Source organism: Bos indicus, chromosome 9 (assembly GCF_029378745.1).
Source record: "Bos indicus isolate NIAB-ARS_2022 breed Sahiwal x Tharparkar chromosome 9, NIAB-ARS_B.indTharparkar_mat_pri_1.0, whole genome shotgun sequence".
Classification (NCBI taxonomy): domain Eukaryota; kingdom Metazoa; phylum Chordata; class Mammalia; order Artiodactyla; family Bovidae; genus Bos; species Bos indicus.
Window position 1 is genome coordinate 87,922,196 of NC_091768.1, and position 71,625 is coordinate 87,993,820.

General features: G+C 43.6%; 2 protein-coding genes across 4 annotated transcripts in view; both read left to right on the forward strand.

The window, feature by feature from the left end:
* Positions 1-13,069: 13,069 nt before the first annotated feature.
* IYD (iodotyrosine deiodinase) lies at positions 13,070-42,781 on the forward strand. 2 transcript variants are annotated; one of them, XM_019967592.2, is made up of 5 exons: positions 13,070-13,306; positions 30,588-30,779; positions 33,790-33,949; positions 39,652-39,808; positions 42,326-42,781. In XM_019967592.2, exons 1-5 carry the CDS (start codon positions 13,135-13,137, stop codon positions 42,506-42,508), a joined length of 864 nt encoding a protein of 287 aa, XP_019823151.2. In that variant the 5' UTR covers positions 13,070-13,134; the 3' UTR covers positions 42,509-42,781. The 2 variants fall into 2 exon arrangements, with proteins under 2 accessions (XP_019823151.2, XP_070652468.1); XM_070796367.1 differs by lacking the exon at positions 13,070-13,306 and having other exon boundaries at positions 30,590-30,711.
* A 24,801-nt stretch (positions 42,782-67,582) lies between these two features.
* LOC109564047 (retinoic acid early transcript 1E-like) overlaps positions 67,583-71,625 on the forward strand; it is a 15,274-nt gene continuing 11,231 nt past the window's right edge. The window contains exons 1-5 of one of the 2 annotated variants that reach the window (XM_070796366.1): positions 67,583-68,089; positions 68,938-69,118; positions 69,865-70,128; positions 70,369-70,650; positions 71,491-71,625. The exon at positions 71,491-71,625 is cut by the window's right edge and continues 5 nt beyond it. In XM_070796366.1, coding sequence (XP_070652467.1) covers positions 68,006-68,089; positions 68,938-69,118; positions 69,865-70,128; positions 70,369-70,650; positions 71,491-71,600 — 921 coding nt within the window. In that variant the 5' untranslated portion in view covers positions 67,583-68,005 and the 3' untranslated portion in view covers positions 71,601-71,625. The remainder of the gene's footprint in view (positions 68,090-68,937; positions 69,119-69,864; positions 70,129-70,368; positions 70,651-71,490) is intronic. The other variant, XM_070796365.1, reaches the window with a different exon arrangement.

The following is a 71,625-nucleotide window of genomic DNA, read 5'->3' on the forward strand; positions in this document are numbered from 1 at the left end:
GACCGTGGGGTTGCAAAGATTCGGACTCAACTGAGCGACTTTCACTTTTCACTCCTCCGGTATGACTTCATCTTACTTTACTTCATTACATCTGCAGTGACTCTATTTCAAAATAAAGTCCCATCCCGAGGCACTGGGGTTAGGACCTAAGCGTACCTTTTGGGGGAACACAATTTAACTCAAAAGAAGAGAGGATACGGAATCCACAATTTCCCCGCTAAGTGTCCAGAAAACGTTTAGACTGAAGAGGATACTATGGAATTTGTGCCCTGGGAAACAGACTTGTGAAATGATGCCCTCAGCCCTGTGGAAGGCTCAGTCGTGTTCTCCAGTTCACCCTGAATATGACCCCCAGCACCTCTCTCTTGCCTTTCAGGTTCTGACACCATTGTTCCTCCATTTCCCAGAGACCATGGCATGCCCAGGAGAGGACGTGCTCCTGCATTTTGCGAAGTCCGCAGTGGGGGCCTGGCCCTGCCAAATCCGGGCTTTGGTCTTAGTTAACGGCGAGACTCTCTCTAAGCGCACGCCTGCCACCTTGTGGTCAGGTTTGCTTCCCCCCACCACATGAAGGCTTTTTTTTCCTCTTTCTTAAATTTTTATTTTATCTTGAAATATAGTTGATTTATAATATTATTTTAGTTTCAGATGCACATCAGAATGATTCAGTTATGTATATACATATATCCATTCTTTTCAGATTTTTTTTCCCATATAGGTAATTACAGAGTATTGGGTAGAGTTCCCTGTCTCTACACAGATATTAAATGATATCACTTATACGTGGAATCTAAAAAAAATGATACAATCCTGAATATTCATTGGAAGGACTGATGCTGAAGCTGAAGCTCTAATACTTTGCCCAGCTGATGAGAAGAACTGATTCACTGAAAAGACCCTGGTGTTGGGAAAGAGTGAAGGCAGGAGGAGAAGGGGATGACAGAGGAGAGATGGTCCGATGGCATCACTGACTCGATGGACATGAGTTTGAGCAAGCTCCGGGAATTGGTGGTGGACAGGGAAGCCTGGTGTGCTGCAGTCCACGGGGTCGCAAAGAGTCAGATACGACTGAGTGACTGAACTGAACTGAAAACTGGAAGAAAAAAATGCCTATGGTTGGGGTTTGAGTGTAATGAATTAATAATTAATCACCACTCTCTCTGCTGCTTGGAGTTCAGAGATAGATAGACTCAGGAGATAGATAAACGGGAACAAAAATATCAGTTTTATGATTGGTAAAATGCAGCTGAAGAATGTGGCACCCAAGTTGTGACGATCCAGAGGTCTGTTAACAGTTTCCTTCTTACTACCTTGACCAGAGTTTCCAGAATAAGAATGATCAAGAGTAAGCTCTCTTTCTTCTAGCTTTCCCTCTCTCACTTCATCTTTCCTTCCTTTTTAAATTTTGATTTCTGATTTTAATGATATTGCCTCTAGTGTTTATCATTAAGAGTATTGTTGATTCAGTTTAAGGTAAAATTTTTAAATCATGTTAAAAAAAAATTTAGGACTTCTAAAGAAGTTTCTAAAAGTCAGACTGGGTATTAAAGAATATCAGATAGCTTTTGGAAATTTTTGAAGATTATTGCATAATTTTAAAATTTAACCAATTTTTGTAATATGATATATTTAGATTTCCTCATATTTAATTATTCTGTACTGCTTGGATAAATCTTATTTGAATGTATTTAGTGAAGATATGTTTAAAATATATTGATTAATTTAAATTGCTAATTCTTTCTGTAAAATTTACAAGTAGGACTTATAAGTGTGATTGTTTTTGTTTTGTTTTTGGTCTGCTATCTTTGTTGAGCTTTGTTAGTAGAATTATTCCTATTTTGCTCAATAAATTGGGAAGATTTACATATACTCTGAGGTTTTTTATTTAGCCTGGGTAATATTGTTCTTTGAGCATTTGAAAAGGTCACCATCTGAGGTAGCACACATCTTTTTTTAAACATAACATTCTCTGACAATGTTTTCAGTTTTTTATCATAGTAACTGATATTTTTTAGTCAGTTTGAGAATTTTGCTTGTGTTTCCCCTGGAAATTGCTGATTTTGTTGAGCTTTAAAATGTGTCCATACTGAATCGTATGAAGTTTATTGTAATTTAAAATGTCCCTTTGTAATTATTTGAGATATAACCTTAGTTCTAATTTTGTTAAACGGTGTTTTCCTTATTTACATTTGCTAGTGTGTGTTGTGTTCTTTTTTCTCTAAAGAATCTGTGCCACTATTTATTTAATAAACACATTTTTTTAGAGAAACATTTAAAAATTGAAATACAAGAATTTAAGGGTAACTGTAATGGTGGTGCTAATGGTAAAGAATCTGCCTGCCAATGCAGGAGACACAAGAGATGAGGATTCTATTCCTGGGTCAAAAAGATCCCCTGGAATAGGAACTGGCACCCCACTTCAGTATTTTTGCCTGGAAAATTCCATGAGCAGAGGAGCCTGGCAGAGTACAGTCCATGGGGCTGCAAAAAGTTAGACAGGACTGAGCACACACACATTGCTAACTAGGAGGAAAAGAAAATTTCAGAAATTTGTATCATATAGTGTTTCCTTAAGAATCAGTCCGATGTGTTCTGGGCAACCAATTTTACAGTCAGTTTCTCAAATTGAACTATATATTAATAGGGTTAAAAAGAATAGCACAGTACAGCAATGTTTATAGCTGCGTTATTCACAGTACCCAAAAGGTAGAAGCAACTCAACAGATCCATCAACAGGTCAATGAATAAATGCAGTGTATACACTCCATGAAATATCATCTGGCTTTAAAAAGCAAAGGAATTCTGACATTAGCCACAATATTGAGCTGTGTAATAAGCCAGACATGAAAGTTCAGTTCAGTTCAGTCGCTCAGTCGTGTCTGACTCTTTGCGACCCCATGAATCGCAGCACGCCAGGCCTCCCTGTCCATCAAGAACTCCCGGAGTTCACTCAGACTCACGTCCATCGAGTCAGTGATGCCATCCAGCCATCTCATCCTCTGTCGTCCCCTTCTCCTCCTGTACCCAATCCCTCCCAGCATCAGAGTCTTTTCCAATGAGTCAACTCTTCACATCAGGTGGCCAAAGTACTGGAGTTTCAGCTTTAGCATCAGTCCTTCCAAGGAACACCCAGGACTGATCTCCTTTAGGATGGACTGGTTGGATCTCCTTGCAGTCCAAGGGACTCTCAAGAGTCTTCTCCAACACCACAGCTCAAAAGCATCAATTCATCGGCGTTCAGCCTTCTTCATAGTCCAACTCTCACATCCATACGTGACCACAGGAAAAACCATAGCCTTGACTAGACGAACCTTTGTTGGCAAAGTAATGTCTCTGCTTTTGAATATGCTATCTAGGTCAGTCATAACTTTCCTTCCAAGGAGTAAATGTCTTTTAATTTCATGGCTGCAGTCACCATCTGCAGTGATTTTGGAGCCCCCAAAAATAAAGTCTGACACTGTTTCCACTGTTTCCCCATCTATTTCCCATGAAGTGATGGGACCGGATGCCATGATCTTCGTTTTCTGAATGTTGAGCTTTAAGCCAACTTTTTCACTCTCCTCTTTCACTTTCATCAAGAGGCTTTTGAGTTCCTCTTCACTTTCTGCCATAAGGGTGGTGTCATCTGCATATCTGAGGTGATTGATATTTCTCCCGGCAGTCTTGATTCTAGCTTGTGTTTCTTCCAGTCCAGCGTTTCTCATGATGTACTCTGCATAGAAGTTAAATAAGCAGGGTGACAATATACAGCCTTGACGTACTCCTTTTCCTATTTGGAATCAGTCTGTTGTTCCATGTCCAGTTCTAACTGTTGCTTCCTTACCTGCATATAGATTTCTCAAAAGGCAGATCAGGTGGTCTGGTATTCCCATCTCTTTCAGAATTTTCCACAGATGATTGTGATCCACACAGTCAAAGGCTTTGGCATAGTCAACAAAGCAGAAGTAGATGTTTTTTCTGGAACTCTCTTGCTTTTTCCATGATCCAGCAGATGTTGGCAATTTGATCTCTGGTTCCTCTGCCTTTTCTAAAACCAGCTTGAACATCAGGAAGTTCATGGTTCACATATTGCTGAAGCCTGGCTTGGAGAATTTTGAGCATTACTTTACTAGCATGTGAGATGAGTGGAATTGTGCGGTAGTTTGAGCATTCTTTGGCATTGCCTTTCTTTGGGATTGGAATGAAAACTGACTTTTTCTAGTCCTGTGGCCACTGCTGAGTCTTCCAAATTTGCTGGCATATTGAATGCAGCACTTTCACAGCATCCTCTTTCAGGATTTGAAAGAGCTCAACTGGAATTCCATCACCTCCACTAGCTTTGTTCGTAGTGATGCTTTCTAAGGCCCACTTGGCTTCACATTCCAGGATGTCTGGCTCTAGGTCAGTGATTACACCATCGTGATTATCTAGGTCATGAAGATCTTTTTTGTACAGTTCTTCTGTGTATTCTTGCCATCTCTTCTTAATATCTTCTGCTTCTGTTAGGTCCATACCATTTGTGTCCTTTATCGAGCCCATCTTTGCATGAAATGTTCCCTTGGTATCTCTAATTTTCTTGAAGAGATCTCTAGTCTTTCCCATTCTGTTGTTTTCCTCTATTTCTTTGCATTCATTGACGAGGAAGGATTTCTTATCTCTCCTTGCTATTCTTTGGAACTCTGCATTCAGATGCTTATATCTTTCCTTTTCTCCTTTGCTTTTCGCTTCTGTTCTTTTCACAGCTATTTGTAAGGCCTCCCCAGACAGCCATTTTGCTTTTTTGAATTTCTTTTCCATGGGGATGGTCTTGATCCCTGTCTCCTGTACAATGTCATGAACCTCGATCCATAGTTCATCAGGCACTCTGTCTATCAGATCTAGTCCCTTAAATCTATTTCTCAATTCCACTGTATAATCATAAGGGATTTGATTTAGGTCATACCTGAATGGTCTAGTGGTTTTCCCTACTTTCTTCAATTTACATCTAAATTTGGCAATAAGGAGTTCATGATCTGAGCCACAGTCAGCTCCTGGTCTTGTTTTTGCTGACTGCATAGAGCTTCTCCATCTTTGGCTGCAAAGAATATAATCAATCTGATTTCGGTGTTGACCATCTGTGATGTCCATGTACAGAGTCTTCTCTTGTGTGGTTGGAAGAAGGTGTTTGCTATGACCAGTGCGTTCTCTTGGCAAAACTCGATTAGCCTTTGCCCTGCTTCATTCTGTACTCCAAGGCCAAATTTGCCTGTTACTCCAGGTGTTTCTTGACTTCCTACTTTTGCATTCCAGTCCCCTATAATGAAAAGGACATCTTTTTTGGGTGTTAGTTCTAAAAGGTCTTGTAAGTCTTCATAGAACCATTCAACTTCAGCTTCTTCAGCGTTACTGGTAGGGGCATAGACTTAGATTACTGTGATATTGAATGGTTTGCCTTGGAAATGAACAGAGATCATTCTGTCATTTTTGAGATTGCATCCAAGTACTGCATTTCGGACTCTTTTGTTGACCATGATGGCTACTCCATTTCTTCTGAGGGATTCCTGCCCACAGTAGTAGATATAATGGTCATCTGAGTTAAATTCACCCATTCTAGTCCATTTTAGTTCGCTGATTCCTAGAATGTCTACATTCTCTCTTGCCATCTCTTGTTTGACCACTTCCAATTTGCCTTGATTCATGGACCTGACATTCCAGGTTCCTATGCAATATTGCTCTTTACAGCATCAGACCTTGCTTCTATCACCAGTCACATACACAGCTGGGTATTGTTTTTGCTTTGGCTCCATCCCTTCTTTCTTTCTGGAGTTATTTCTCCACTGATCTCCAGTAGCATATTGGGCACCTACTGACCTGGGGATTTCCTCCTTCAGTATCCTATCATTTTGCCTTTTCATACTGTTCTTGGGGTTCTTAAGGCAAGAATACTGAAGTGGTTTGCCATTCCCTTCTCCAGTGGACCACATTCTGTCAGATCTCTCCATCATGACCCGCCCATCTTGGGTTGCCCCATGGGCATGGCTTAGTTTCATAGACATGAAAGGACAAATACAATTCCAGTTATGCGAGGTACTCAGAGTAGTCAACTCTGTAGAGATAGAAAATAGTATGTTGGTTGCCAGGGACTAGGGCAGGAGGGAAGAGGGAGTTAATGTTTAATGGATATTTTTAATGTTTAATGTTTAACAGACTTCCTGACTGGGATGATAAAAAACCATTCTGCAGATGGGAGGTGGGAATGGTTGCACTACAACATGAATGAACTTTACACCTTCGAACTGTTCACTTAAAAATGGCTAATTATGGGAAAGTTGATGTTTTGCATATTTTACCACCATTAAAAAAAAAAGTATATTTTGCAATTAGAATATTATGCAATCAGCTTTAGGCTTAGTTTAGATGAATCATTCATAAAACAAGAGTATAGTAATTCACTTTATCTATTAAGGAATAGAGAAACAGTGATGCCTAGCCTGCAATATTAAAGAGATTTTAAGTCATTATGTTGCAGAAAAGCACTGAATGTCTTTCTCGGTCTGCAGAAATATTCTTTTATGCTAATATTTCAAGGAAATATTAAAATAGGGAGATCATCCTGGATTATAGGATGGAGACCATGGAATCAGAAGAAGAGCTCCTGTCCTCTCTCCCCCTGGTTCTCACAGGGGACAGAGAAGGGTAAAAGTGGAAGTCAGAGTGACGTAATGGGAGAAAAACTTGACCGCTGTTGCTAGTTAAAGTAATCAACATTAATATCTAATTAAAAACTTAATATAAGGAAAATTAAAAGATATAACCTTTGGACCTCTAGACTTTCCAGAGTCTAGACATGTGAAAAAAAAAGAGGTTTCTGATCTTCCAACATTTGTGTTGAGCAATCTCAGCGTCCCACCTGGGCAGATGAGTCATTGATTACGGACAGGGTGGTTTCCTTAGAGAGAAATGAGTACAATTTCGCCTGCTCTGCCCACTTTACAATCAGATAGGCTAAAAACTTGGAGACTCACCATGATTTAATTGATGTTTCACAATGAACTTACCCTCACCAGAAGAGGAGGAAGTATCTTCATTTCCATTTTACCAGGTGTTATGGGTTGAGTGGTGCCCCAAAGGGATATGCCAATGACCAGTGGGACATACTGTCTTTGCAGGTGTAGTCAAGTTAGGGTGAGGTCATAGGGTCTAAAATGACTGGTATCTGGGAAGAAAAGTCTAAAATGACTGGTATCCTGGTAAGAAAAGGAGAAACATACAGACACAGATTTACAAGGGGAAGGGGAAGTGAAGATATACTGGGAGAACGCCATGCGACTCCACAGGCAGGACTAGAGTGAAGTTTCTTCCAGCCGAGGAGCATCAAGGCTTGCTGGCCTCTACCAGAAATAAAAAGAAAGCCCTGATCAGATTTTCCCCTGGAGCCTTCCATAGGAACCCCGCCCTGCTGACCCCTTGATTTCAGACTTCTGACCTCCAGAACTGAGAGACAACACATTTCTGTTCTTTCAAGTCACCCAGTTTGCAGGGCTTTGTTACAGCTGCCTTAGGGCTGCCCTGGTGGCTCAGACAGTAAAAAATCTGCCTGCAGTGCAGGAGACCCAGATTCGATCCTGGATCAGGAAGATCCCCTCGAGAAGGGAACGGCAACCCAGTCCAGCCTTCTTGCCTTGAGAATTCCACGGACAGAGGAGCCTGGTGGGCTACAGTCAGTGGAGTTACAAAGAGTTGGATATGACTGAGTGACACACACACACACTAGGAAAGGAACACACCAGACATTCTCTTACATGCCAAGCAATCAGCGCGTCTCCTACAAGTCACCTTGTTTTGTTAACATTCTGCCTCGTAATTTCTTCTTAGAGGAGAAATAAGATGGCGATGATAATTCCATCATCAGATGATAATTTTTTTATTGTGTAGAAAAGCAATAATGAATCTCTACTGGAAGCAAATACAGTATCACTAAATGCTAAGGAATGTTGCTCTGGAACATAACTTTTTTCTATTAAAAACTGTTTCTGACTAATATCACCACAGGGTTTTTGTCTTCTTGTCTAGAATGGATGCCATATCGTTTGTGGCTAAGCTCTTTCATAAAAAGGCATTGTTTTCAAAAGATAACATAATACAGAGGTTGAGGAATTGCTGTCATTTGTCATCAACGGGCCCCAACCCATAACCAGAAAGTACTGTTTGGCTATTGGCTTGAGTGAGAAAAGAAGCACTGAGGAAATCGCCCAGTCTCAGAAGTCGTGTTTTGATAGAGGCAGAGCCAGTCTCACTTGATGAATCACGTTCCGGAACAATCCCCAGCTTTGTGAGCAGTGTGTTGTCGTTTCAGCTTTTTCCCTGAGAGCTCTTTATAGAAGTCTCTCCACTTACATGCTCATTGGGTTAAATAACACGAAGTCCATGAAATCCCAAAGTCTTTTCCCAAACGAATGAGACAAAGTACAGACTGGAATATGCTGGGAGAAGGAGGGATGTCATTTCTGATTCCCGCTCTGTAATATCCCCACATCTGGACCCGGTCACTTCTACCACCTCCAAACTTTATGCCATCATTTCCTCCTCCTCCTCCCCCAGTTTTCTTCCCCGAAGAGTTGAGTCTTCAGTTAGCTCTCCTCTGGGTGGCTGCAATGGTTCTTTTTAGATTGTAGTTGATTTACAATGTTGTGTTACTTTCAAGTGTACAGCAAAGTGATTCATATACATGTATGTGACACACACACATATCCTTTTAAGATTCTCATTCCATATATAATATTACAGAATATTGAGTATAGTTCCCAGGGCTATGGCTTCCCATAGCAGAGTCATTACTTTGCCAACAAAGGTCCATCTAGCCAAAGGTATTTTTCCAGTAGTCATGTATGGATGTGAGAGTTGGACTATAAAGGAAACTGAGTGCCAAAGAATTGATACTTTTGAACTGTGGTGTTGGAGAAGACTCTTGAGAGTCCCTTGGACTGCAAGGAGATCCAACCAGTCAATACTAAAGGAAATCAGTCCTGAATATTCATTGGAAGGACTGATGCTGAACCTGAAACTCCAATACTTTGGCCATCTGATGGGAAGAGCTGACTCATTGGAAAAGACCCTGGTACTGTGAAAGATTGAAGGCAGGAGGAGAAGGGGATGACAGAGGATGAGATGGCTGGATGGTATCACCGACTCAATGAACACGAGTTTGAGTAAGCTCCAGGAGTTGGTGATAGACAGGGAAGCCTGGTGTGCCTGTGTCCATGGGATACAAAGAGTTGAACATGACTGAGTGAGTGAATTGAACTGAACTGATGGTGGCTCAGTGGTAAAGAATAGGTCTGCCAAGCAGACCAAACAGGAGATGTGGGTTGGATCCCTGGATCTGGAAGATGCCCTGGAGAAGGAAATGGCAACCCACTCTAGTATTCTTGCCTGGAGAATTCCATGGACACAGGACCCTGAAGGGCTACAGTTCATGGGGTCACAAAAGAGCCAGACATGACTGAGCAACTAAACAACAACAACAAGGGAATATGAGAGAGCCTTTCTTGAGTCCAGTGGTTCTCAGACCTCAACAAGTGTCGGCACCACCACCTGGAGTGCTTCTTGAAAGCGAGTGCTGGTCCCACCTCCAGAGTTTCTGATTCAGTGCATCTGAAGTAGGGCCCGAGAGTTTTTATTTCTAACAAATCTTCTGGGGATGTGGATGATGGGGATCTAGGACTACACTTTAAGGACCTTGCTTCCACTCATTCATGGTGCTTTAGGCACTGTTGTAAAAGCTCTTCATTTTTCCTTCAGGGCAGAGATTTTTTTTTTTTATTAAAATATTTTTGGTACAATATATACAACATTCAGGGCTTTTCTGGTGGCTCAGATGATAAAGAATCGGCCTGCAATGTGGGAGACCTGGATTCCATCTGGGGTCAGGAAGATCCCCTGGAAGAGGGCATGGCAACCCACTCCAGTCTTCTTGCCTGGAGAATCCCCATGGAAGAGGAGCCTGGTGGGCAACAGTCCATGGGGTCATGCAGAGTCAGACACGACTGAGTGACTAAGCACAGCACAGCACACAACATTAAATGTACCATCTTTGCTTTTTTTCAGTGTACTGTTCAACAGTATAAGTCCATTCTCTCTGTTGTGTAACCATCACCACTATCTACCACAATCCAGAACTCTTTTGGTCTTGCAAAACTGGAACTCTGCACACATTAGATAATAACTCTCCTTTTCCCCTCCCCCAGCCACAGTGAACAATCAGTTTATTTTCTATCTTTATGAATTTGGCTACATTAGATCTCATACATGTGATTTATACAAGGTCTATCTTTTTGTGACTGGATGTTTTTCCACTTAGCAGATGTCTTCAAAATTCACTGATGCTGCACCATGGGTCAGAATTTCCCTCTTTTTTAGGGTTGAATAATATTGTAGTGTCTCTACTATATTGTTTATCCATTCATCTGTCCATGGACACTTGGGTTGCTCCCATCTCTTGGCTATGGTGGAAAATAGTACTGTGAATATAAATGTGCAAATATCTCTTTGAGACCTTGCTTTCAATTCTTGTATGTAGTGGAATGGCTAGAGCAATGGAGTTTCTTATCAAGTGACTCATCCTGTGGATTATATGGGATAATCTAGATAAAGAATCAACATAGTGATCACACACAGAAATATAAACTTCTGCATCACACAGTCCTCTGGTCATTAGATCTATATAAACTAAATATCCTTTGATGGTGTTAAAGTTATTTGTGAGTATGGACTGTGTATAGGTGAGGTCAGTTAGGTTTAAAAGCATTCTGAATTTTTTCCTCTAACTTCACACTTGAACTGAGATAAGATTTTGGTGCAGACATAGGCACACCCTATTGTTTTTGTTATTTTAGCCATAAGGTTCTTCTTTAAAAAAAAAAAAAAACTTTTTATTTTGTGTTGGAGTATAGCTGATTAACAATGTTATAACAATTTCAGGTGGGCAGCAAAGGGACTCAGTGTGTACATGTCCATCCCAAACTTTCTAACTATCCCTTCCCCCACTCCTCTCCATCCTTCCTCCTGGCACCCACAAGTTCATTCTCTAAATCTGTGAGTCTGTTTATGTTTTGGCCACAACACGTGGCATGTGGGATCTTAGTTTCCCAACCAGGGGTTGAACATTTCCCTGGTAGTGGAAGTGCAGAGCTGTAACCAGTGTATCACCAGGGAAGTCCCAAGCACGTCCTATTTTAAGCCTTTAGTGTGAATACTTGATATAACACTTGTTAAATAAGTACTTAATAGAAATGCTTGTGACAGGTTGGTTGTGTGAATCATTAGAAATGGTGTTGCCTCACTCAATGCCGGGAAGTCTCTTTCCTGGAAAGTTCTCTTTCACCTCATTTCACTTACCCTGCAAATACACTTGCAGAATGTTACTAAAGCAGAAGGATTCAAGGACAGGGATAATTAGATTCACCACCAGCACTGGAAGTAAAGACTCGTATGTGTGTCTTGGGAAAATATGTTCTCTAAAGTAAGGATGTTCCCAGTGCGGTTTGCAGACTGACCAATCCATCCACTCTTGATCACCAGTCATGAAGTGAGACATGAGCACACAGCAGAATGGAAATCCAGGCAAAGCAACCATGTCACTACACAACACACTGCCTAGGTCAGCTGATCTTTTTTTTTTTTTTTTGCAGCAAGAGTTTCTCAAGGGAGAGTGTATAGATTAGATTCTGGCGCAAGCTCCCTCAATTGCACTGTCCCAGGTCACACTGAGTTTGTTGAGACAGTAGAAGCTATGTCCTCTGTGGGGTCTTTCCTGTCTCAGATGGAATAAGGGACCAGGCATACTTGTCTAGTATAGCACTTATTGCACTGTATTGTAATGGTCTTCTTGTAAATGTAACATTTATTTAGTGTCTATTTTTTAAGTATAAAAATACATGTGCTGTGCCGAGTGCTCAGTTGTGTCTGACTCTTTGCAACCCCATAGACTGTAGCCATCCAGGCTCCGCTGTCCATGGGATTTTTCAGGCAAGGATGATGGCATGGATTACCATTTCCTTCTCCAGAGGATCTTCCTGATCCAGGGATCAAACCTGCATCTGCTGCATTGCAAGCAGACTTGTTACCTGCTGAGCCATTGGGGAAGCCCCCATAAAAATATATAGTACGAGCTAGCGATTCATGGGGTCGCAAAGAGTCGGACACGACTGAGCGACTGAACCATGAAAAAGAACGACATTCTGATCTGTATTAAAACATGGATGAATCTTGAAGACTTTCAGCTGAGTGAAAGTCATTACAGCCATTCACAAAAAGACAAATACTGTATGAGTCCACTTACAGAAGGCTCCTAGGACAGTCAGAATCATAATGTAGGAAGTGGGTTTGAGGTTACCAGGGCCTGTGGGAAGAGAAAGTGGGGAATTACTGCTTCACGGTTAGAGGGTTCCTGTTTGGGGTGATGAAGCAGTTTTTAGAAGCGTGGTGGTGGGTTTACAACACTGTGAATGTACTTAATGTCATTGAACTGGAGCCTTAAAAAGAGCTAGGATAGTAAACTTTATATTATTATATCTTATCACACAAAAAAAGTAGAAATAGTAAAAACTAGTACATGCTGGTTGAAAAGAATTGAAATAATATAGATATATATAAGACAAAATGTGCACGAGAGGCCTGAGATAGCCAATCCTTTGCCCAGTCTCTAAAACTGCAGGAAAACACCCCAGATTTGGGAACCGCTCAAAACAGGCATGGAGGTTGGTTCGAAGGGGCCAACACTAAGCGACTCCTAGCATCAGGCCAGTTGAGGACACACTGCTCTCAGAGAAAATCTACAGGAGAAAGATGAAATACCACCATGGCTGGCAAGATCTAGTGCTTTAAAGTATATCCTCAAATCCTGGCAGTGATTGTCTAAGAATATATTGATTGAGCACACAGTTTAAGAAAGTGCGCTCACCCATGCATTGCCAGACCCGAAACACACCCTGACTCACACAGCTGTGATATTTGCTCCTTGGCAAAGTCCTCGTGGAGTCAGCAGGTTCACTGTCCCTTCCCCGAGCAAACCCCTCCCTCTCTTCACTCATCTCCCAGCATTCCCCACACCTGTCCCTGTTTGTTTAAACCCCAGCCTGGGAAGTATGGACACCCTTCAGGATCAGTCTCACCACCATGTTTCTTCTGACTCCAGTCTTGGTAGCTGTCATCTGCATTTGGATGGTGTGGATCTTTAAAAATGCTGATGGAAGCACTGAGAGAAGGAAGGGGGAGCCTGGGGCTGAGGCTCGACCCTGGGTGGATGAAGACTTGAAAGACAGCACCGATGTCCACCAGGAGGAAGCAGGTAAAGACGCTGGCTCTGCTGCTCGGTTCCCACCTTCTGTATTTTTACGATGAGGGCAAGTGGCTGGGGGGACTCATGGAGAGAAATAAGTGCAGGCAGGTCAGTTTCATCGTCAACTTCTATCATGCAAACAAATTAGTGTGTGACAGAGACATCATTTATCTTGGGTGTCAGCTTGTCATTTACTGTGACCAAGTAAAAAGCTGGATCATCAGTAAAAAACTGTTGAAGGGCTGGCTTTCCCCAGCTCCTGTCCTGACTGGCTGCTAAAATCTTTCTGCAGGGGGCACATCACAGGCTGGTGCGGCCATGAGTTAAGTAGTCAGGTTTTGATCAAAATTTTGAAATAAAAAAGGGCAGCTGTGTAGGAGCTCACTACTACTCATTATAGCAGCCCTGTGGGTTACAGACAGGAGTGGCTGTGGCCCTCAAAGCCGAGTGTCTGATTCAATAGACAAGGCAATGAATGGACAACTGAAAGAGAGTAAAAAAAGAGACAGGCGGAACTGATTATAAGGTGTTTTGAGAAGGCTCAGGATCTTGGCAAGGCAGTTACAGAAGGCTGAACCAGGCCTGGTGGATTACTAGGATATGAATAGTAAGGGTGAGGAGGTTAAGAGGAACAGAAGGAGCCTGAATACAGAACCGCTAGGAAAGATGCTAAGAAGATGGAAGGACTATGCTGACCAGGGAAGGGGCAAAAATGAAGTTGAGGATGGGTGGGGGCATGGTTGACCTGAGAAAGACAAGGTGATGAAGGAGGCAGGCAGGCAGGGAGAGGTTTTTGGGAGCTCTGAGTGATCTGTGTTTGGGGTGGGTCTGAGGAGGTTCTGTGGGCTGGATTTGACTTGGAAGAGGCTCAGTGACTCTCAGCTGGGGTACTAATGGCCCCAGTTCAGTTCAGTCGCTCAGTCGTGTCTGACTCTTTGTGACCCCATGGACTGCAGCAGGCCAGGCCTCCCTGTCCATCACCTACTCCCAGAGTTTACTCAAACTCATGTCCCTTGAGTCGGTGATGCCATCCAACCATCTCATCCTCTGTTGTCCCCTTCTCCTCCTGCCTTCAATCTTTCCCAGCATCTGAGTCTTTTCAAATGAGTCAGTTCTTCGCATCAGGTGGCCAAAGTATTGGCATTTCAGCTTCAACATCAATCCTTCCAATGAATATTCAGGACTGATTTCCTTTAGGATGGACTGGTTGGATCTCCTTGCTGTCCAAGGGACTCTCAAGAGTCTTCTCCAACACCACAGTTCAAAAGCATCAATTCTTCAGCGCTCAGCTTTCTTTATAGTCCAACTCTCACATCCATACATGACTACTGGAAAAACCAAAGCTTTGACTAGATGGACCTTTGTTGGCAAAGTAAAGTCTCTGCTTTTTAATATGCTGTCTAGGTTGGTCATAACTTTTCTTCCAAGGAGCAAGTATCTTTTCATTTCATGGCTACAGTTACCATCTGCAGTGATTTTGGAGCCCCCCCCCCAAAAAAAATAAAGCTCCACCTTCCCTCCAAAAGAGGCCACCTGGAAGTATATGTGTGCATGTGTGTGGAAGGGTGTGTGTGTGTTCTGAGTTGTCCTAACCTTAGGATTTGGGAGTGGGGTACACAGCTGGCACTCCATGCTGGAAGCCATGTATCACTGGCTATGCCATGTACACTGAATATACCACACAGGGTCCAAGCCCAGGCAGCCTCCTAGCCGGGCTGTCTCTTACTCTCCTCCCTGGATGCCAACTATGCCAGCTGAGAAGCACTTCCATGAATGAGGGGAGATCCACTCTGAAGCTGGGTAAGGATCTGCTCCGGTAACAATGGGCGGGGCAGTGGGGATAGCACAATGCAAGAGAAGAGGTGGATCCAAGGGACAGACAAGGAAGAACAATGGGCTCTGGCAATAAGTTAGATGTTGGGAGAGGAAGAAGAGGGCAACAATTTGCAGACTGGAAGAATCAGAACAACACTGTCATACGAAGGTGAGGGGAGGGGACCCGGTTTAAAAGGGATGCTGTTGAGTGTAGTGCAGGGCGTCTAGGGCTTGAATGAACAGTGGCACATTGAAGCAGAAAGATAGGGAGCTTTCTAGGTGAGAGATCCAGGCCACAGACACTGACTGGAGAGTCACCAGCTTAAGGTGATGCTTGGAACTTGGGAAACAAATGAACTCACTAGGGGTATTGCTAAAGAGAAGGCTGAGGAGAGAACCTGGTGGGGAGCACATTCAGATGAGAGGAACTGCCTGGGAGGAATGGACTTGGAAGAACAGGTATAGGGAAGAAGGGCAGGTTAGTAACTAGCCCTTCCAGGTATTTTCTATATCCAAGGTCATTTTTACGTAGGGTGAATCATAACAATACAGGGAGCAGGCACTATTACCATCCCTATATTACAGATAAGGAAGCTGAGCTCAGATCATCTAAATCATCTGTCCAAGCAGCTAGTGGTGGAGCCAGGACCCAGCGGGGGCTGGTTCCTGAGTTCCAGGTCTACAAAGAAGGCTTTTCCAGGCTTTTCCAAAGAATGACCCATAACAGAGAGGGCAGGAGATGGCCCACAGAGTTAAACATTTCCTGAGAGATCAGAAGTAGTGTGTGCATTGAGAAAAGCCCACTGGCTTTGAAGACCCAAGGATTGAAGGGATACAGAGGGATCAATGTGGCTGGTGGGGAACCAGGGACCTGGGATCAGGGACCTGTGCCTGATGGTTGGGACCAGATACGAGAGCTATGTGGCCCCGTTCTGCTTCTCTGCCTGTTGATTCACTTCTCATTCTCTATTCTTTACAAGGAGGAATAAAGTGAACATGTAGCCCCCCTTCCCAGCAACCATGAGCAAATTTTCCCCAAGTGTAGAGTTCACAGTCTCTTGTTGGGATTTTCCTTGTCTACATAAGAGATACTTGCTGAGGTCACACGGGCATACAGGTGGTAGGTAGGGCTAATGTTTAAACTCTGGCACCCAAGTCCCTGCTCTTAACCACTGGGTGGGTGGACACAGTCTAAGAGAGGATACACTGCCAGTACTGTGGCTCCGATGGAGGTATAATTGGAGAGGAGAAAGCTACCATTGCCAAGCAAACACGAGATGGCTTTGATAACAGCCAATAGAGACCAGGGGCAAGCCATTTTGAAAATTAACAGAGACAAAACAGTAAAATAAGTATTGTAGGCCATTCTAGTGTGAGTTGAGGGAAATATGAGCACCGATCCAACCTCTGCCAGCTCTGACTCACAAGATTCCTGTTCCACATTCACAGGTCGGGGAATCAGCCTGTGTGGGGTGGAGGGCGAGGGGAGGAGAGGTGGGGGCAGGACATAGACAGGACATGCTGACTAGATGTCAGACACAGACTTTGTCTGGGGACCAGTCACACATGGTGTCTGATGAGGATTTTCTGTTCCCTCTTTATCTGTGGCAGAGGTCTGAGGAAGAGAAATGACCCATATTTAATCTCAAACAGGAAACTTCAGATTGTTTCCCCAAAATGAACTGAAAATACTGCACAAAAGTCCTCTAGTCAGTCCCAGATTCATGAAAGCTCATGGAACTGGAAATAGGAGAAAGACAGGAAACACATTGAGATGTGTCCATTTTAACATTAGTGGGGATTTTCTTTATTTGGCTTTGCCAGCCATCCAAAAGCTAGTATTCTAACTGAATTTTCATTGTCCCAGTCACTGCTAATACAGGCTTTGCCAAAATTTGTATCTAATGTGCTCAACACCTGAGAATAAAAATGTTCCTCAGACTTAGGAACAGATAGATTTTTATGTACCCATATGCAGCTGTTTCAAACCTGTTCATTGGATCAATGACAGCTCATTTCAGTAAAAGCTTAACAAGTCAGCCAATTAGAGATGGATTCATTCCAGTTCCAGCTCCTCTGCATGCCAACTAATCAACAACAGTCTCAACCAAGTAACACTGTTCCTACAGATGATATTAACCCTCTTACATGCCTGGAAGCCAACCAATGCCTGAACTCCATGTTTTCCAACCAAGTGGTGTGCAAGAACTAGCCTGAGGAGATCTTAGAGGTTCTGAAATTTTATGGGCCATTTGTTCACTTGCTAGTAGCTTGAAGTCAGGCCATGATAGGAGTGCTGACTCTATATTATAGCACTGGAAATTGGCCAGGGCTATAATTCAGTGCTCTTTTTCTCCCTACTCTCAGAGGGCTGGTTTGCCAGCACACCCCTGACAAAAACGCTATATAAGAGCAGCACTCAAGACCTGCCTAGCTTTCCTCTGCTATAAGAAGCAAGGAATTCAGCTTCATCTTTGCATTTCATCATCTTTTGACACCCATGCATACTTCTGCATGACTAATTTTAACAGGCTGGTTTACCAGGACTCCTGTAAGACATTATGGTCCTAGGACAAAGGAGAGGTAAGTTTGAATTCAGATGAGAGAAGATTGGGGACAGGAAAGGATTTGATGGAGATGTCATCCTTGGGATCAAATCTGGGTGGGTACTGCTGGGGAGAGTAAAGGTCAGCACAGGACACTGGGGACCCCAGAAGAGGTGGAGGGGCTCAGAAAACAAGTTCTGTCCACTTCACCTGGGATAGCATTGCTCTATTCCAGATCTTTCCAGCTGAACACCCCCAGACTCCCCAACCCCCACCCACCCTTGTTGCTAGTGAGTCAGTTTACACTGCAACAAATGGCTGAGAGGCCCACACAGAAAGGAAAGCGATGGCTGAGGAAGTGGGAAGGAAAAGTTCTCTGTGCCAATGCTGAGCCCCAGAGTTGTTCCCATTGTCAACTGGAAGAGCTGTGTCACCCAGAGCCTAATTAACATGGTTGCTCAAGGCTCCTCCAAAATTGCAGGGAGGGAACAAGGATGATACAACACAAATTGGCCTTAGCGGTTTCATAGCCGGAAAACATTTGGCCCGTTTGCCAAGATTTGGAAGTGGAACTGCAAAAACACAAAAGCAGTTCACATAGATGCAGCCAGAAAAATGCCTCCAAGTTAAACATTAAAGGATAGACATGACCTAGAATTACTTGGCCATTAAACCTAATTAGGGAGCAATTTGGCTCCTTGGCATTCAAGCCACGATACAAGGCAAGTTGGTTTTGGTGTCAATAGCAAACTCCATGTGTGATAGCACAGGACTTCTGTTAAACGCAGACCACAGTGGTGTGCATTTATTTTTGAATATGTGGGCTCTACCACTTAAATGAATCTGCCAGAGTGGTTTGGCTGGTCTGGGCTGGTGGCAGAAAAGCCACAGAACAGAGGCTCTTCCCTCTCCTTTGGTAAGCCCACATTCCCTGGAGGGGATGGTTAGGAGTTCAAGAGGAAGGAGAGAGCCGTGCCTTTTGTGTCGGTTCACTGCCCTGCAGTCCCTCAGAGCTTCTCTCCATCTGGCTCAGCTGACCCCTTTCCCCAGGTCGAGTGTAGACTTTCTGTCCTGGGAGAGGCTCCAGGAACAGCAGCTCCCCCTGTGCTCTGCTTAGAAAGCCCTTCAGGACAATCCAACCCAGCGGTGGTTGGGGCCGAGTGTCTGCCCCCCTCAGAGACAAGGCTGCCCTGATAAGGCTTGAGAGGCAGCCCCTTCATTCTGCCAGAGTAGGAATGCCTACCCTGGACTTCAGTGGCTGCAGAAACTGCTGAGTCATGCCCCTCTACTGCCTTTAGTTTCTGCAAATGGTGGACGGACCTAAAGTTAAGGAGGCCTTTCATGCATTCTCTCATTTACCACTGACTGACTAAACAGGTTGCTGGACTTTGTGACACATGGGTGGGGAGTAGCATGGTGTCGAAAGTCTTTGCTGATGCATTTGATAAAGTTGACCTGATGACATCTGGGTTTGGTTCAGGGTGGAATGCTGGAAAGCTGGTAGGTGTTAGTGGCCACTCCCCCATCACATCTAGTGCCTTTTGATTTAGTAACTGGGCCATCTCATTAAATGTGTACCATGTGGGCTCCCACTGCCCCTGGCTAGTGAAGTGTAAGAAGTTGCTCATTACTAGCAATGAGCTACCATGATCCCTACTAGTACTGTAGGTGAGTTCTCAGTCTCCCCCAAATCCCCTGTTCTCCCTCTTGCCTTCTTCTCCCCATCCGCACATATCCAGGAGTGAAATGTGTGGGTGCTCCCAGGGGCAGAGGACTCTCTCCTACCTGAATTCCACCTGGAATGCCCCAGATCCTCAGGGCCAGGCCCTGGATCTTCTTGCTCTCTTCCCTCTGTTTCGATTGTCATTCTTATCTTTATCTGAGGGCTCCCTAAGTGACATCTCACCTCCTGGACATTGACTGCAGTCCCCCCTAATCCTGAGGGGAAACCATCCAAGACCCCAAGTGGATACCTGAAACCACAGATAGTACTGAACCCTACATATCCTAAGCTTCTCCTATACATACATGCCTATGGTAAAGTTTAAATTAGACACAGTAAGAGAATATCTGAATTGCCAGCATCATTACTCATGTGCTTTGAGGTCATTATTAAGTAAAATCAGGGTTACCTGAGGACAAGCAATACCTCATCAGTTGACCTGATAACTGTGCTGTGCTTAGTCGCTCAGTAGTGTCCGTCTCTTTGCAACTCCACGGACTGGCGCGCACCAGGCTCCTCTGTCAGGGGCCCACCAGGCTCCTCTTTCAGGGGTCCATCAGGCTCCTCTGTCCATGGGGATCCTCCAGGCGAAAATGCTGGAGTGGGTTTCCACACCTTCCTCCAGGGGATCTTCCCAACCTAGGGATCAAACTCAGGTCTCCCGCACTGCAGGTAGATTCTTTACCATTTGAGCCACCAAGCCCTAAAAGGCTACTAAGTGTCTAATTAGGTGGATACGTGGACAAAAGGATGATTCATGTAGGTAGGGGGACGGAGCAGAACAGGCATGAAATTTCATCATCTTGCTCAGAATGGTGCATAATTTAAAACTTCAGTTCAGTTCAGTCGCTCAGTCGTCTCCGACTCTTTGCGACCCCATGGACTACAGCATGCCAGGCTTCCCTGTCCAACACCAACTCCCAGAGATTACTCAAACTCATGTCCATTGAGTTGGTGATGCCATCCAACCATCTCATTCTCTGTCATCCCCTTCTCCTCCCGCCTTCAATCTTTCCCAGCATCAAGGTCTTTTCCAATGAGTCAATTCTTTGCATCAGGTGGCCAAAGTATTGGAGTTTCAGGGTCAGCATCAGTCCTTGCAATGAATATTCAGGACTGATTTCCTTTAGGATGGACTGGGTGGATCTCCTTGCAGTCCAAAGGACTCTCAAGAGTCTTCTCCAACACCACAGTTCAAAAGCATAAATTCTTTGACATTCAGCCTTCTTTATAGTTCAATTCTCACATCCATACATGACTACTGGTATAAATTGCTTATTTCTTGAATTTTCTGCTTAATATATTCAGAACACAGTTGACCCTGGGTAACTGAAACTTGCCTCAGAAAGCAAAACCTCTGTACTTGGGGGGCAGGAAGGGAGGAACACTGATTTAGGAGTTAAGAAACCTAAGCTATAGTTCTGGCTCCATGAAGGATTGCTGCATGTTTAGGACAAATTAACTATATCCATTCATTCCATCTCCTACTTTTGCCCCACCTTCCCCAGATGGTTCATCTCTCATCCTTCTGTCTCACTTAAGAGACTGTGAAATGTCTTAACAGTTGTGTTCAGTTGATCTACCCTTGGGGTTTTTTGCACAATTCATTTCTATGGCTTTCTTATTAAAACAAAACACACGCACAAATCCCTTAATTGTGAAACGTAAGGTAGCGGTTGGTTTAGTCACTAAGTCATGTTGAACTCTTTGCAACCTCATGGACACAGGGATCGAACCTGCATCTGCTGCATTGCAGGTGGATTCTTTATACTGAGCCACCAGAGAAGTCTGTGATATGTAATATGCTGGCTGGGAAAGCGTATAAAACATAGATGAATGGCTTAACAAATAATTTGAAAGCAAAAATCCATATAATTATCACTTAGATCAAGAAGTATAAATTTCCAGTACTCCATAAATCCATATATTCCTAGTCACACCTCTTCATCCCACAGACATAACTACTATTTTTAATTTTATGGGAATTACTTCTGTGCTTTTCTTTATAGATGTATCACCTCAATATGCATTCCTAAACACTTTCATGCATTGGAGAAGGAAATGGCAACCCACTCCAGTGTTCTTGCTTGGAGAATCCCAGGGACAGAAGAGCCTAGTGGGCTGCCGTCTATGGGGTCACACGGAGTCAGACACGACTGAAGCGACTTAGCAGCAGCAGCAGCAGCAGCAGCAAACAGTAGAGTTCTATTGCATATATTCTTTTGACTTTGCTCTTTAGCTTAACATTTTATTTGTAAAATTCATTCAGGTTAGGCATGTGACCGCAGTTCATTCATTTTTGCTGCTGTATAGTATTCTGTTTCATGAGTATATCATTATTTATTTTACTGTTGATGAAGATCTGGGCTATTTCCAGTTCAGGACTATGATCAACTATGCCTCTAATAACATTTTAATACTTATTTCTAGGATACATATGCATGACTGTCTCTGAGGTATGCATGCGATTGCTGAGTTAGAGTGTGATGGGTATGGAAATGTATCATCTGGATCACCCTTCAAGGAAAGACTTGTTGCTCCTTCTGTTGGGAGTGTTGTAAACAAAGAGCCTTCAACTGTCTGCATATTCCAGGGTTTACCTTTGCTTTGCCCAAGATTCTGCCTTTCCCAGGGTGGTTTATATGCAATGACGATTGGCTTAGGAGTATAAAGGCCCAGTCATTTGGGCCTAGTTGGGGACAACTCTGATGGGCTATTTTTCTTCCAAAGAAGCCCTATTGTTGGCTAAGCCATCATACAAGGCTTACACTGAAATATGATGTCTTCTGTCCAATCGTGTTTCTTCCCTCTCCTTTCCACAAGTTTTGTTCCCAAAGGTACTTCCTGTAAACATCCTACACACTAGTCTCAGTTTGAAGCTGCTTCATGATCTGATAACTCCAATATCTCAAGTCTTTGTAGGTCTATTTCTGATGCCTGCAGTTTCTAGTTATTATTCATGACTTCTTATTTTCTTGAACACACTGTTATTTTTTATTGTACACTGGTTATTCTTTTGGAAAATTACTCATAATTTTTTTTGAGGCCTAAGATATAGTTAGGGCTTCCCAGGTGATATAGTTAGGCTTTCCTCAGTGGTAAAGAATCCACCTGCCAAGCAGGAGACAGTGGTTCTAATCCTGGATCAGGAAGATCCCTTAGAGAAAGAAATGGCAACCCACTTCATGGCCTGCAAAATCCCATGGACAGAGGAGCCTGATGGGCTACAGTTCATGGGGTCCCAAAAGAGTCAGACAAGACTTAGCAACTAGCCACCAACAACAAGATGTTACTCCAGGGAATAGTCACATTTGCACCTACAAGTTGAGCAACTTTGTAACACTGGGACAACTTTAATATGAGATCAAGTCTTATGGTTCCTTGGATCACTCACAGGATATTATCCTAGGCTCTAAGACACGAGGGCTGGATTAATTACATTTTAGTCTTACTGTTGGAACATAAACCTTCAAGCCCTGGATGGCCTTGGGGTTTTGACTTTTGTCACCATCTCTTTGTCTGAACTCAGCCTCATGGCTGTTTCTTGGCAACTGGAAAATATTCTCCGGACATTTGATTGCTGGTCTACCTCTACTGGTACTAACCTTCACCTAGATTTTTAACTATGATGTCCTATAGTCACAGATTGGTGGTGGTGGTTTAGTTGCTCAGTGGTGTCCACCTTTTGCAACACCATGGACCATAGCCCGCCAGGCTTCTCTGTCCGTGGGATTTCCCAGGCAAGAATACTGGAGTGGGTTGCCATTTCTTTCTCCAGGGGATCTTCCCAACCCAGGGATCGAACCCAAGCCTCCTGCATTGCAGGCGGAATCTTTACCACTGAGCCACCAGGGAAATTACAGATTAGCTCATTAATATGTAGAAGAAAATGTTCTAAATTATATTTTACTAAGCATTTTGCCTTTTTTTTACTTTAGAGAGTTGGTTTAAATTATGTAAATAACCATTACTGGAAATGAGAACCCTTTAGTAAATGTCACAACAACCATAATATAATCATAACTCCAACATCAGTTAATCCTTGGCATCAAAATGGATTTGTATCTACTCAAGAAAGAAAGTCACAACTGTTTTCTGTCACACAGCTGAAGGCAGGGGATATAATATGTCTTATCAGGTAAATATTCATTGGATTTTGTGTTGTGAATGAGGAAAATATATGATAACATCATATTCAGTTTTCTAAAGACACAGTTTAGGTAGTACAGTAATAATTCAGGTAAGCCATGCACACGCACACAGATAAATTTTATGGTTTAAAACAATCTAAATCTGTTACCTTAATGAAAAAGTGCTGAGCATTTTTGGGAATTTGATCATAGTGGATTCTGATTACCTGCTGTTATCTAAGTAGGAGTTGCCTTCTACTGGTTATGTGGCTTCTCTGTACCATCCCCATCAGGCTGAAAAATATCAGATCAAGTTTAGGAAAGACTTCAGCCTTTGTATAAAAGAACTATCTACTCATTAGATTCCACTGATATTTTCAGTGTCTATTTCTTTGGGAGCCTTCTTGGTGAAGCCTTGTCTATCTGATTTAAATTTCCCTGAAAAGTCCAACTCACATCAGTTTATTCTGATTTGATGTACTGAAGTCCACTTTCTGTACTCATCTCTTTTTGGCATCTTCTGCCTCCAAGATTCTAGTAGTTGGTGAGGCCCAACAATAACCAGAAGTCCAAGACTAATTCAAGTTAAGCATATGTATACATGTAGAATATATATATATTATATGGTAGAACATGATAGAAGCAGGCAGGTGTAAAGATAAATTTAGTGTAGGTAAGCAGAACAGATTTTTTCCTTACAGATAATCACGATGGTGTGATCACTCACACTCACCTAGAGCCAGACATCCTGGAATGTGAAGTCAAGTGGGCCTTAGGAAGCATCACTATGAACAAAGCTAGTAGAGGTGATGGAATTCCAGTTGAGCTATTTCAAATCCTAAAAGATGATGCTGTGAAAGTGCTGCAAAGTGTCAGCAAATTTGGAAAACTCAGCAGTGGCCACAGGACTGGAAAAGGTCAGTTTTCATTCCAATCCTTAATAAAGGCAATACCAAAGAATGCTCAAACTACCACACAATTGCACTCACCTCACATGCTGGTAAAGTAATGCTCAAAATTCTCCAAGCCAGGCTTCAGCAATACGTGAACCTCGAACTTCCAGATGTTCAAGCTGGTTTTAGAAAAGGCAGAGGAACCAGAGATCAAATTGCCAACATCCACTGCATCATTGAAAAAGCAAGAGAGTTCCAGAAAAACATCTATTTCTGCTTTATTGACTATGCCAAAGCCTTTGACTGTGTGGATCACAATAAACTGTGGAAAATTCTTCAAGAGATGGGAATACCAGACCACCTGACCTGCCTCTTGAGAAACCTGCATGCAGGTAAGGAAGCAACAGTTAGAACTGGACATGAAACAACAGACTGGTTCCAAATAGGAAAAGGAGTCTGTCAAGGCTATATATTACCTTGCTTATTTAAAATCACCCTGCTTATTTAACTTCTATGCAGAGTACATCATGAGAAATGCTGGTCTGGAAGAAGCACAAACTGGAATCAAGATTGCCGGGAGAAATATCAATAACCTCAGATATGCAGATGACACCACCCTTATGGCAGACAGTGAAGAGGAACTCAAAAGCCTCTTGATGAAAGTGAAAGAGGAGAGTGAAAAAGTTGGCTTAAAGCTCAACATTCAGAAAACGAAGATCATGGCATTTGGTCCCATCACTTCATGGCAAATAGATGGGGAAACAGTGGAAACAGTGGCTGACTATTTTTCTGGGCTCCAAAATCACTGTAGATGGTAATTGCATCCATGAAATTAAAAGACACTTACTCCTTGGAAGGAAAGTTATGACCAACCTAGACAGCATATTAAAAAGCAGAGACATTACTTTGCCAACAAAAGTCCATCTAGTCAAATCTTTGGTTTTTACAGTAGTCATGTATGGATGTGAGAGTTGGACTGTGAAGAAAGCTGAGTGCTGAAGAATTGATGCTTTTGAACTGTGGTGTTGGAGAAGACTCTTGAGAGTCCCTTGGACTGCAAGGAGATCCAACCAGTCCATCCTAAAGGAGATCAGTCCTGGGTGTTCCTTGGAAGGACTGATGCTAAAGCTGAAACTCCAATACTTTGGCCACCTCATGTGAAGAGTTGACTCATTGGAAAAGATTCTGATGATGGGAGGGATTGGGGGCAGGAGAAGGGGACAACAGAGGATGAGATGGTTGGATGGCATCACCGACTCGATGGACGTGAGTCTGAGTGAACTCTGGGAGTTGGTGAGGGACAGGGAGGCCTGGTGTGCTGCGATTCATGGGGTCGCAAATAGTCGGACACGACTGAGCGACTGAACTGAACTGAACTGAATATTTTTGTGTCTTATTTAAGAAATTCTTCTTGTCTACAAAGTCATTAAGATAGTCTCTCACATTCTTTTCTAAAAAGCTTCAAAAATTAGTCTTTCATAATTAAAGCTCTGGTGAGAACAGGCAATATTCATTCAGTTTCAATATCTGATGAAAGAGTTTAAATGTTTCACCATTAACTATGTAGCTGGTTCTGAGGTGTTTTGATTTTGTTTGTTCCCCATAGTTAAGACTTATCAGGTTAAGAAAGTTCCTTTCTACTCCCAATTTACTAAGAGATGAATGCCTAATTATATATATATATATATATAAATTATATGTGTATATATATATATATATACATTCAAAGCATTCCTATTTTTTATAATCTTTAATTTTTGAAGACTGTATCTTAGAATTTCTTTCAGTTGGCATCTTCGTAGTTCACATGTGAATCTTTGTAATTCAGACTGAAAATACTGTCTAGTTATGGTGAAAGGAATGAAGAAACACACATGTTCAGAGGTAGAACTGTGATATTTTGGATCTATAACCAACAATTTCAAGAATGTTGGAATGAAGCATCTGGGAATTCAGCAATAAGGTCTTCTGAACTCTTTTGTTTGAAAAGCCTACCAGGAACTTCACAGTGTTATTGACTGGAAAACCTTCTAAAATGAGGTGGTTGGGTCTGCCCTTGGTGAGGCTTCTAGTTCACCAGATATATCTTCCTTTTTATCTTCTACCGTATCTGTGAGTTCGTTTTCTTCATTTTACCATTTTCAGCTCCACTTATTGAATCCTCCATTGCATCTTTATCTTCTGTGGATTTTCACAGCTCTCTGAACAGGACGGAAGCAGAGGAAACCAGAAAAACATGGTAGAAGCAGGCAGGTGTAAAGATAAATTTAGTGTAGGTAAGCAGAACAGATTTTTTCCTCATGATTAGTATTTTTGTCTCTTGTTTAAGAAATTCTTCTTCTCTACAAAGTCATGAAGATAGTCTCCTACATTCTTTCCTAAAAGCTTCAAAAATTAGTTTTTCATAATTAAAACTCTGGTGAGAATAGGCAATATTAATTCATTTTCAATATCTGATGGAGAGTTTAAATGTTTCACCATTAACTATGTAGTTGGTTCTGGGTGTTTTTCCCCATAGCTAGACTTTATCATGATAAGAAAGTTCCTTTATACTTCCAATTTACTAAGAGATGAATGCCTAATTTTATCAAACACTTTTTCCATATTACAATGATTACTAGCTTGTAAATGTAACAAACATGGTTTTGCTAACGTTGTTAACTTGCATTCCTGGGATAATTCCAACTTGATCAAAGTGCACTGTTTTTTACATATTGTTGAATTCTGTTTACTAATATTTTGGTCAGGACTCTTTGCATCTATATTTATGAGGAAGTTGAATCTGTAACCTTTCTTTCTTTTAATGTCCTAGTCAGACTTGGTAACAAGGTTGTGGGTGTCATAAAATGAGTTGGGGATGATGTTTCCTCTATTTCTATTCTTGGTAAGAGTTTGAGAAAATATAGCAATAATTGCTCTTTGTGATAAAGAACCTGCTTGCCAATGCAGGAAACTAAGAAATGAGGGTTCAGTCCCCTGGAGGGGGGCATGGTAACCCACTCCAGTATTACTCAGGCTTCCCAGCTGGTGCCAGTGGTAAAAAAATCCTGCCTGCCAATGCAGGAGACATAAGAGACAAGGGTTCGATCCCTGGGTTGGAAAGATCTCCTGGAGGACAGCATGGCAACCCACTCCAGTAGTCTTGTCTGCAGAATCCCATGGACAGAGGCGCCTGGAGAGTTGGACACGACTGAAGGGACTCAGTATGCATGCACGCATGCATGTTCTTTGAGTGTTTGATAGAACTAACTCCCTTATGAAGCCATCTGGGCCTCTTCCTAAAGGAATCTTTTTTTTCCCTCTGGCTGATTTTGAGATTTTATACTTGATTATAAAAGATGTGGGCTTCTTTTCTTTTTTACTGCTGCTGCTGCTAAGTCGCTTCAGTCATGTCCAGCTCTGTGAGATCCCATAGATGGCAGCCCACCAGGCTCCTCTGTCCCTCGGATTCTCCAGGCAAGAACACTGGAGTGGGTTGCCATTTCCTTCTCTTTTACTACCTGGGATTGACTGGGCCTCTCGAATCTGTAGATTTGGCATTTTTCATCATTTTTTTTTTTAATCAGATGCATGCATCTGTCCATGGGATTCTCCAGGCCAGAACACGAGTGGGTTGCCATGCCCTCCTCCAGAGGATCTTCCACACCCAAGGACTGAACCTGAGTCTCTTGTGTCTCCTGCACTGCAGGTGGCTTTTTTTCTGCTGAGCCACCCTGGAAGCCCTTTTAACAAATAGTCTCCTTCAAATAGGGCCTCTGCCACATCCTCTTTCCCATTTCCTGCTGAGACTATCATAAGACATATAATAGACATTCTCATTCTGCTTTATTTTTCTTGATCTTTCTTTTATGTTTTCCATCTTTTGGTCTTTCCTTGTTCTGTTCAAGATATTTTTTCTAAGTTATCTTCAGTTCATTAACTCTTTCTTTAGGTATGTCTAACCTGCTGTTAAACTCATCCACCAAGTTCTTAGTTCTATTGTTTTATTTTTCAGTTCTAATCTCTATCTTAGACTATTTTCCATGTAACTTTTCATTTTTTCCTGTACTCTACAGATTTATAAATGCTTGTCTTTTTTTTTCCCTCTAAACCTAGCCATCAAAGTTTTTCTATCTTTTGAGTCTGACGATTCCATATTTGGAGACTTCAGGTGTCTGATTCTATTTTTAAAAATCTGCTCTGCTATATTTTGTTCAAGGTGTTTTGGTTTTGTGTATGTCTGGTTGTCTTTGATGGGTTGCTGACTATTGCACTTAAAATTATCTGTATGTTGGCATTTGCTTCTGTTGGGTGATGGCGCTATTTTCAGGCAGGACCACATTGTTCCAAGTTCAGGTTTGAGGCATGACTCACAAAAATGCTGTAACCCCTTGGGGGCTGACTTATTTACATTTCTTACTTTTTCTAAGGATGTAGTCTTGGGGTCCATGCTTGTCAGACTTCCCATTGTATATGGGTCTGGGCTTTGATTTCTGTCTCTCTTGATCTCTGAAAATATAAAAATAAACATGTAAATATATAGGGATTGGCAGATACTAACAGGGCAAATGTAGCTTTTGCACTTATTTACCTTCTCAGGTTCCTAATTTCCCTTAAGTTTTGGCCTGGGGATGTCTTACTATGCTGTTAGCAATTTAATGATTTTATGATAGGTTTTAAAGTAATACTTTTTTTTCAAGATCTTAGTGATTTTCGATGATTCCTAGTGGCTCAGATGGTAAAGAAACTGCCTGCAATGCAGGAGACCCAGGTTTGATCCCTGGGCCAGGAAGATTCCCTGGAGAAGGAAATGGCTACCCACTCCAGTATTCATGCCTGGAGAACTCCATGAACAGATAGCCTGGTGGGCTACAGTTGATAAGGTCACAAAAGGGTCGGACACGGCTGAGGGACTAACACTTTGGACTTCCCTGGTGGCTCAGACGGTAAAGTGTCTGCCTACAATGTGGGAGACTCGGGTTCAATCCCTGGGTTGGGAAGATCTCTGGGAGAAGGAAATGGCAACCCACGCCAGTATTCTTGCCTGGAAAATCCCATGGATGGAGAAGCCTGGTAGGCTATAGTCCATAGGGTCGCAAAGAGTGGGACATGACTGAGCGACTTCACTTTCACTTTAGTGATTTTCAGCTGGTGGGAGATAGCTTCAATAAGCTAGTTCACCATTAACAGAAATTTATATTTCTCATCTTTGGGGAAGCAAAAATTTTCTTTTTCTTGATTTGTAACCAGTCTGGGGTTTGAAGGACAGTCAAGATCAGAGTTCAGGATTCTCAGACCCTTTTCATTTTTTTATGATGTTTTTGAGCTCATATCCTTTAGATATTTTTGCGAACTTGATTTCCCTTTCTCTAGTGGTCACCTTGTGACTCTAAAGGAGGAAAAAGAATTTTCCCTCTATTCTTCTAGGTTTTTGGCTGAGACATCTCTTCTTAGTAATAAATACAGGTTAACAAGAGAAAAACAAACAGAAATTTAACAATATGTATATTTCTTGTGTACATGGGAGAGACCCAGGAAAACTGAGTAACCCCCTTGAAATGGCTCTAGAAAGAAAGTGAAAGTCGCTCAGTCATGTCCAACTCTTTGTGACCCCATGGATTGTAGCCTGCTAGGCTCCTCTGTCCGTGGAATTCTCCAGGCAAGAATACTGAAGAATGTTGCCCTTCCCTTCTCCAGGTAATCTTTCCGAGCCAGTAATCAAACACAGGTCTCCTACATTGCAGGCAGATTCTTTACCAGCTGAGCTGCCAGGGAAATGGCCCCAGCCACCACCTTAAATATCATTTCCAGATAAAGACAAAAGAAAGGTGTTGGGGGCTCAGCAGAGTCAGTTATGGGAGGTTATCAGAAAAAGCAGAGTAAATAAGGGTAAAGTTGTTACAGAGATTTACGGCCACACCTTCTCTATTGACAAGAGTTTATTGTGATTTAGAATCATCCCTCTCTTCCTGGTGCAGAGAGGAAGATACTTCCAAATGGAGAATTCCTTTATAAATGTAAACGTCCGCTTACCAAAGGGTGACTTCTACTCTGGTTTTCAGAGTTTCTCCTGTGTCTGTTGTTTCCTAAAAATAGTCAATGCAAAAGAATTCTTATGCTAATGAGGCTTATGGGGCCGGGGAGGGGGCATTCCCTTTCAAAACCAAGAGATCATTTAATTTGCTGTCTTGTTCCTATTTGCAGAGGCTGATGAATGGCAAGAGTCAGAGGAAGAGGTGGAACACATCCCATTCTCCCACAGTCGATACCCAGAGAAGGAAATGGTTAAGAGATCCCAGGAGTTTTATGAACTTCTCAATAAGAGACGGTCTGTTAGATTCATAAGTAACGAGCAAGTCCCAATGGAGGTCATTGACAACGTCATCAAAGCAGCAGGTCTGTATATGCGCAGTGGGTCTTTGGGAATGCCCACGGCAAGTGACAGTAAGAGAGCAATGTTGAAGTTCAAACACAGCAGATAAAGCCTGGAGTGATAGGTTTACCTGCCAAGTCTTGTTAGTGCAAGTTGCTATGCCCAATGCACAGTGAGGCCAAACACACCAACATGTAGGAGTTTGGAGCACAGAAGGGTTTATTGAAGAGCTATGCAAGGAGAGGGGTGGTTCATTCCCTAAAAGCCCCCTGAGTTCAAAGCATTTTTAAACAGCAGGTGAGGGAGAGCAGTCGCAGGGTATGTGATCCGCTTAGGTACAAGTCTCTGACTGGCTGATGGTGAGGTCGCAGGGTGGTGTCATAGGAGTTAACTTCATCAGACATTAGGCTCCAGGAAGCCTGGGACTATGAGCTCATGGGGTCAAATAGTTAACATCTTCCATTTGGTGGGGGGTTTCACATCAGAGAGTAACAAGGAAACTTACATTACCATATGTAAAATACATAGCCAAGGGGAATTTGCTCTATGCCTCAGGGAACTCAAACGGGGGCTCTGTATCAACCTAGACGGGTGCGATGGGGACGGGTGCGATGGGGACGGAGATGGAGGGAGGTTCAGGAGGGAGGGGACATATGTATATCTATGGCGGATTCATGCTGATGTTTTGACAGAAAACAACAAAAGTCTGTAAAGCATTATCCTTCAATTAAAAAATAAACTTAAAAAAATTAAGTGATGTCGGGGGAAAAAAAAAACAACTCTGGAAATGTGCATCAGATACTGTTATCCAGGTACTTCAAGAGGAGCTAAAGCAGAGGATATGGGAAAAGCCCATCCTAGGGTCCTTCTTGGTCACAGTCTTACCCAGATGTTGACTGACTGCTGGGGACATAACGACTTCCATTTTCTACAAACTTTTAACTATTACAGACTTCTTGGGAGCAGATGTGACAACAGTTCAAAACGTCTAAAATTATTCAACATTATAAACTTTTATGAAAAATGAAAATTTCTGAACATATTATTACACCTTGCAAGAGAAAAAACATCCTCTTACTTTCCCCTCCCCTTAAAACACATGCATACATGCATGAGTGCGCATACACACAGACACACACTCATACAGACACACACTCACATTTATATATTTCTCTTTTGGGGACTAAATTTCTTGTATTACACACCATGATGCTCTGTTCCAATGAACTAGCAAACTTCATGTGAATTCACAAAGTAAATCGAGGCAAGGTAAACCCATTTTTAATGTAAAGTAATAAATATCTCCTTAGAAGAAGAGATGAGAATTACAGACAAGAGGAAGGAGATAGAAAGGCCCCTATTTGAGAGCCTCCTCTGATTGGGTTCTTATTCTTATACAAAATCACATTTAAGTTAATTTTCAGAAATTATTGCATGACTATTATAAATCCATTGCCCGAATTAAAAGGAAGAAAGAATAAAACATTTTATTTCAGTTAAGAACACAAATGAACTAAATTGGTGAGTCCTTTATCTAACTAATAGAGGTTACTAAATATCTTCTGTGTGTTTATCTGTATTTAAATATGTGTGCACATGACATTCAAAGAAATTTGGCATAGTTTAAAACATTAGGGGGCAATTTATTTCTTGTGTTCAATGGCACCAATATTTAGTGAACAGACAACATGTACAAAGTGAACTGGAATCTCTCTGTTCAGAAATTTGGGCTTTATTTTGATTTGACTTGCATTTTACAATTCAGTATGCCCTCTCTACCACAGGGACTGGTGGATGGTGAACTCATGAAGGCTGGCAAGCTTGAGACCCCTTCTATAGAGTTTATGCCATTGAATTACTCACTAGGAAGAAAAAAAAATACTTCTGAAATATCCCACACTGTGGTCTGCTTCTAGAAACAGTGAGCGATTTCTAGGAGAGAGTGGTGACATCCAGACCAGAACCTGGCTCGCTCCTTAGCTGAAATCTTAAGGAGAACTGAAGCTCCTTGAGTCCACGATGCAGTGTGAAGCTTTGTCAGGGATAGCGGGACTGATCCAAGTGTGGTCTGAGGTTTCCCAAAGCCTGTGAGAGCTGAAAGACACACTGTTGTATGTCTGAGCGCCCTGGGCCAAGAAGTTCTCATGTATCCACACAGGACCACAACCCCACACTGCCATCCTCAGAACTGTGATATAGGCACTAAACGATTTATAGTTCAGTTGCCTTTCGGAGAGTGCTCTTTTAAAAATCTGTTAATTGATTTAGTGTCTGTGCTGGGTCTTCGTTGCTGTGTGTGCTTTTCTCTAGTTGTGATGCCCAGCCTTCTTGTTGAGTGGCTTCTCTTGTGGCGCACAGGCTCCAGGCACAGGGGCTCCAGTACTTGTGGCAAATGTGCTCAGTTGTTGCGGTTCCTGGGCTCTTGAGCACAGGCTCAATAGTTGTGGCACATGGGTTTAGTTGCTTCTTCATATGTGGGATCTTCCTGGATCAGGGATCAAACCCATGTCCTCTGCAATGCCAGGAGGATTCTTATCCACTGAGCCACCAGGGAAGCCCTGGAGAGTGCTTTTTACCATTTAAAAATTTTAAATGCTTTTTACCATTTACATTTTTCGAGTTCCAATAACCTTCACGACTTGACACTTTTTCAAGAATACCAAAACAAATATTTACCAAAACAAATAATGGATTTTGGGGGATTTTGACTGACAGAGCTTCCCCTCTGAGTTTCCTTACTGGTCACAGTGCAGTTTTCAAGTTATGTCTTCTCCCACATAATTAGAGAAGCAGTGATAAACTCTCATGGCCCAGGAACTACTGGCCTTGATCTCAGTTAGTTGGTTCAAAGACCCTGACAGTGAGGTGGAACAAAACAGGATGTCAGTAAGACCCCAGAGGCTACCGCTGGGGACTTTGTGTACTAGGTGATCTAACATTATCTTGAGCAAATATGAGTTATAGGAATTCTTAGCTGACAGTCTCACATTTCCCTGCAGTTTTAATTTCTGATGTTAATTGAATGTGCGATAGGAACAGCCCCAAGTGGGGCCCACACAGAGCCCTGGACATTTGTGGTTGTGAAGGACCCAGACATGAAGCATAAGATTCGGGAGATCATTGAGGAGGAAGAGGAAATAAACTACCTGAAGAGGATGGGACCTCGATGGGTCACAGACCTGAAGAAATTCAGGTACAAAAGTGGGGAGCATCAGGCATGTTTGGTTTGGCTTCTTAAAATGAGATAACTAAGATTCAATTTCCTGGTTTGTTTTAGGTGTTAAAAAGTTTCATTTTAACTGTGGGAGAAATAATGGAAGTGCAGTCAGGCCTCATGTCTGTGTTGCTTTGAGCACACATATTGGCTAGGTGTTAGAGATGCCAGCTGGGATCGCATCTCAGTTCATGTCTCAGCTCTGGTTTTTCCAAGTGCAAGACCTTGGGCGTTTGCTTTCAGTCTCTAAATGCATGAGTCTGGGTTCTCCAGAGAAACAGAATCAATGGAGAGAGAGAGACAAAGACAGAGAGAAATAGAAACACAGAGAGAAAGAGATTTATTATATTAATATATATAATAGATAATATTACTATTATAGAGCTTCCCTGGTAGCTCAGCTGGTAAAGAATCCATCTGCAATGCAGGAGACCCTGGTTCAATTCCTGGGTCAGGAAGTTCCCTTGGAGAAGGGATGGACTACCCACTCCAGTGTTCTTGGGTTTCCCTGGTGGCTCAGCTGGTAAAGAATCCATCTCCAAGGTAGGAAACCTAGGTTTGATCCCTGGGTTGGGAAGATCCCCTGGAGGAGGGCATGGGAACCCACTCCAGTATTCTTGCCTAGAGAATCCCCATGGACAGAGGAGCCTGGCAGACTACAGTCCATGAGGTTACAAAGAGTTGGACACGACTGAGAGACTAAGCACATTTTAGCACCTTATTTATTATAATAGACTATTTATTATTTATAATTGGCTCATAATTACTTGAGCCAACTTACTATAACTGGCTTAAGTGATTAAGAAGGCTGAGAAATACCAAGACCTGCACTCAGCAAGTGGGAGGCCCAGCAGAGCTGATGCTGCTGTTCTAGTTTGAGTCCAAAGGCCTGGGAATCAGGGGAACTGATGGTGTATGTTCCAGTCCGAGTCCAAGGACAGGAGAAGACTGATGTCCTCAAAGACAGGCAGAAGGAGAAAATTATCCCTTACTCCACCTGTGTTTTTTCTACTCAGGGCTTCAACAGATTCGACCAGGCCACCCACATTAGGAAGGTTAATTGGCTTTACTCAGTCTGCCAATTCACATGTTAATCTCATCCAGAAACATCCTTTTGACACACCCAGAATAATGCTTAACCAACTATCTGGGTTCCTTGTGTCCCAGTCAAGTTGGCACCTTAACTTAACCATCACATTAAGCTTCTATTTTTTTCACCCCAAATAATGTTAAAAACTTGGTATCAGGATTAAATAAGATAGAGGCTAAGAGTAGGGCCTTAGAAGCCAGAGTGCTTGAGTTCAAATACGAGATCTACTATTTATTAACTTCTCAGTGCCTTGGTTTCCTCATCTGCAAAATGGGAATAAGTCTAGTATCTATTTCATTATGAAATTTGGATGTGTTTTAAGCATGCAGAATGGTGATGACACATAGTAAGTCTGGTAAACAAACAGGCTCTGACCCAAATAATTATTGGAAAACAAAACTTTGAGGATGTACTTTTCTACTATCTGGAACATAAGACTGTGAAATCCTCAGGATCTTGTATGAAGTAAATGACATCTTGCTATAATGATCACATCTGAGCAGACTTTAGTTTTAATACATGCTCAATAAAAGTACAAATTTAGTGCAGGTTTAATATCCATTAGGCATTAGTAACTTTGCGGGCTTTCTTAACTCCAGGGGGGATTGGAATTCAGTGTAACTGGCTTTACCATGAGGCTTCAATGTATTAGAGCAGACACATGTAAAGTTTCATTTTTTCCTAGAACCTGCAACTAACTATGCCTTGTTGAGCCCATTTTCCCTGTTGAGGACCAGTCACCCTACATTATATCTAGGATGAATTCAGTAATTTCTCAGTCATTTTCATAGTTAAAAACACTCCATTTTTTTCAGACTAGGCCTTGTTATTTTATTTTTTAATTGAAAAAAATTTTTTAGTTTGTTTTTTATCTTTCCAGCTGCACTGGGTCTTTGTTGCAGCACATGAGCTTTCTCTAGTTGAGGCACATGGCTTCGCTTGTTGCAGAGAAAGTGAAAGTGAAAGTCGCTCAGTTGTGTCCGACTCTTTGTGATCCCATGGACTATACAATCCATGGAATTCTCCAGACCAGAATACTGGAGTGGGTAGCCTTTCCCTTCTCCAGGGGATCTTCCCAACCCAGGGATTGAACCCAGGTCTCCCACATTGAAGACATGTACTTTACCAGCTGAGCCACAGAGGAAGCCCCTCTCAGCCTTGTCATTTAGAACACCGGTCGCAGGGTCCCCTTTACAAACACTGCACTCCTCACAGGCAGTTCGTTTCCCCTCTGAACTCTTCTCAGGTTGAGCATGAGGAGGGGTGGGGTGCCAACTCTAGTCCTTGGCATGTAGAAGGTAGAGGTTCTTATGCCCCAGGCCGTCATCTGTGGGCCTTTTGTGGCCACTTCCGGCACCAGCCATCCAACACCCAGTGTGACAGAAGCCTGGGGAAAGGCACTGGGCTGGCCATCTTGCGGGGCAAAGCGGTTTCTCCTCTGGTAGACAAGGCTGGGTGATGAGAAGGCGGGCCTCTCAGTCCTGCTCTTTTCATTTCTTTGGCCTCAGAGGACACTTTTTTTTCCCCTGAGATATTATTTAAACCCTATCAAAATGGATGTCTATTGGCATTGTAACTTACGGTTGTGTTCTGGAATAAGTGCAGGGTATTAATAATAAATACATAAATCTTATGGCACATTCATGAGAAAACATAGACAGGGAAAGTCCAGTTGAGCCCGTCCCTCTTAGAGAGACGTTTTGCTCTGTGTGTGTAGTACCTACAACACACTGCCAGTCCCATCTCTCCCCAGTGAAGGCAGAATCGGCTGCTCTCTTGACTCTATGCGCAAAGGACTTAATACACACCTTCCATGCATCTGAAATAGCCATTACCACACAGGATTTTGGGCTTCCCTAGTAGCTCAGCTGGTAAAGAATCCGCCTGCAATGCAGGAAACCCTGGTTTGATTCCTGGGTTGGGAAGATCCCCTGGAGAAGGGATAGGCTACCCATTCCAGTATTCTTAGGCTTCCTTGGTGGCTCAGCTGGTAAAGAATCCACCTGCAATGCAGGGAGACCTGGGCTTGATCCCTGGATTGAGAAGATTCCCTGGAGGAGGGCATGGTAACCCACTTCAGCATTTTTGCCTGGAGAATCCTCATGGGCAGAGGAACCTGGTGGACTACAGTCCATGGGGTCACAGAGTCGGACGTGACTGAGTGTCTAAGCACAGCACACAGTACTTTAATTGCTGGCTTACTTTTCTTCTCATTTTCTAGTCCATATTTTAGAAACCTCTGTTGTACACCAAGATACTCATGAGAATCCAATGAGCATTAGAGACTTTCTCTGCAGACAATATGTACACACAGATATGTTTAGAAAAACTCCAGGGCCCAGCCTTGTATCACTTAGCACAGTGCTAATGCATAGTAGGTAACTGAATAAATATTTGCTAAATTGCATTGCAAATGAACACTCACCTCACTCACCTCCTGATATCCAATTTAGGTCAGCTCTGAAACTCAGAGCTGTCATTAAAGCCTCTAATATACAATCTGGTCCAACTTATCTGTTAAGCTTTGTTCTCCTCTGGTGGCATGAGGCCCTCCGCCCCAGGCAGAAGGTGTTACTTGTCCTTTCTTAACAGCCCTCAGCATGTCTCAATCTGTATTAGTTCTAATACAATGTCATAATACATTCCTGTAAAATTGAATAAATCAAAATACTAGCCAACAATGTATGCCCTGACAAATAAGTACAAAAATTGTAAAAAATTACTACCCTGCCTCCGAAACTAGTAAGTTACTTATTCTTCACCTTATATTTTAAAATTGTTTTGAATTATTCACTGTAAAATAAAATATAGTTGTGATAATAACACTAGCTAGCACATGCATGGCACCATGCCCTGGGTACTATTCTAAGCACCTGATCTATTTGGACTGATTTTACCATCACAAAACCTTTTGAGGTGAATACATTTTACACATGAGGAAGATGAGCTGTGAGAAAGAGAGAGGCTTACCTAACATGGCAAAGCTAGTTGACTCCAGAGTGTTCTGGTAAACTATTAACATTCTCCCTCCTTCTGAAGAGGAAAAGAACTGATCCTAGTCAAATGTGAGTAAGCTGGCTGAGGTATGGTGAAGTAGCTTTGAACAAGTAATCTACAGAAGTAAGTAGGGTAAAAGAAACCATAGAAAAATATACATGTGAGTTTAGTGTATTTTAAACAAGGAAATATTGTACTTCCTAGGTTAAAAATGAAATGAACAATTACTGTCTCTTGTTTATTGATGACATTATATACCCTAAGGGAAAATTCTAATACATAGCATTGTATGGGGTCTTTCCTTTGAATACCTGTGCTAGAATGAAGCATTTGTCAAAATGTGTGGGCAGGATACAGAGAAGGCGATGGCACCCCACTCCAGTACTCCTGCCTGGAAAATCCCATAGACGGAGGAGCCTGGTGCGCTGCAGTCCATGGGGTGGCTAAAAGTCGGACACGACTGAGCGACTTCACTTTCACTTTTCACTTTCATGCATTGGAGAAGGAAATGGCAACCCACTCCAGCGTTCTTGCCTGGAGAATCCCAGGGATGGCAGAGCCTGGTGGGCTGCCATCTATGGGGTGGCACAGAGTTGGACACGACTGAAGCGACTTAGCAGCAGCAGTAGCATGGGCAGGATAATGAAAGACATGCTCTTAGCTGGAAAACAAAAATGGAAACTCAGCATTTATACCTCCCATGGGTTATGTCCCTCTCCCACAAAGGTTTCCTTCCTTTTCTCCATAACTAGGCTAAGAGCATCACCATCTGGAGACTTGCTTCAACCTCACTGTCACCTTTTCCTTCTCCCTTTGCACTCTTGTATCATATCTGTCAGCTCCAGCCTTCATAGTTCCCCAGATTCTCCTGGGCCATGGCCATCATCTCCTCTCTGGTCTCCCCGGAGAGCTGGTCTTCACCAACCTGGCTCTTTCTGAAGCAGATTTGATCACATTTTGCTTCTGCTCAGAAACATGGTAACTTTTTATGCCCCTCTGAACAAAGCCCTGTGTAAAATCTGTATGAAAACTGCCAGCCCTCCAACACATGCTCCACCACGCACAGCATCCCCCAGCCTATCAGACTTCTGAAATACCTGGCCGGCCAAGGATTTTCCATCTGACTCTGCCCTTCACTCATCTCTTCACTAGGGTGCCCTCCCCAGTGCCCTTTCTCCACTTGGTCTTCAGCATCCCTCTTCAAGAGAAATTTTGCATACATTCTGACAACTTTCTTATTTAAAATTAGCATTTCATTTTTGAGCTCCTAAGGCATTTGGCTTATTTTTCTTTCATAAAATTTACCAAGTTTTTATTTTGCTAAACGTGACTTATTACCCTCTGGGTTATAAGATCCATATTTGTGTCTTTTCAGCATTTCACATGTCTTGCCATATGATTTTTATGAATATCTGTTTATTGACTTTGGCTAGAAAATGATGAATATGACAAAAGAATAATCCTGGTCTTTTTCAATTTAACCATAAAAGATGAGTAAATGTTTTTATTTTTCATGTCAGTAAGGTGGTAAAAGGGGAACAAAAAAAACCATTAAGAGAAAATATTCTTCTAAATATCTTTTTCTCGCCTTTAGGACCAATTGGATTAAAGAGTACTTGGACACTGCCCCTGTTTTGATTCTCATTTTCAAGCAAGTCCACGGATTTTCTGCAAATGGCAAGAAAAAGATTCACTACTACAATGAGATCAGTGTCTCCATCTCTTGTGGCATTCTCCTGGCTGCCCTACAGGTCTGCCGCCCTCCCTCTCTGTCCAGGAGAGAGACGTGATCCATGGGGCCGACTGCGGTTTTATTTGCAAATTTCAGCTGAGTTTCTAGTTCAGGGACTAGTAGAGTTCTATCTAAAGTTGAATTCCTAAGGCAAGTTACTCTGATGTATAAACTACCTCTGGAAAGCTAGGCTGGTGAGGATGATGGTTCAAACAATCCGGAATCCTTCCTGGAAGTTTACTTATAATATCAGTTAAGGGTCAACAAAATGGTCATTGTGTTTGCCTTCTTCTGTAAGGACATGAAACTTTAAGGGTTTTGGTGAACACACATGAGGAGCTTTGGAATCTGAAAGTTGCAGGGCCTGGCTTCTCAGCTGTGTTCACTGTTGTCTGAGCCAGTGAGATGATTAAAAAGCCATAAGGGGGACTCTATTACAGAGCTCCTACCCTGAGAAGTTATTTGCATATTGCATTAGAAACATGTCCATGACGAAAAAAAAAAAAAAAAGAAATATGTTCATGTGCTTAAAAAAAATCCATCTATACAGTAGCTACAGTAACACTAAGCATGAAGTAGAGCAGGATTTCACAAGATTCAAGTCATTCATATACCAGATATTTTCTGAGCTCCTTTTATGTGGCAGATTCCAGGAGGCACCAGGAACAGTTGCATCCCTGTGTGAACTGTATACTCTAGTGGGGACTGTGGTCCTGGGAAGGGGTGGAGAGCGATGGTCAACAAGCGAAATAAACAAAGCAAACAGTATTAGAAGAACGAATGAGCCAACCTTCAAGGGATCAAGGGACAGTCAATTGCAAAAACCTATGTTCTTCTTCATTATCTCAAAGGAAAACCTTGCTTGCTGAAAACCTGCAAAATAGTCACTGTGGCATAAAAGAGGGAAAAAACATAAAAAATAAAACATTGGGAAAAAAAACCCATAAAAAACACTTTAGATGACTTGAAAAATGGTTACAAAGTAGGTGGCGTCCGGTCTCCTTTCTGATTCTGAAACAGATAAGTAAAGGAGGTGCTGTACAAAGGCCACGAGGGTCAAACTGCAGGGCACCGCCGCTAAAGCGGTTTCCCCTAGTGCTGGCTTCAAGCGCAACGTCTGCGCGTTTGACTAGGCAAACTTCTCCACTTTACCGTGGAGTTTGCTGCCCTCTAGCGTTCTTTAAAGGGCTTCCCTGGTGGCTCAGGTGGTAAAGCGTCTGCCTGCAATGCAGGAGACCCGGGTTCTCCTTTAGCGTTCTTTAAAGAGTAATTGAGTGTAGGTTTTGTGTGGGTTTTGTGATTTGTAGACTTGTGTGAGAGGAAAGAATCTTCCAGGAGCCCCTGTCTGGACAGATTGCTTAGATACTGTAGGTATGCTTGATTCCCAAAGACAGTTCCAGAACATCCTTCTGGCCCAGGCTTACCGTTGACCATCTATCGGGAAAATCAGGGGGAGGATAGAGAGAGCCAACTGGAAAAGTGTCTTGAAACTACACGATTTTTATTGAATGTTTATTATTTAAGGGGACTGGGCAGAGACTGGTGGAATATTTCCTTGACCCCTTAATGTACTTCTTGGCTACTGGGTCCTCCATCACTGGATGCCAAGTATTCTCAGCTGGGGTGATGCTCTGCTTCCACTGGTTGGTTGTATAATCACAGGAAGTGCCTTCTGTTATTCCATTTTTTTGGTATGAGTCAGTTCAGTCACTGCTCAGTCATGTCCTACTCTTTGCGACCCCATGGACTGCAGCACGCCAGGCTTCCCTGTCCATCACCAACTTCCAGAGCTTACTCAAACTCATGTCCATCACATCGGTGATGCCATCCAATCATCTCATTCTTTGTTGTCCGCTTTTCCTCCCGCCTTTAATCTTTCCCAACATTAGGGTCTTTTCAAATGAGTCAGCTCTTCACATCAGGTGGCCAAAGTATTGAAATTTCAGCTTCAACATCAGTCCTTCCATTGAATATTTAGGACTGATTTCCTTTAGGATGGACTGATTGGATCTCCCTGCAGTCCAAGGGACTCTCAAGAGTCTTCTCCAACACCACAGTTCAAAAGCATCAATTCTTCGGTGCTCAGCTTTCTTTATACTTCAACTCTCACATCCATATATGACTACTGGAAAAAATAGAGCTTTGACTAGACAGATCTTTGTTGGCAAAGTAATGCCTCTGCTTTTTAATACGCTGTCTAGGTATGCTGACTTATAATATGCTGTCTTGGTATGATTAAATACCTCAAATTTCTTTCCATGAAACAACCATTCCCATTTTTTAAGCACCAGTGAAAAATAAGACTGGTACTTTCTTCTCTGAGAAGCTTCACACTGTTTGGTTCGGAGATGGGGTCTGGGGAGGTCGAGGAGGGTAGGAAAGATTCAAGACATCATTGCCCACGTTGGTAGCTTCTTTTCTGTCCAACTATGGGAGAAACAGTGTTACAGGGACTAGAACGTGCCCATGCTACAAGCAGAGCTGGGGTTTTGCCTGCTGACTTTAAAGTGTATTTTCTTTTTCTCTCCTGTTGTAGAATGCTGGACTGGTGACTGTCACCACCACGCCTCTCAACTGTGGCCCCCGTCTGAGAGTGCTTCTGAACCGCCCCACCAATGAAAAGCTCCTGATGCTGCTCCCTGTGGGGTACCCCAGTGAAGACGCCATGGTGCCCAACCTCACACGGAAAACTCTGGATCAGATCATGGTGACTGTGTAGGAAGGACACAGGCAGGCAGATGCTGGAAGGTGATGCCCTGCTCCCCTCTCCGGTTCCTCTTTCCCTGGGTGTCCCATCTCCCTGGCACTCCACTCTGCAGGGGTGGCCACTCTGTGTGTCGAGAAACCTTCCCACTTTCTCCAGCACTTTGAGTCTGAGAAGGCCTGGTTCCACTAGTGAGATTAGCTGAACATACAGAATAAGGGACAAACAGGTATGTTCCTTTCCATTTCTTATCCACTTTGGAAATGCATTAAATATTTATTAAGAATATGCCCTGGTTTTTATGTTTTTCTAAATTGTTCCAGAAAAATCATGGGGGATTTTTTTTAACTCTTTAAAAATTCATAGAGGAAAGAGTTATCAGAAAATTTAGTGTGCTGCTGCTGCTGCTGTTGCTAAGTCACTTCAGTTGTGTCTGATTCTGTGCGACCCCATAGACGGCAGCCCACCAGGCCCCGCTGTCCCTGGGATTCTCCAGGCAAGAACACTGGAGTGGGTTGCCATTTCCTCCTCCAATGCATGAAAGTGAAAAGTGAAAGTGAAGTCGCTCAGTCGTGTCTGACTCTTAGCGACCCCAGCCCCAAGAATTCAGCTATGTGATGATTTCTGAATTTAAATTTAGACTGACCAAATGGCTTTCCACCCCATGCTTTCTGTAAAAAGGGACCAGAGAGCAATAAGGAAGGGACCTGCTGGTCTTTCAAGGGCCGAGAGCAGCAGGGAAGGGGCCTACTTCCCTTCAGCAGTAGTAAGAAGGGACTAGAGAGCAGTTCAGAAGGGACCTGCTGATCCTTCATGGCTGAGAACAGTAGGGAAATTACCTACTTCCCTTTAGCCCCAGTAAGAAGGGACCAAAGAGTCATAAGGAAGGACCTGCCACTCCTTCTTTTGCCAAGAACAGTATGTAAGGGGGCTACTTCCCTTCAGCAGTAGTAAGACGGGACCAGAGAGCAGTAGGGAAGGGACCTGCTGGTCCTTCAAGGGCTGAGAGGAGTAGGGAAGAGGCCTACTCCCCTTCTGCAGTAGTAAAAAGGGACCAGAGAGCAATAGGGAAGGGACCTGCTGGTCCTTCAAGGGCCGAGAGCTGTAGGGAGGGACCCACTTCAGTTCATCAGTAGTACAAAGGGACCAGAAGGGGCTCTGTGCACAGATCATCAAGTACTGAGTTCAGCTGCTCAGTCCTGTCCGACTCTTTGTGACTCCACAAACCACAGCATGCCAGGCCTCCCTGTCCATCACCAACTCCCAGAGTCCACCCAAACCCTTGTCCATTGAGTCGGTAATGCCATCCAACCATCTCATCCTCTGTTGTCCCCTTCTCCTCCTGCCCTCAATCTTTCTCAGCATCAGGGTCTTCTCAAATGATTCAGCTCTTCACATCAGGTGGCCAAAATATTGGAGTTTCAGCTTCAACATCAGTCTTTCCAATGAACACCCAGGGCTGATCTCCTTTAGGATGGACTGGTTGGATCTCCTTGCAGTCCAAGGGACTCTCAAGAGTCTTCTCCAACACCACAGTTCAAAAGCATCAATTCTTCGGCACTCAGCTTTCTTTATAGTCCAACTCTCACATCCATACATGACCACAGGAAAAACCATAGCCTTGACTAGACGGACCTTTGTTGACAAAGTAATGTCTCTGCTTTTGAATATGTTGTCTCATTTGGTCATAACTTTTCTTCCAAGGAGTAAGCGTTTTTTAATTTCATAGCCGCAATCACCATCTGCAGTGATTTTGTAGCCCCCCAAAAATAAAGTCAGCCACTGTTCCCACTGTTTCCCCATCTATTTGCCATGAAGTGATGGGACCAAATGCCATGATCTTCATTTTCTGAATGTTGAGCTTTAAGCCAACTTTTTCACTCTCCTCTTTCACTTTCATCAAGAGGCTCTTTAGTTCTTCTTCACTGTCTGCCATAAGGGTGCTGTCATCTGCATATCTGAGGTTATTGATATTTCTCCCGGCAATCTTGATTCCAGCTTGTGCTTCTTCCAGCCCAGTATTTCTCATGATGTACTCTGCATATAAGTTAAATAAGCAGGGTGACAATATACAGCCTTGACAGACTCCTTTTCCTATTTGGAACCAGTCTGTTGTTCCATGTCCAGTTCTAACTGTTGCTTCCTGACCTGCATACAGGTTTCTCAAGAGGCAGGTCAGGTGGTCTGGTATTTCCATCTCTTTCAGAATTTTCCACAGTTTATTGTGATCCACACAGTCAAAGGCTTTGGCATAGTCAATAAAGCAGAAATAGATGTTTTTCTGAAACTCTCTTGCTTTTAGGATGATGCAGCGGATGTTGGCAATTTGATCTCTGGTTCCTCTGCCTTTTCTAAAACCAGCTTGAACATCTGGAAGTTCAAGGTTCAGTATTGCTGGAGCCTGGCGCAGGAGAGCAGAGGCTGCAACGGCGCAGAAGGGCAGATCATGGGCTTGTGGTTTTCAGGGCGGCTCTGGGTCCCTTCCCTGGGCTCCAGGACTCCCACTTCCCAGGGCCGGGCTGAGCCCTGGCGGGCCTCAACAGCATTTCCTGTACGTTCTGGCCCCGTTTTCTCCCAAAGTCCCCGCATTACTGCTTCACCAAGGCACCCCTGTTCTGGCCTGGAGAGCCCGCAAGTAGCCCGGGGAAGCCACCGAGGTGTAAAGGACCCAGGGGAGGGAAAAGAGGAGAGGGCGGCGGCGCCACCCCCCAAGAAGTTTCGCGAAGCCCCACGCACCCAACTTCCCAGCGCCGCCCCCCTCACCCCCCCCCGCCCCCCCGCCCCTCTCACCACCCCCTCCCCCCGCCCCTCTCACCACCCCCTCCCCCCGCCCCTCTCACCACCCCCCCCCCCGCCCCTCTCACCACCCCCCCCCCCCCCCGCCCCTCTCACCACCCCCCCCCCCCCCCGCCCCTGCAAGTTCATCCCGGAACTTACTGCAGGGCGTCCCGCTGAACCAGACAATGAGAAGCAAGTCCAGGAAGCCAAGACGGGTCTCAGGGCCACCCATCTCTCCCTTTGCCACCTGGATCTCGATTTTGCAGGAGTGGCGGATGGCGGGTCAGAGGATCGGATCCTTTCTGGGGCGCTGCCAGCGTTGCTCCGCCCGGACGCCCCGCCCCAGGGCCGGGCTGGTGAAGTCATTAACCTTAGGCTTTCCCAGACTGCTAGCTCTCGAGCAGGGTGTTGCCACTTCCTGTCTTCCCACTTGTTGGAGGCCTTTCGTGGTCTGATAGCCAGCATATTCCTAGTTAGGTCATCTTGTCATTTTGGTCTCCCTAATTAGTAGAAATTGATCAGAGGTCGTCAGGGAAGAATTTCTAGCAAGAAGGTCATGGAGGGGAGAGCTCAGGGCTTCGTACTTCCCCATCTTGAGCTTGCCTTGGATGATCACTGACCTTTTCACTGTATTGAGTTTCCTTAGGGTTTTCCATACCATCTTATGAAAACTTAAAGAAACTTTTCAGCCAGCCCAGTTACTGTTTCCGGTGCCAGTTCAGGTGGCAAACTTAATTGATAAACGTCGTCTGTGTCCTGACCGTTCCACTGATCTGCCCTTCTCTTATCTCTCTCCCTCTCCTCCAGCTTCCTGAGTCCCATAGACACAACAGTATTGAAATTAGGCCAGTTCATCACTCTGCAAGTTTGCTTCGGTCCCATTTGTTTATTTTTTCCTTCAAAATTTCAGTGCCAATGCATTTTGAAGAGGATTCTGTGTAATTCTACAGGTTGTTTGCCCCTCCTTTTTTTTTTTTTTTGTATAATTGTACAACTTTGGAAATTACTGAAGTTATAATGATCCAGTATTATTTGTCATTCAAAAAAAAAAAAAAAAAAGCCAATTTTCTCTTCTTCCCAGCAACCATCCAAGGGGAATTAAAGTTCCTGAAAGAAGGCTGGTTCAAGATGGCTTCTACTCTGGTAGAAATAGAAAACAAAAAGATGAGGAAAAGCAATAAAGAAATGGGTCCTCATCAAACTTACATACTTTTGCACAGCAAAGGAAACCATAAAATAAAAAAGGCTAACTACAGACTGGGAGAAAAGATTTGCAAATGATGCAGCTGACAAGGGCTTAACTTCCAAAATATACGAAAAACTGTTACAACTCAGTAATAAAAACAGGGAACCCAATCAAAGAATGGGCAGAAGATCTAAATAGACATTTCTCCAAAGAAGGCATGTGGCATTTCATGCAAAGAAGGCCTATTGGCATTTCACATGGCCAATAGGCATGTGAAAAGATGCTCAATATCAATATTTATTATTTTTAATTAATTAATTAAAAATTTTATTTTCTATTGATTGGAGTATATAGTTGATTAAAAATGTGTGTTAGTTTCAGGTGTATAGCAAAGTGATTCAATTAAACATATACATGTATCAATTTTTTTACAAATTCTTTTCCCATTTGTGTTATAGAATATTGAGCAGAGTTCCCTATGCCACACAGTAAGTCCTTGTTGGTGATCTATTTTAAGTATAGTAGTGTGTATATATTAATCCTAAACTCCCAGTTTATCTCTCTCCATCACCTATCACCTCTGGATATATGCCTAGGAGTGGGATTGCTATATCATATGATAGCTCTGAACCTGCCTGCAATGCAGGAGACCTGGGTTTAATCCCTGGGTCAGGTCCTGACCCTGACAGTAGGAGCCATTTGGCTTTTTAACAAGTAGGATAGGCGTTTTATAAGGAGAGTGAGTAGGGCACAAGAGACCCTGATGCAGTAGCTTAGAGATGTTGGGTTTTAATCCCTGTTGATGTATTTGGGAAATAGGATATTGAGGTTGATTGGGAAACTTTGTTGGATCTTTTAGACAAATATAAATGGGAGTATGGTGGGAGGCGATGGAAGGGTTATCAGTATCCCAGACTATAGGGTTTACAGACGAGGAGGGTAATGGAGGAGGTAAAGAAATAGTAGGTTCGAGAATCAGTAGCCAGGCCAGGTCAGGAGAAAGATTTGGAACAGTGAGGAAAGCCTTGAATTTGGAGAGTAGATCCCTTCCAAGGATTGGAGTGGGGCATTTTGGGAGTACGAGGAAAGAATGAGAGAAAGGGGTATTTTGAAGTGTGCAAGGCAGAGGCTTGGTAATCTGTGGTATAGGCGCTAAACCGTGAACCCCCATGACAGAGATCTGAAAGACTTTAGTTTTTCTGGAATAAGCAGGCGTGGCAGAACAGGTGGCCCCTGTGTTGATAAGAAAAGAGATGGGCTTCCTTGCCACTGGGAGATACCTGGACTCCATAAAGGTGATGAGAGTTGGGGCCTGGGGCTCTGGGCATCTTCAGTCTTCAGTGGCCAGTCCAAGGAGCCTGGGCAGAGCTGGGTCTGAGGACTCCTGCTCGGGACCGGGAGGAGATGTCCGGATCCCTAGAGAGGGATTAGGGCAGTCCACCTTCCAATGTCCCTTTATGCCACAATTAGGACATGGACCCGGAGGGGGCCTGGGCTTTGGGCATGAGAGTGCCCTTCTTTACCGCACTTGTAACAGGGCCTAGATGATTTCTTTTCTCTGTCAGAGGATTAAGGTTTGGAGCTGTGTAGAGCAGAGGTTAAGAGATGATATTTAGCCTGATCTCTTTGAGCATTTACTAGTTTTGCCTGTTCTTCCCCTTTATTGAAAAATTTTAAAGCCAAATTTAAAAGATCTCATTGAGAGGTTTGAGAGCCTTCCTCTCTGCCTTTTTAAACTTTTTTTTGAATGTCTGGGGACGATTGGGAAATAAAATGGGTATTCAGGACAATAGTACCTTCTTTTGAAGTTGGATCTAATTTTGTTTATTTTTGTAGGGACAGAATTCTAGCTAGGTTAACAGAACAATGCCTTCTGTTAAACTAGCTAGAATTTGTGCTGCATTTTCATCTGGTCTTTGAGTTATTTCTCTGAGTTTATCAAAGTTAACAGCCTTATGTCCTGCTTTTTGCAAGTCACCATGTGATTATGGGCTGTTTACCCCAGATGCCCTGCCTGGTAGGCCCAATCAGGGTTGTCCCTGGGAATGGCAGCTAGGTCTACAGGTTTAGTACCATCAGTTTGATGTATTTCATGGGCATGAGCCTGAGAAGCTTGACAGACTTGTTCTTCCTCTTCTAGGAGGAGGGTAGAAGACAGTCTAGTGTAAATATCATGCCAGGTCAAGTCATAAGACTGGGTGAGGTATTTAAATTATTTTAAATAAAAGTGTCCCTTGAGAGTCCCTTGGACAGCAAGGAGATCTAACCGGTCCATCCTAAAGGAAATCAATCCTGAACATTCATTGGAAGGACTGATGCTGAAGCTGAAACTCCAATACTTTGGCCACCTAAACAGAAGAACTGACTCATTGGAAAAGACCCTGATGCTGGGAAAGATTGAAGGCAGGAGGAGAAGGGGATGCCAGAGGATGAGATGGTTGGATAGAATCACTGACTTGATGGACATGTATCTGAGTAAGCTCCAGGAGTTGGTGATGAAGAGGGAAGCCCAGCGTGCTGCAGTCCGTGGGGTTTCAAAGAGTCAGACATGACTGAGCGACTAAACTGAACTGAAACAAGTGTCAGGGTCAGAGGAAAAAGAGCCAAGACGTTTCTTGATTTGAGATAAATCAGAGAGGGAGACTGAGATGTGTACCCGAACAATGCCTTCTGTACCAGCCACCTCTACTAAGGGAAGGAGGGGAGCAGGAGGGATTCAGGGTCCTGTTTCTTTAAGGCCCTTTGCAGCCAGGTGTGAGGAGGGGATTTAGGGAGGTCAGGATGGGACTTGAGACTCTGGTAGCAGGGATGGATCAAAGCCCCAGAGCCCCTTCCAAACAGGCCTGGAGGGAGGGTGAGAAGTGGTGGCAGCCTGCACCTGAGAGCAAGAGGAGAGGGGGAACCTAAGGTGGAGGTTGGGGAACCAGGTCTGCTATGGTGGGATTAGAGGCGATTGGAGGTGCACTGTGGTCAGAAGGGTCAAAAGAAGAGGAGGAAAAATCCGAACAGGGATCAGGAGATATAGCACTGGGGGGAAGTGGCCCAGGATGGGCTAAAAGTATTTGAGAAGTAGAACAGGAAGTACAGAGAGAGGGCCAAGGGTGGAAAGCGAAGAAAGCCTGAACATAAGGGATCTCTGACCACTTGCCATTGCGGCGGCTGAAGTTATAGAGGTCCCATAAAGTACTGGAATGGAGAGTTCCATTTTCTGGCCATTGGAACCTAATGTCCAGTCGACATTGTGGCCAGACAGTGTTGGAGTGATAAGTGAGTCGCGTTGGCCTTATCTCTTCTTGAAAACCCAAGGTTTTTAGGTTTTGGAGAAGGCAGCCTAAAGGGATAGATTTTGTAGGTTGGGACTGAGAATTTCCCATTATAGACAAATAGGGAGGGAGGGCAAACTAGGGCGAGAGAAAAACGAGGAGAAAGGTCTCAGAGAAAAGGCACACCCACTCTCTGATGGGTGCCGGGGTCCAGCCCCGGCTGATCCAGGGTATTCGAAGGAGAGACGGAGTAGGCGACATATTTATTTAAATATTTATCAAAGATATAAAGAGTAATAGAATGAGGATAGCTCAGTAGGAAAATTCAGTGGAGAAAAGAGGCTGAGTAGCTTGGTTTACGCAGGAGACCAATAAAACTTCAAGACAAGAAGTTTGCACCACTTACGTGGGCCACAGGCGTCCTTCCGTTCTCCTGAAGGAGAGGAGACACTGAGGCCTCCCCGGTCGGATCTTAGAAGCCCAGGCATAATTAGTAAGCACGGTGGGTTCCGCGCTCCAGATGGAGACTCAGCCAGAATTTGAGAGAGAGAGTGACATGGGGAGACCAAGTTTCGGTGAACAAGGCCCACACTTTATTTTCCAAAGTAGTTTTTATACCTTAAGTTGTGCGTAGAGGATAATGAGGGAAGGGGTGGAGTCATGCAAGGACAGCAGTTCCTGGTCCTAATCGAAGCCAGGCTTTCAAACTTATCATATGCAAAAGTTCAGGTGAATTACATCATCTTCTGGCCAGGAGGCCTGTTAACATTTTAAGAAACTTATTTTTCTCTAAAGGTGATTATTCTACAGTCAGGCACCAGCCTCCAAAAAATCACTGGACAAAGCTGCATTCCTATAGGACAAAGGTGAGGTGGGCTCAATCAAGAAAAGAATTAACTCAAGGGTCCAAGGTTACAAACATTGAGGCTACTACTTACATTTCTATACACCCATTATATGAATCAATACACTGCCAAGGACACAGTAGGTAAGGGATATGGAGACTTAGCAGCAAACATTGGCCCAACAAGTGAAAAACCCTTCACCAATACAATTTCTAATCAATCTTTTAACTACTCAAAGGAATCTGTGTTTAGACAGTTTAGAACATCTCCTGCCTCTCACATTTGGGAGGCTCTGAACAATCACATGTGGCCAGAAAAACCTATTCAGGCAGGCTAGAGGATTTCCAAAGGAGTTTGTAGGTTGAAACACTGTCACACCCAGGAATTATTAACTGGAGCTGTAAGCTAACTCTTTATTTCAGAGAGAGGTAGTGGGGGATAGCCCCCCGTAAAGTCAGAGGTGTAGGTGAGAGCACAAAGCAGAAAGTAGACAGACTCTGGTTTTGGGGGTAGATGCTTGAGAATTTCCAGGGGGACTCCTGAGGCTCGATCCCACCTTTGTGTATGCTGAGCCTCCTTCCTCATGACCTTTGCCATGGGCGGAGTGCCTCACGCTGGCTCCCGGCAGTGATAGAATTCTAGTTGAGCTATTCCACATCCTGAAAGATGATGCTGTGGAAAGTGCTGCACTCAATATGCAATATGCACTCAATATGCACTATGCCAGCTCCCAGCACATGGGCTTCTCAGACAGCCAGACAGCAGCAGGGTCTACCTTGAAATCAGTTCAGTTCAGTCACTCAGTGGTATCCAACTCTTTGCGACCCCATGGACTGCAGCACGCCAGGCTTCCCTGTCCATCGAATCCGTGATGCCATCCAACCACCTCCTCCTCTGTCATCCCCTTCTCCTCCTGCCTTTAATCTTTCCCAGCATCAGGGTATTTTCAAATGAGTCAGTTCTTCGCATCAGGTGGCCAAAGGATTGGAGTTTCAGCTTCAACATCAGTCCTTCCAATGAATATTCAGGACTTATTTCCCTTAGGATGGACTGGTTAGATCTCTTTGCTGTCCAAGGGACTCTTAAGAGTATTCTCCAATACCACACAACAGTTCAAAAGTACCAATTCTTCAGTGCTCAGAATTTTATTTTTTTTGAAATGGGCATCCCCTATTTCAAAGTGAGACCGGGGCCCAAGGACCAAGGGGATCCTCTGCCTAGCTCTAGGGCATCAAAAACCAGACCAGAGAAAGAGGATCCCAGAGAGCAGGAATTCACTCACCCCTGTAGCTGATGAAATTAGAGCCTTCGTGTGGATGTCAATCCAGCAAGGCAAGTGGAGAGTCCCATCCTGGGGACTCCCTTCAGTTTCTTAGCAAGGTCCAAGGGAGGGAACCACCAAAGGTGGGCTCAGGAGAGGAGCCCACCTGGCCGCAGTGGGTCTTCCCTCCCATGTTTCAGCACCAGAAATGTAAGGCGAGCACGATGAAAAAGAGAGTGAGCCAGGCATTCAAACAGAGAAAGATTTATTATAGAAAGAAAGAAAGAGTGAATGGCTATAGAGAGAAACCAGTGCTCTTTTTATAGCCAACCCTTCTTATACCCTATCGATGGGAAATTGTGCCCTGGAGGAAGGGGGTCTCAGTTTATCTTTAGCCCGCAGCTGGGGTCTTATGGTCACTTAGTCGAAGGGGTCTCACAGTCGGGTGGTCACGTAGTCTTGAGAAACTGGCACCAGCAGGGAAAACAAGATATGGCCTTAAGGAAGGTACAGTCTGCCCCCAGGGCAATGTGGCCACTGTGACTTCATCCCTTGTTGGTCAGGGCACCACAGTGGGCCATATTTTAACAATACAGTATGAGCCCCTTGAGAACTGTAGCATGTGCAATGTTTTTCTAAGTTGGATCCCATCACAAAGGCCTATACATACATGTTCACACTTATTATGGGGGGCCTCCCTTTTTGACCTCCAAGAAGCCTTCCTGCACATGTGCACACAGGGAAGTCTTCCTTAACCTCAGGAGTGGGCACCTTATCTCTGCTTCAGCAGAGCTCAACTTTTGCCACTAACTTTGTCCTTGGAGTGAGAACAAAGCTTGAATTTTATTCCACCTGACAAATACCAGGTGTCCAGCCCAGAGGCCCACTGTTGCCTACCTTACCAGAACCCGGGTCAGTACCACTTCTAGGGACCCACCCCTAACAGCAGCACAGGACCTGGAAAGGCAGGAGGGGCTGCAGCTTCAGGCCTGGCCTCCCATCCCTGTGGCCTTAGGTGAAGCTGAGGCTCCTGCCACTGCCTTGTCTGTGGAGCACGGCTGCATGATGCCTTTTCTCTCTCCTGGAACTGGTCATCGTTCTGCAGAGCTGGGTCCCCTCAGCCAAGGAGGAGGGAACTCTGCCTTGGTGGAGGAAGAAGATGAGTCTTTCTCATCCTTCCCTCAATCTTCTGAGCCAGGTGCTTGGGGCTTTGCCTGTTTCTTTCTTCAGATGTGTGTGTGTGTGTGTGTCTGTCTGATTTCCAGGTGTGTTTAGAGGGGCCTGTAGATTAGCCAGGAGGTACCAGGAAAGTTGTCCCCTCCCAGTGTTTGAGAGAGAGCATGGCTCTCTGTCAAAACAGAAATAACAAAAAAACAATTTATAATAAGAATAGAAAAGAGTTCTATTGGAGCCAAACGAACAGCTAGCCCAGTAGCCAGCTTTCAGATTACTCTGAGAACATGCTCCAGAGAAGCAGAGTTTTCTGCACAGTCTTATGTCTTGTCAGAACAAAGAACATTAAAGAAGTGAGGCTTATATTTCTCCAATGATTCAAAAAAGAACAGACCAGCATGTACACATCCAGTCAGTACAGCCTTGGCCCCTGGGAAGGGCGTCTTACCATCAAAGAAGGACCAGCATTGGAATCCCAGGAGGAAGGGCATTTAAGTCTTCATTTTTAGCATGGACATTCTTTACTTCTGGCCAGGGTGTCCTTTTCCTTAGTAATTAAAGTAGACGTACAAAGTATGTTTGATAGGCCACAACCAGGCTATCTTAACTAACAAAACTCAAGTGAACTCATGTATAAGCCAGAATGACTTCCCTATATCCCAATATGTGAAAATCTCTTTCATCTCTACTCTGGAATCTTGCCTCTTTGACCCCAAGGTAGATCCCTCCTTGCACTGCGCCTCTCTCTGGATCTTCTGGAAAGCAGACCCTTGGTTTATAACTCCTCCCTCTAGTCTTCCTCTTCACTCTGCCTGTTGCTGTGTCCTACCTTCTTCCCCAGTAGGCTTCTGGCCACCCTGTGCCCTGTGTTCACTTACCACGTTTTCCAGGATGTTCCGCCTCTTCACTATCCGCTGAACGTCCTGTGTGTCCAGACAGACTGTGAGCCTTTGGAGGATACGTGTGTTAGTAGCTCAGGCATGTCTGATTCTTTGCAACCCCACTGACTGTAGCCCACCAGGGATTTTCCAGGTAAGAATACTGGCATGGGTTGCCATTTCCTTCTCCAGGGGATCTTCCCAACCCAGGGATCCAACTCGTGCCTCCTACATTGCAGGCAGATTCCTTATTGCTGAGCCACCTGGGAAGCCCTGGTGGAGGACAGACTCTGTCTTGTACTGTCATAATTTGTCCCATACCCTGCCTCACGCTCTGCGTATAGTAGCTGCTCCCCCAACGTCTGACCATGGGAATGCACCTGGCAACAGAGAACATGCTCTCAGTGATCTGCAGAATTTGCCAATTTTTCTGAACCTCAGAGAGTCAGAGGAGTTAGGGCTGAGGATTTGGGGGCTGAGACCGCTGGAACCCAGAATGGAGGCCCCTCCCACTGGTGGCCCAGCCCTTCAGAGGTTTCCTTGTGGTCCCAGGGTCACTGGGGACATAAAGCATCCTTTTCTCCCCACCCAGTGCTCACCTGAGTGTTCCTCTCTCAGCTCCTCACTCTCTGGACTAACTTTTCACTCTGTGTACTCGTTCTAAACCTGGACAATGCCGGGAGCCAGCGTGAGGAACTCCGCCCATGGCAAAAGTCATGAGGAAGGAGGCTCGGCATACACAAAGGTGGGCTCGAGGCTCAGGAGTCCCCCTGGAAATTCTCAAGCATCTACCCCCAAAACCAGAGTCTGCCTACTTTACTGCTTTGTGCTCTCACCTACACCTCTGACTTTATGGGGGGTTGTCCCCCACGACCTCTCTCTGAAAAAGAGTTAAATTACAGCTCCAGTTAATACAGTTCCTGGGCGTGACAAGTGTGTTTTAGTTCACAACCGTGAGAGGCATGAGATGTTCTAAACTGTCTGAATACAGATTCCTTTGAGCAGTTAAAAGATTGATTAGAAATTGTATTGGTGAAGGGCTTTTCACTTATTGGGCCAATGTTTGCTGCTAAGTTTCCATATCCCTTACCTACTGTGTCCCTGGCAGTGTATTGATTCATATAATTGGTGTATAGGAATGTAAGTAGTAGCTTTAATGTTTGTAACCTTGGACCCTTGAGTTAATTCTTTTTCTTGTTATAGCCCACCACACCTTTGCCCTGTAGGAATGCAACTTTATCTAATGCTTTTGGAGAGTGGTGCCTGACTAATCACCTTTAGAGAAAAATAAGTTTTCTGAAGAAAGGGTCTTAAAATGTTAACAGGCCCCCGGGCCAGAAGATGATGTAAATCACCTAAACTTTTGCATATGAATAAAGCCTGGCTTCCTGCTGACTCTACCCCTTCCCCCATTATCCCCTATGCACAACTTAAGGTATAAAAACTACTTTGGAAAATAAAGTGGGGGCCTTGTTCACCAAAACTTGGTCTCCCCATGTTGTTCTTTCTCTTACCTTCTGGCTGAATTATTCAGCCTCTTTTCTCCACTGAATTTCCTCACTGAGCTATCCTTATTTAATCACTCTTTATATCCTTAATTAAGGTTTAATTAAGCAATTGTTTCCTGATCCTCGCAGATGCCGTCCCCGCTTCAAATTCCCTGGATCTACCGGGGCTGGACCCTGGCAGGACAGCCCTGCTTAATTTACGTGTTCCTCCTTCTCTTACTTTCCTCCTGATATTCAATAAATAAGATGCATTCAGTTCATAAATCCAGACGGTAGTCCAGGTTTGAGAAGAAAATTTCAAGATGGGATTAACCTACAGGGATTTCATTGAAGAAAACCCCTGTGAGAGAGAAGGAGGAAGTCTGAGGAGGCTGGAGAACCATTCAGATGGACGCAGTTCTGACCCAAAGTGAAGGAGAGAGGGGCGGGAGGCAGGGTGGTGGCATCCCACACTGCCATGTCATCTGGCGAAAGTCCCATAAGGCTCTCGAGGAATCCATGTCCCCCAGGAAGGGGCCTGCCTCAGCCCCCAAGACTATCAGGCTTACTTCTTGGCTGGGAGCAGACATGGGGAGAATGACCTTGACACAAACACAGTGATGACTTCAGAGCTCAGCTTGGGGCTTGCAGTCAAGGAAGCACACTGTAGTTCAAGACCTAAGGTACACCTTCTCAAGCCCAACAAGCAAAAGCCAGACAAAGCACTCAGCTTGAGAAAGAATGAGTTTTTTGTAAATACAGGGGTGTTTCCCTGCTGGCTCAGTGGTAAAAATCTGCCTGTCAATGCAGCAGACTGGGGTTCGTTGCCTGATCCAGGAAGGTTCCAATGCTGCAGAGCAACTAAGCCTTTGTGCCATGACTATTGCTCTAGAGCCCGGGAACCACAACTCCTGAGACCATGTGGTTCAGCTACTGACGCCCTCGCACCCTAGAGCGGTGCGCCACAGCAAGAGAAGCCACTGCAAGGAGAAGTCTGCGCACCACAACTGGAGAGGAGCCCCGGCTCTCCATGACTAGAGGAAAGCTCTCCGTAACTAGAGAAAAGCCTTCACAGCAACAAAGACCCAGCACAGCCACGACCACATAGATAGATACATAAAATTATTTTCTAAAATATTCGTATTGTAGGGGAGGAAAAATAATTTCTCCTTCACCCCTCTGAGTTCTAGGCTCTAATAAAAGACAGATTAACAAGAGAAAAAGAAACAAAAGTTTCAGTTCAGTTCAGTGGCTTGTGTCTGACTCTTTGGAACCCCATGGACTGCAGCATGCCAGGCTTCCCTGTCTATCACCAGCTCCCAGAGTTTATTCAAACTCATGTCCATCGAGTCAGTGATGCCACCCAACCACCTCATCCTCTGTTGTCCCCTTCTCCTGCCTTCAATCTTTCCCAGCATCAGGGTCTTTTCCAATGAGTCAGTTCTTTGCCTTAGGTGGCTAAGTTTATTAACATGTATACCTCATGTATATATGTGAGATACCCAGGGAAAAATGAGTATCTCCTTAGAATTCAGACTTAAATACTACCTTTAATTGTACAGCACAGGGAATACAGTCAATATTTTATAACTATAAGTGGAGAATAACATTTTAACATTGTGAATCACTGCACTGTACACCTGAAACTTATATAATAGATATCTCAATACCACAATACAAAAAAAATTAGTAAATAATAAGTTTATATCACACACACAAAATATCATATTAATAAGGAAATGAGAGAGGAGAGGGATGTAGGCTTAGGGGAGACAAAAGATGTTTAAGAAAGTGAGAAATGGAATATCTTCTGCCATACCAGCAAACGAGGATGCTATAGTCACCAGTGATTGCAGCCTTCCTACAAGAGCTGGTGAGCCCTAAGGGCACTCAGGAAGGAGAACACCTATGATCTAGCGGCCATCAGGCTGCAGCCATTATTTAAGGGGCTAGAAAAATTCACGTTTCGATATCTGACCAACAGTTATTTGGGGCAAGAGTTAGGCCAAGGGGCCTGACCATCTTGGCTCAACCCCACTGTGGGGATCCCAGAACTTTTTATATAAAACTAGATAAAATGGACAGGGAATGAAAGGAAAAAAAAAACTTCCAATGTGCTTCCCCTGTGGCTCAGTGGTAAAGAATCTGCCTGTAATGCAGGTGACATAGGTTAGAACGCTGGGTCAGGATGATCCTCTGGAGAAGGAAATGGCAACCACCCCAGTATTCTTGCCTGGGAAATCCATGGACAGAGGAGCCTGGTGGGCTACAGTCCACAGAGTCACAAAAAGTCGGATGCGACTGAGCTACTGAACAACAACAATGACGATAGAAACTAAAGTTAAAAGGTATACAAGTTAATGGAATTTAGATAAAAGTATGTAAAATTGGTATATTTAAATGGATTTATAGAAAATGTTTAAATTTCTTGTTTAATTATACTATGGGATAGACATGTTTCACTGGAGAATAGTTCTCCTGCATGGTATTATAAGATAAGAGATATAGATTGCCACCCAGGAGATAATAACTAAACGTACTAACCAATAACGTTACCTGAGCCATACAAGTAAGAAAAAAAAAAAAAAACTGGGAACATACAAGGACTAATAAAAACAGTGATTTTGCTTTGGGTTTAATTTGTAAACTCAAAACTATCTTTGCTAAATACTTTATATATAAACCTTTGAAGGCATGGTAAATTAAACTCTAAAGTTCTAAAACAGACAATTAGTAAAAGAAATTTCAGTTTTGTTACAGATCTTATCTGACTGGTGTGAAATGGTACCTCATTGTGGTTTTGATTTGCATTTCTCTGATAATGAGTGATGCTGAGCATCAGCAGATGAATGGATAAGAAAGCTGTGGTACATATACACAATGGAGTATTATTCAGCCATTAAAAAGAATACATTTGAATCAGTTCTAATGAGGTGGATGAAACTGGAGCTGATTATACAGAGTGAAGTAAGCCAGAAAGAAAAACACCAATACAGTATACTAACGCATATATATGGAATTTAGAAAGATGGTAACGATAACCCTGTATGCGAGACAGCAAAAGAGACACAGATGTATAGAACAGTCTTTTGGACTCTGTGGGAGAGGGAGGGGGGATGATTTGGGAGAATGGCATTGAAACATGTATAATATCATATAAGAAACGAATCGCCAGTCCAGGTTCGATGCAGGATACAGGAAGCTTGGGGCTGGTGCACTGGGATGACCCAGAGGGATGGTATGGGGAGGGAGGTGGGAGGGGGGTTCAGGATGGGGAACACGTGTACACCCATGGTGGATTCATGTTGATGTATGGAAAAACCAATACAATATTGTAAAGTAAAAATAAAATAAAATAAAATTTAATTTAATTTAATTTAAAAATAAAGATCTTATCACTGATTTTAATATCTTTAGTTGACAGAACTGTTCTTTAGAAAAATATAAAAGCAACTGGCTTTCTCTTAGAAATCTCTTACAAACCAAAATGTAAATACAAGCCACAAGGACTGAGACTGAGCCTAATTAGCTCCATCAGACAAGACCTGAAACCAAGGGGAAAAAGTGGCAGCTTTAAAATTAAAAGCCCTGGGAATGTTCTGTTAACCAAACCTTACAGATAGCAAAGCTTTAGTCATCTGAGCAAACAATGTTAATGTATTTCAGCTGTTCTTTGTAAACTGCTGCTGCTGCTGCTCCTGCTAAGTCACATTAGTCATGCCCGACTCTGTGTGACCCCATAGATAGCGGTCCACCAGGCTCCCATCCCTGGGATTTTCTAGGCAAGCATACTGGAGTGGGTTGCCATTTCCTTCTCTGGTGCAGGAAAGCGAAAAGTGAAAGTGAAGTCGCTCAGTCGAGTCCGACTCTTTGAGACCCCATGGACTGTAGCCCACCAGGCTCCTCCATCCATGGGATTTCCCAGGCAAGAGTATTGGAGTGGGGTGCCATCGAATTTTATATTTTAATACCCGATTCATGGTTAAGCTTTTAAGTGAAGCTATGAGATCTATGGTTTTGCCTGTATATTTCTGTGTACACTTTGTACATATGAGATATCTCTACTTCTAAGAAGTTTTATCAACATTAAATTTATAAATCAGATCAGATCAGATCAGTCACTCAGTCATGTCCGACTCTTTGCGACCCCATGAATCGCAGCATGCCAGGCCTCCCTGTCCATCACCAACTCCTGGAGTTCACTCAGACTCACGTCCATCGAGTCAGTGATGCCATCCAGCCATCTCATCCTCTGTCATCCCCTTCTCCTCCTGCCCCCAATCCCTCCCAGCATCAGAGTCTTTTCCAATGAGTCAACTCTTCGAAGGAGGTGGCCAAAGTACTGGAGTTTCAGCTTTAGCATCATTCCTTCCAAAGAAATCCCAGGGCTGATCTCCTTTAGAATGGACTGGTTGGATCTCCTTGCAGTCCAAGGGACTCTCAAGAGTCTTCTCCAACACCACAGTTCAAAAGCATCAATTCTTCAGTGCTCAGCCTTCTTCACAGTCCAACTCTCACATCCATACATGACCATAGGAAAAACCATAGCCTTGACTAGACAAACCTTTGTTGGCAAAGTAATGTCTCTGCTTTTGAATATGCTGTCTAGGTCGGTCATAACTTTCCTTCCAAGGAGTAAGCATCCTTTAATTTCATGGCTGCAGTCACCATCTGCAGTGATTTTGGAGCCCAGAAAAATAAAGTCTGACACTGTTTCCACTGTTTCCTCATCTATTTCCCATGAAGTGATGGGACCGGATGCCATGATCTTCGTTTTCTGAATGTTGAGCTTTAAGCCAACTTTTTCACTCTCCTCTTTCACTCTCCTCAAGAGGCTTTTGAGTTCCTCTTCACTTTCTGCCGTAAGGGTTCTGTCATCTGCATATCTGAGGTGATTGATATTTCTCCCAGCAATCTTGATTCCAGCTTGTGTTTCCTTCAGTCCAGCGTTTCTCATGATGTACTCTGCATATAAGTTAAATAAACAGGGTGACAATATATAGGCTTGACGGACTCCTTTTCCTATTTGGAACCAGTCTGTTGTTCCATGTCCAGTTCTAACTGTTGCTTCCTGACCTGCATACAAATTTCTCAAGAGGCAGGTCAGGTGGTCTGGTCTTCCCATCTCTTTCAGAATTTTCCACAGTTGATTGTGATCCACACAGTCAAAGGCTTTGGCATAATCAATAAAGCAGAAATAGATGCTTTTCTGGAACTCTCTTGCTTTTTCCATGATCCAGTGGATGTTGGCAATTTGATCTCTGATTCCTCTGCCTTTTCTAAAACCTGCTTGAACATCAGGAAGTTCATGGTTCACATATTGCTGAAGCCTGGCTTGGAGAATTTTGAGCATTACTTTACTAGCGTGTGAGATGAGTGCAATTGTGCGGTAGTTTGAGCATTCTTTGGCATTGCCTTTCTTTGGGATTGGAATGAAGACTGACCTTTTCCAGTCCTGTGGCCACTGCTGAGTTTTCCAAATTTGCTGGCATATTGAGTGCAGCACTTTCACAGCATCATCTTTCAGGATTTGGAATAGCTCAACTGGAATTCCATCACCTCCACTAGCTTTGCTCGTAGTGATGCTTTCTAAGGCCCACTTGACTTCACATTCCAGGATGTCTGGCTCTAGGTGAGTGATCACACCATCGTGATTATCTGGGTCGTGAAGACCTTTTTTGTACAGTTCTTCTGTATTCTTGCCACCTCTTCTTAATATCTTCTGCTTCTGTTAGGTCCATACCATTTCTGTCCTTTATCGAGCCCATCTTTGCATGAAATGTTCCTTTGGTATCTCTAATTTTCTTGAAGAGACCTCTAGTCTTTCCCATTCTGTTGTTTTCCTCTATTTCTTTGCATTGATCACTGAAGAAGGCTTTCTTATCTCTTCTTGCTATTCTTTGGAACTCTGCATTCAGATGTTTATATCTTTCCTTGTCTCCTTTGCTTTTCACTTCTCTTCTTTTCACAGCTATTTGTAAGGTCTCCCCAGACAGCCATTTTGCTTTTTTGCATTTCTTTTCCATGGGAATGGTCTTGATCCCTGTCTCCTGTACAATGTCACAAACCTCATTCCATAGTTCATCAGGCATTCTATCTATCAGATCTAGGCCCTTAAATCTATTTCTCACTTCCACTGTATAATCATAAGGGATTTGATTTAGGTCATACCTGAATGGTCTAGTGGTTTTCCCTACTTTCTTCAATTTAAGTCTGAATTTGGCAATAAGGAGTTCATGGTCTGAGCCACAGTCAGCTCCTGGTCTCGTTTTTGATGACTGTATAGAGCTTCTCCATCTTTGTCTGCAAAGAATATAATCAATATGATTTCGGTGTTGACCATCTGTGATGTCCATGTATAGAGTCTTCTCTCGTGTTGTTGGAAGAGGGTGTTTGTTATGACAAGTGCATTTTCTTGGCAAAACTCTATTACCCTGCTTCATTCTGTACTCCAAGGCCAAATTTGCCTGTTACTCCAGGTGTTTCTTGACTTCCTACTTTTGCATTCCAGTCCCCTATAATGAAAAGGACATCTTTTTTGGGTGTTAGTTCTAAAAGGTCTTGTAGGTTATAAATAACTCTTTAATTTTAATAAAAAGCACTTACATTTAAAGACATTGGGTAAAGTAACTTTCAGGTTCACATGAACTGGCAAATATTCAATATTAAGTTGATATCTGGTATTAATGTTTGTTTGTTTATCTAATTAATATAGACATGTTGAGTCATAAAAATTATGTAACTCCTTATTTTACCTAGATTTAATATGTAAGACCTTACTAGATCTGTTACAAGAAAAATAACTTGATATTATGAAATCTGAAAGTAAATGTAAATGAGATAAAAACATTGGGATAAATTCTTTAAAATAATTATATTTTAGAAATGTCTACCTAAAATAATCTTTCTAAATATTTGATAACTGAGTTTGAGCAAGCTCCAGGAATTGGTGATGGACAGAAAAGCCTGGCATTCTGCAGTCCAGGGGGTCGCAAAGAGTCGGACATGACTGAGCAACTGAAATGACTGACTGAAAGTCCTAGAACTGTGTTAATTTGTGATAAAAGTTTATTAAATAAAATATACTGAAACATCAATTACTAAATAAAAAACTAAAGACATTTAGAAATATCAAAAAATGTTGCTATCACATCGAGATGTTCTCTATAAGAGAACAAAAGTTTTAAAATCTTATCACTGGTGTTTATGATAACCAGTCTATAAAATGCTAGTGTAAAAGACAGTTCATTGCTTAATTCTTAGCTTTTACTAAAAACTAAGGTTTTAAGTGTTGAGGATTCTAATTTAAACATGTCAGTAAAGCTGTAAGGAATAATACAGTAACATTTCAGTATATAGTAAGAAGTAAAATAAATGTTTTCAGTTAAAAAAGATATGAGAAATGAGATTATATTTTATGGAGGAAAAAAATTAGCTGGTTGATCATATTTAGATGGAAAAATGAGAGACAGGATGAATATAGAAAGTGATGAGAGATTATGCAAAGGAAGCCTGAGGAAGAAAAAATTTTATTCATAGTTAGGATGAACAACGCTTAAGTGCTAAGTAAGTTGCTCAGTCGTGTCCTACTCTTTGCAACCCCGTGGACTATAACCTACCAGGATTTTCCATCAATGGGATTTTCTAGGCAAGAATATTGGAGTGGGTTGCCATTTCCTTCTCCAGGAGATCTTCCCAACCCAGGGACTGAACCCAGGTCTCCCGCACTGCAGGCAGATGCTTTACCATCTGAGCCTTGAAGCTAACTAAATGGATTTTGTTAAGTAAGCTAATGCAAGACTGGAATCTGATTTCTCTTTCTGTTAAAAGTGCTCCTGTTTGAAAACAAATTGCATGAGTTTCTGTGCCCTTAGGGGAGCCATATTTATTTTAACTGTTTTTGTGACTTTGGTGAAGTGAACAAGTACTGTTTCAGTGACCTATGATCCTGTTGTGTTTTAAAACTTTTTTTTAATATTTCTAACAAACTTCCCAAATAGTAAAATCTAACTAAAGCTCCTTTAGCCTCCAGCTGACTCAGGGATGCTTCAAAAAAACATCTCTGAGACATCTCAGAGAGAATTAAGTTTATTTTTAATTCAAAAACATTGTCAAGTTATTGAAGGTAAACTTTAGGTTGTAATGTATAGATGCTGCTGCTGCTAAGTCGCTTCAGTCGTGTCCAACTCTGTGGGTCCCCACAGACGGCAGCCCACCAGGGTCCCCCGTCCCTGGGATTCTCCAGGCAAGAACACTGGAGTGGGCTACCATTTCCTTCTCCAATGCATGAAAGTGAAAAGTGAAAGTGAAGTCGCTTCAGTCATGTCCGACCTTTAGCGACCCCATGGACTGCAGCCTACCAGGCTCCTGCGTCCATGGGATTTTCCAGGCAAGAGTACTGGAGTGGGGTGCCATTGCCTTCTCCAATGTATAGATAAGTGTCATTAATATAGATATTCCAAAATTTATCCCTAACATCTGATATGTCCTGATATAATGTTATCAGTCATAATTCTAATTATTATCCTAAAAGGTTATATGTTACAGAAATACCCAAGTTTCCTGCTAATTACATTGTATTCAAAGTTTTAACTATACTATTTTAAATTTGTCCTTCATAGAGTATTATAATTTTATATTGCTTGTACAAAATAAAGATTTTCAAAAAGACTCATAAAAAGAACCCATTTAAACAAATGTAAGTTTCTGATAGCCTTTAGCTAATGCCACTAAATTGGGTAATAAATGACACACTCTAATAGAAAACCTGACTAATTCCTGCAGATCAATAAGAATTAAGTACATGAGACTAAATAGATAAATATAATTTATAACTTTTATAAAAGTTTTAAGAAAACTTTTAAAGTTTTAAAAAACTTAAAAGTTTTTTAGAAAACATACTAACTTGAATCTGTCTTCCAGTAAACCTTTTTCTCTGATACTGTCACAAGTTGATATATTAAGCCTTTGTAAATAAAGATGAAACATTTAACTTTTTCTCTCTACCTGATACTGGCAAAATTTGGATTCTCTAGCTGGCTCTTCTATGGATTTGATGGTTTATTACAACTGGATTACAACTAGTGATACTAATCTTTGTTTTAATTTATTTTTCATTTCCAAATTGTTTATGCCTGTGTCTCTACTACACTATGACTCTGTCAATGTTTCTATTAATAGCTACATTACTTATATTCTATTTTATAAGATTGTTGTCTCAGAGTGTATAACCAGGCTTCCAACAAACGTAACTGTGACTTAAAACAATTAATCAAATATTTAGTTCTGTGTGTGATCAATAATTATAAGACTGTGACTCTAGGTATGGGAAAAGAAAAGAAGGGAACTATCTCCTGGATCACAATAGGTTAAAAGACAGAGGACCCAGAAAATCTTTCATTGTCTATCAATGGGTCTAATCCAGAAACTAACACCTAGAGCGATATATCAATGAAAACCTTCACCTGACCTGGGATGAGCCTCCCAGCACCGTGGGACCAAAATTGGTCATGAAATGTCTCCCAAATATCGGTCGAATTTCTGACCAAGAGAAAGGACTGGAAAATGGAATATTTCCTGTTATGTCAATAAACAAGGACATCGCAGTCATCAGTGATTCCAGCCCTCCAGAGTACTCAGGAGGGAAAAGAACACCTGTGTGATATGGCAGGAATCAGGCTGCAGCCACTTGCTACTGGGAGCCCTGAGGAACTCGGAAGGTGAAAACACAGACATTGGCCTCAGAGAGCTGAGATGCATATGAAAGGAATGAATTCAGTTAGCCCAAACTCTTGCATCTTCCCATATATAGGAAAGCACTAAATTCCCTAACTTGAGATATCTGGTTTTCTTTAATTCACAAAAATACTTTTAATGTTCAGACTACCTGCCCTTTGTTGAAAACTTCTCCCCCTGCCTTCTTGGAAGAGTTCTATCAAGGCTACTTGAGATGCTACCTCCGGGATTCATGTCTTAAAAATTTCCACCAAATAAAACACAGCTCTCAACTTTTAGGTTGTGACTATTTTTAAGTCGACAATTGTCAATTGATTTTCAAGTCAAGGGCAAAGAAGAGTGTTTTCAGCAAAAGGTGCTGGGGCAACTGGAGAGTCACATGCAAAAGAATGAGGTTGACCCGCCCCCTTACACCATATACAAAATTAACTCAAATTGGATCATAGACATACATTGAAGAGCTAAAACTATGAAAGTCTTAGAAGAAAAGATGAGTGAATCTTTGCCTTTGCCTTTGACAAAACTCTTCTTAAATACAATACTAGCCACAAATGACAACAGAAAAAAAAAAAGACTTTTTCAAATTTTTTTTTTTTAATTGCTTTTTAAAGGATACCATGAAGAAAGTGAAAAAATGAGAGAAGATACTTGCAAGTCATGTGTCTGGTAGGGCTTCCAGGTGGCTCATTGGTAAAAAATCCGCCTGCCAACGCAGGAGACACAAGTTTGATCCCGGATCAGGAAGATTCCCTGGAGGAGGACACAGCAACTCACTCCAGTCTTCTTGCCTGGCAAACCCCATGGACAGGGGAGCCTGACGGTCTACAGTCCATAGGGTCGCAAAGAGTCAAACACAACCGAGCGACTGAACATAAGAACGAGCACGTATATATCTGGTAAGTGACTGACATCTAGAATAGATAAATAACTCACACTCCATAATGGGTGTGTTCTCTGGACAAGCTCCCAGGGAGGACCCATGGCAGATGATCTAAAAAGTGCTTACGAACCACAATGGATGAAATGACACTCGGTCACATCTTACATCATTCTAGTCTCAAAACAACTTTACCATGCAAAACTAACTTTTTTGTTTTTGTTATAAACAAGTGGACTAGAACATTTCACTAAGGTCATAAACAACTAGTACAACTTCATTTAAGTAAAAAGCAAGTGGATTTGAAATCAGATCAAACCAATATACAACAGACCTTCCCTGTGGGAGGCAGTGTGAAGTGAGGGGTGCTGGGGAAGACTGTCTCCCTCGGACCTTGGAGGTTCAAGATGAACGTGAAACCACTGTGGGGGAGGAGCAGAGAGGGACTGTTCCTAGAGGTGGGGTGGTGCCCTGCGCCCTCTAACTTGTCCGAGACTTGATCACAGACCGCCTAGAAGGGTGGTGGGAGTAATAAAACAGTCGGAGGAATAAACGGCCTGCTGCCATGTATTTTATTTAGCTCATCAATTTAGTTCAGTTCAGTCACTCAGTTGTGTTCGACTCTTTGTGACCCCATGAACCGCAGCACGCCAGGCCTCCCTATCCATCACCAACTCCCGGAGTCCACCCAAGCCATGTCCATTGAGTCGGTGATGCCATCCAGCCATCTCATCCTCTGTTGTCCCCTTCTCCTCCTGCCCTCAATCTTTCCCAGCATCAGGGTCTTTTCAAATGAGTCAGCTCTTCACATCAGGTGGCCAAAGGATTGGAGTTTCAGCTTCAACATCAGTCCTACCAATGAACACTCAGGAGATAGCTAGGATGGACTGGTTGGATCTCCTTGCAGTCCAAGGGACTCTCAAGAGTCTTCTCCAACACCACAGTTCAAAAGCATCAATTCTTCACTGCTCAGCTTTCTTCACAGTCCAACTCTCACATCCATACGTGACCACTGGAAAAACCATAGCCTTGACTAGACGGACCTCTGTTGACAAAGTAATGTCTCTGCTTTTTAATATGCTGTCTAGGTTGGTCATAACTTTCCTTCCAAGGAGTAAGCATCTTTGAATTTCATGGCTGCAATCACCATCTGCAGTGATTCTGAAGCACAGAAAAATAAAGTCAGCCATTGTTTCCCCATCTATTTGCCATGAAGTGATGGGACCGGATGCCACCATCTTAGTTTTCTGAATGTTGAGCCAACTTTTTCCCTCTCCTCTTTCACTTTCAAGAGGCTCTTGAGTTCTTCTTCACTTTCTGCCATAAGGGTAGGTGTCATCTGCGTATCTGAGGTTATTGATATTTCTCCCGGCAATCTTGATTCCAGCTTGTGCTTCTTCCAGCCCAGCGTTTCTCATGATGTACTCTGCATATAAATTAAATAAGCAGGGTGATAATATACAGCCTTGACGTACTCCTTTCCCCATTTGGAACCAGTCTGTTGTTCCATGTCCAACAGTTCTAACTGAGCTGCCCTTATAAGGAATGCCATCCATGAAGCTGGTCAGGTGGCCAGGGAAACACAGGATAGGGTAGAGAAGAGAGGGGCGGAGCCTGAGCTCCAGGAAACTGGCCCGGGCAGGACCGAGAAGTCGCCCGTGGCTCCTTGGCCGGGCCTCGTCCCAGCTCGTGGGTCCCCGAAGTCACCGCGGCGGCGCCCAGACTGACAACCTGAAAGAGCCTCGTCATCACCCCCCAACCCTGGGCACTTCCTTACAGAGACTCACTCACCGGCCGGGCGGGCCTCCAGGGGCGCCGTCCCCCGAGCGCAGCACCTCGGCCCGGGGTCTCTCTTCCGCGCCCGCCCGGGGTCCCCGCTCCAGCGACGCCTTTCCGAACGCCGCCGGCCGAGCTTCCCCCGAGCCGGGGCCACGGGGCGTCGGGCCGAGATTCGAAAGAGCGATTCAAACTGAAAACCCCGAGGAGAGTTTCGGAACTTCTCTTGTGGTTGCGAACTCGACAGTGTCAAATGCGCGAAAGCGACCTTGGCTGGACCGGGCAGGCGAGGACCGCACCCCGCCGATCGCAGGTGCCGGATGCGGAGGAGTGGGCGGTGAGTGCGATCCCAGGACGGGCCCCCGCAAATGTTCTGTCTTCTCTCGCCACCCCGAAGCCACCAGCCTGGAGACCGCGGGGCTGAGCCACCTGCGCGGCTGATGTCGTGCTGGAGACGGGTAGCGCAGGGGAGGGGGCTGGGAAAGGCGGGAGGGGGCCGCTGCTGCTTGACTCGGGAAAATCCGTCAATGTTTTGCGGTGAGCTTGCTCCTCCGGGACCCTAGAAGGACTTTGCCACTTGCCGGTGAGCAAATGATAATAAATTCCCGGCTGTTCTGGAGCTCGGCTCCAACAGGCCTATTGGATTCTGTTGTACACCCTCCTCCGATATGACAGACCTGGTGGGGTCGGCCGCTGCTGGTTTGATTAACAGAAGGGAATGACAACCCACTCCAGTACTCTTGCCTGGAGAATCCCATGCAGAGAGTAGCCTGGCGGGCTACAGTCCATGGGGTCGCAAAGAGTCGGACACGACTGAGTGACTAACATGTAGTGAATCGTAATCATTACAGAGAAGGTTTGAGAGGTTAGGATGGAAAGTGGATGTAGAAGAAAAGAAGGGATAACTGAGCAGGAGGTGGCCTCGGCGGTGGGGTGGGGGTGAGGGAGGAAGTGAGTTCAAAGAAAGATTAGAGCAGGAAGTGGTTCAAGGAATGAGCAGAAGAGCCAACAAAACGTGGGCTTTTCTTGCTCACACCAGAAAAGGGATTTTTTGGAGGGAGGATAGTTATTCAAAGTGAATTTGGCTTTGTGATGTCATGACTATTTTTTTTTAATGAGTAATTACATTTGAAACTTAAGAAATACTTCCTGGGTATAAGTGTTATTTTTCTTGTTTTTCAACAGGGCTTCCTCAGTCTAGGACTGAAGACTTTGGGCGGTGCCAGGAGACAGAGGTATAGACACACCCCAGGCTACCTTTTGCTAGTCACTCTCCTAAAACTGCAGGGAGGAATGTCGCTGGCTCGCACCACAGATCATCTTTTGCTGATACTGCTGCTGATAGAAGCCGGGAAGACTCTGGGCAGTGAGTGTCCTGGATCTGGGACTCTGGTGGGGTAGGGGGACATGAGAAAATGGGGAGGGAGGGGCCTCCACCCAGGTGGTGTGGTTTAGTTGGACTAGCTGCCCAGGAGGTGACACCCTGCCTTCCAGGACCCCACCCAAGGCATGGTGCCTGGGCTTGTGCTCCTGTAGCAGCTTTCGCTCTTCTGGCAAGTCCCACCTCCTACTCCAGTAAAACTTTCCTGATGACTAGGGACCCATAGTGAATGTGGCATGTGTCCTATGGCATCCTTCTCCCCATTCTGTTGAAAGTCTTGTCTGTTCAGACAGATTCTAAGTCTCTAGAAACCAGACACTGTCTTCTGTTTTTGCTGCCTCACAAGCTGGCATGTGCATATTTAGTCACTTATGGGTGTCCAACTCTTTGCCACCCTACGGACTCTGTAGGCTCCTCTGTCCATTCTCCAGGCAAGAATACTGGAGTGGATTGCCATTTCCTTCTCCAGGGATCGAACCTGGGTCTCCTGCATCGCAGGCAGATTCTTTACTGCCTGAGCCACCATATATCGAATAAACCTTCCTGCTAATAGTATATGGACGGAAAAGATCCACGGTGGCATCAAAGTGTTTAACTAAAGCTCAGACAGTTAAAGGTGAGGTAGGACTGAGGATACAGCAGAGGAGGGGGTCTGGGATAGAGACCCCTCCCTCTGCAACCAGGCCCTGGAGGAGGAAATTCCCAGCCATACCTGTGGTTTTCTCTCACAGATGCCCACTCTCTGTGCCTTGACTTCACTGTCAAATCTCAGTCCAGACCTGGCCAGCCCTGGTGTCAAGTCCAGGGCTCCGTGGACACAAAGCCTTTCCTCCAGTATGATAGTGCCAGCAACAAGGTCAAACCTTTGGGTTTCCTGGGAAAGGAGGTAAACGACACGAAAGCGTGGACTGAAATAAGCCAAACGCTTGTAGAAGCAGGAAAAGAGCTCAGGATGGTCCTGCCTGTCATCAAACTGGACGAAAATGAGACGAGGGGTAAGTATGGGAAGGGGGTGGGAGCTGGAGACAGCAAGAGAAAAAGTGCATGCAGGGAGGGGATTCCTGTGAAAGGACTGAACAGGATCCAGCCTTAGAGACCCGGTGGACCTGATGGGTAAAATGGGGCAGGTCATGGTCAGAAGATCACGAGCCCCTAGATGTGCAGACACACTTGAGTGACTGGGGAGGATGGACTGTGGAGAGTCCAGAAAGATTCATAGTGTGTGGGGGGCACAGGTCCTCCCACCCTGCAGGTAAAGCTGTGTTGTCAACGTGAAGCCGAGCAATGCTCTGGTGCATCCTTGCACTTCAGCCTCAATGGACGGACAGCTCTTCTCCTTGACACCATGAGCATAACCTGGACAGTCATCGATCCTGGAGCCACAGGCATCAAGGAGGAGTGGGAGAACAACCAGGAACTGGCAGAGTATTTCAGGACCATTTCAACAGGAGACTGCAGTTACTGGCTTAGGGAATTCCTGAAACACTGGAAGAAGATGCTGCTCCCAGAGCCCACAGGTAACTGAGTGGGGTGTGGGGGAGGTGGCAGCTCTCTTCAAAGGTCTAGTGCCTTCATGTGTGGATATGAGCACATATGTTAGTGTAATTGAAAATGTGATGATGGATGGAGTGACTGATCTCTTGGTGGGCTTCCTGTCTGGAGAGTCAGTGATGGGCATAGCACAGAACTGGCCAGCATCCTCCTTTCCCAGCCCACCTCCCTCAGCACAGGAGCCCCCTTCCTCATTAACCAAGACCCCAGGCACTGCTCGATGGTCCCCAAACCTATATACGCATTATGTTTCCAGGCTTTCTTTCCCTTTTGTCGTACTGATCCTTTAACCAGCTCAAATGTCACTTAATGAAGCCCTTATCCCTTCCCAGACAGAATTAAGTGCCCCCAATTGTGTCCTCCTCAAAAAGGACTCCTCACAGTAAACATGTCCACCTGAAAGATAATCAGATGGACATTTGCTGTCTCAGTGACTCAGACAGTAAAGAATCTGCCTGCAAGTCAGGAGACCTGGGTTCGATCCCTGGGTTGGGAAGATCCCCTGGAGTAGGAAATGGCAACCAACTCCAGTATTCTTGCCTGGAGAATCCCAGGGACAGAGGAGCCTGGTTGGCTACAGTCCACGAGCTCGCAAAAGAGTCGGACATGACTGAGCGACTAACACAACTCAGGAGAAATATTAGCTCCACGAAGACAGAGCGCAAGCCCATTAATCTTTCCATACCCGGACCTGAAGAGTGGCTTCACATGAGGCAGTAACTATATGGGGAACATGTGCTAAGGACAGCAGGTACTGAGGAAGGTGTATTCTTAGATTTGACAAGGCTTTTGCTTTTTCGTTTTAGAATCACTAATAATGGCCGCAGATATCAGCCAGTCTGCATCCATCCGATTGGACTCTTGCATTATCCTATTGATCATCACCCAGTTAGTTCTAATTGCTTCATCGTCATGAATATTATGAAGAAATCAGGGACCAC

What these genes read in the sequence shown, in the direction of transcription:
- IYD (XM_019967592.2), top strand. Translation starts at nt 13,135, where the DNA reads ATGTTTCTTCTGACTCCAGTCTTGGTAGCTGTCATCTGCATTTGGATG. An exon ending in CAACGTCATCAAAGCAGCAG is followed by an intron (nt 30,780 to 33,789) that starts GTCTGTATATGC and finishes AATGTGCGATAG; the next exon opens with GAACAGCCCCAAGTGGGGCC. An exon ending in TTCTCCTGGCTGCCCTACAG is followed by an intron (nt 39,809 to 42,325) that starts GTCTGCCGCCCT and finishes CTCCTGTTGTAG; the next exon opens with AATGCTGGACTGGTGACTGT.